Genomic DNA, 72089 nt, shown 5'->3' on the forward strand with positions numbered 1-72089 from the left:
ATAAGTTTAAACTATGATATTCCTCCACGAATGTGATACTAGTTGTAGAGCTCAACTAAATGTGGGTGTTTAGGGTTTAGGGTTTGGGTTTAGGGTAGGACAAAAGGATAAGAGGCAACATACAGCTTTTGAGAGGACATAATTATAAATCGATGTTATTAATCCATTGTATGTCATATGAGTTGTAGAGCTCAACTAAAACTAACTACAATGGAGAATTGTAAGAAATAAGTACAGTAGAACCAAAGGAGAATGAGGCCAACATATAGCTTTTGAGTGGAGAAATTCTCTCTAACGACAAAAGAGTCTTGTTGTACCACAATAAGTTTAAACTCATGATATTCTCCACCGAATGTGATACTAGTTTGTAGAGCTCAACTAAATGTGGTGTTTAGGGTTTAGGGTTTTGGGTTTAGGGTAGGACAAAAGGATGAAGAGGCAAACATACAGCTTTTGAGAGGACATAAATTTTAAATCGATGTTATTAATCCATTGTATGTCATATGAGTTCGTAGAGCTCAACTAAAACTAACTACAATGGAGAATTGTAATGAAATAAGTACAGTAGAACCAAAGGAGAATGAGGCCAACATATAGCTTTTGAGTGGAGAAATTCTCTCTAACGACAAAAGGAGTCTTGTTGTACCACAATAAGTTTAAACTCATGATATTCCTCCACCGAATGTGATACTAGTTTGTAGAGCTCAACTAAATGTGGTGTTTAGGGTTTAGGGTTTTGGGTTTAGGGTAGGACAAAAGGATAAGAGGCAAACATACAGCTTTTGAGAGGACATAAATTTTAAATCGATGTTATTAATCCATTGTATGTCATATGAGTTCGTAGAGCTCAACTAAACTAACTACAAATGGAGAATTGTAACGAAATAAGTACAGTAGAACCAAAGGAGAATGAGGCCAACATATAGCTTTTGAGTGGAGAAATTCTCTCTAACGACAAAAGAGTCTTGTTGTACCACAATAAGTTTAAACTAATGATATTCCTCCACCGAATGTGATACTAGTTCGTAGAGCTCAACTAAATGTGGGTGTTTAGGGTTTAGGGTTTAGGGTTTAGGGTAGGACAAAAGGATAAAGAGGCCAACATACAGCTTTTGAGAGGACATAAATTATAAATCGATGTTATTAATCCATTGTATGTCATATGAGTTCGTAGAGCTCAACTAAAACTAACTACAAATGGAGAATTGTAAGAAATAAGTACAGTAGAACCAAAGGAGAATGAGGCCAACATATAGCTTTTGAGTGGAGAAATTCTCTCTAACGACAAAAGAGTCTTGTTGTACCACAATAAGTTTAAACTCATGATATTCCTCCACCGAATGTGATACTAGTTGTAGAGCTCAACTAAATGTGGGTGTTTAGGGTTTAGGGTTTGGGTTTAGGGTAGGACAAAAGGATAAGAGGCAACATACAGCTTTTGAGAGGACATAAATTTAAATCGATGTTATTAATCCATTGTATGTCATATGAGTTCGTAGAGCTCAACTAAAACTAACTACAATGGAGAATTGTAAGAAATAAGTACAGTAGAACCAAAGGAGAATGAGGCCAACATATAGCTTTTGAGTGGAGAAATTCTCTCTAACGACAAAAGAGTCTTGTTGTACCACAATAAGTTTAAACTAATGATATTCCTCCACCGAATGTGATACTAGTTCGTAGAGCTCAACTAAATGTGGGTGTTTAGGGTTTAGGGTTTGGGTTTAGGGTAGGACAAAAGGATAAGAGGCAACATACAGCTTTTGAGAGGACATAAATTTAAATCGATGTTATTAATCCATTGTATGTCATATGAGTTCGTAGAGCTCAACTAAAACTAACTACAAATGGAGAATTGTAACGAAATAAGTACAGTAGAACCAAAGGAGAATGAGGCCAACATATAGCTTTTGAGTGGAGAAATTCTCTCTAACGACAAAAGAGTCTTGTTGTACCACAATAAGTTTAAACTCATGATATTCCTCCACCGAATGTGATACTAGTTCGTAGAGCTCAACTAAATGTGGTGTTTAGGGTTTAGGGTTTGGGTTTAGGGTAGGACAAAAGGATAAGAGGCAACATACAGCTTTTGAGAGGACATAAATTTAAATCGATGTTATTAATCCATTGTATGTCATATGAGTTCGTAGAGCTCAACTAAAACTAACTACAAATGGAGAATTGTAATGAAATAAGTACAGTAGAACCAAAGGAGAATGAGGCCAACATATAGCTTTTGAGTGGAGAAATTCCTCTCTAACGACAAAAGAGTCTTGTTGTACCACAATAAGTTTAAACTCATGATATTCCTCCACCGAATGTGATACTAGTTTGTAGAGCTCAACTAAATGTGGTGTTTAGGGTTTAGGGTTTTGGGTTTAGGGTAGGACAAAAGGATGAAGAGGCAAACATACAGCTTTTGAGAGGACATAAATTTAAATCGATGTTATTAATCCATTGTATGTCATATGAGTTCGTAGAGCTCAACTAAAACTAACTACAAATGGAGAATTGTAATGAAATAAGTACAGTAGAACCAAAGGAGAATGAGGCCAACATATAGCTTTTGAGTGGAGAAATTCCTCTCTAACGACAAAAGGAGTCTTGTTGTACCACAATAAGTTTAAACTCATGATATTCCTCCACCGAATGTGATACTAGTTTGTAGAGCTCAACTAAATGTGGTGTTTAGGGTTTAGGGTTTTGGGTTTAGGGTAGGACAAAAGGATAAGAGGCAAACATACAGCTTTTGAGAGGACATAAATTTTAAATCGATGTTATTAATCCATTGTATGTCATATGAGTTCGTAGAGCTCAACTAAAACTAACTACAAATGGAGAATTGTAACGAAATAAGTACAGTAGAACCAAAGGAGAATGAGGCCAACATATAGCTTTTGAGTGGAGAAATTACTCTCTAACGACAAAAGAGTCTTGTTGTACCACAATAAGTTTAAACTAATGATATTCCTCCACCGAATGTGATACTAGTTCGTAGAGCTCAACTAAATGTGGGTGTTTAGGGTTTAGGGTTTAGGGTTTAGGGTAGGACAAAAGGATAAAGAGGCAACATACAGCTTTTGAGAGGACATAAATTATAAATCGATGTTATTAATCCATTGTATGTCATATGAGTTCGTAGAGCTCAACTAAAACTAACTACAAATGGAGAATTGTAAGAAATAAGTACAGTAGAACCAAAGGAGAATGAGGCCAACATATAGCTTTTGAGTGGAGAAATTCCTCTCTAACGACAAAAGGAGTCTTGTTGTACCACAATAAGTTTAAACTCATGATATTCCTCCACCGAATGTGATACTAGTTTGTAGAGCTCAACTAAATGTGCGTGTTTAGGGTTTAGGGTTTTGGGTTTAGGGTAGGACAAAAGGATGAAGAGGCAAACATACAGCTTTTGAGAGGACATAAATTTTAAATCGATGTTATTAATCCATTGTATGTCATATGAGTTCGTAGAGCTCAACTAAAACTAACTACAAATGGAGAATTGTAATGAAATAAGTACAGTAGAACCAAAGGAGAATGAGGCCAACATATAGCTTTTGAGTGGAGAAATTCCTCTCTAACGACAAAAGAGTCTTGTTGTACCACAATAAGTTTAAACTCATGATATTCCTCCACCGAATGTGATACTAGTTTGTAGAGCTCAACTAAATGTGGTGTTTAGGGTTTAGGGTTTGGGTTTAGGGTAGGACAAAAGGATGAAGAGGCAAACATACAGCTTTTGAGAGGACATAAATTTTAAATCGATGTTATTAATCCATTGTATGTCATATGAGTTCGTAGAGCTCAACTAAAACTAACTACAAATGGAGAATTGTAATGAAATAAGTACAGTAGAACCAAAGGAGAATGAGGCCAACATATAGCTTTTGAGTGGAGAAATTCTCTCTAACGACAAAAGAGTCTTGTTGTACCACAATAAGTTTAAACTAATGATATTCCTCCACCGAATGTGATACAGTTCGTAGAGCTCAACTAAATGTGGGTGTTTAGGGTTTAGGGTTTGGGTTTAGGGTAGGACAAAAGGATAAGAGGCAACATACAGCTTTTGAGAGGACATAAATTATAAATCGATGTTATTAATCCATTGTATGTCATATGAGTTCGTAGAGCTCAACTAAAACTAACTACAAATGGAGAATTGTAACGAAATAAGTACAGTAGAACCAAAGGAGAATGAGGCCAACATATAGCTTTTGAGTGGAGAAATTCTCTCTAACGACAAAAGAGTCTTGTTGTACCACAATAAGTTTAAACTCATGATATTCCTCCACCGAATGTGATACTAGTTGTAGAGCTCAACTAAATGTGGGTGTTTAGGGTTTAGGGTTTTGGGTTTAGGGTAGGACAAAAGGATGAAGAGGCAAACATACAGCTTTTGAGAGGACATAAATTTTAAATCGATGTTATTAATCCATTGTATGTCATATGAGTTCGTAGAGCTCAACTAAAACTAACTACAAATGGAGAATTGTAATGAAAATAAGTACAGTAGAACCAAAGGAGAATGAGGCCAACATATAGCTTTTGAGTGGAGAAATTCCTCTCTAACGACAAAAGGAGTCTTGTTGTACCACAATAAGTTTAAACTCATGATATTCCTCCACCGAATGTGATACTAGTTTGTAGAGCTCAACTAAATGTGCGTGTTTAGGGTTTAGGGTTTTGGGTTTAGGGTAGGACAAAAGGATAAGAGGCAAACATACAGCTTTTGAGAGGACATAAATTTTAAATCGATGTTATTAATCCATTGTATGTCATATGAGTTCGTAGAGCTCAACTAAAACTAACTACAAATGGAGAATTGTAATGAAATAAGTACAGTAGAACCAAAGGAGAATGAGGCCAACATATAGCTTTTGAGTGGAGAAATTCTCTCTAACGACAAAAGGAGTCTTGTTGTACCACAATAAGTTTAAACTCATGATATTCCTCCACCGAATGTGATACTAGTTTGTAGAGCTCAACTAAATGTGGTGTTTAGGGTTTAGGGTTTTGGGTTTAGGGTAGGACAAAAGGATGAAGAGGCAAACATACAGCTTTTGAGAGGACATAAATTTTAAATCGATGTTATTAATCCATTGTATGTCATATGAGTTCGTAGAGCTCAACTAAAACTAACTACAAATGGAGAATTGTAATGAAAATAAGTACAGTAGAACCAAAGGAGAATGAGGCCAACATATAGCTTTTGAGTGGAGAAATTCCTCTCTAACGACAAAAGAGTCTTGTTGTACCACAATAAGTTTAAACTCATGATATTCCTCCACCGAATGTGATACTAGTTTGTAGAGCTCAACTAAATGTGGTGTTTAGGGTTTAGGGTTTTGGGTTTAGGGTAGGACAAAAGGATGAAGAGGCAAACATACAGCTTTTGAGAGGACATAAATTTTAAATCGATGTTATTAATCCATTGTAGTCATATGAGTTCGTAGAGCTCAACTAAAACTAACTACAAATGGAGAATTGTAATGAAAATAAGTACAGTAGAACCAAAGGAGAATGAGGCCAACATATAGCTTTTGAGTGGAGAAATTCCTCTCTAACGACAAAAGGAGTCTTGTTGTACCACAATAAGTTTAAACTCATGATATTCCTCCACCGAATGTGATACTAGTTTGTAGAGCTCAACTAAATGTGGTGTTTAGGGTTTAGGGTTTTGGGTTTAGGGTAGGACAAAAGGATGAAGAGGCAAACATACAGCTTTTGAGAGGACATAAATTTTAAATCGATGTTATTAATCCATTGTATGTCATATGAGTTCGTAGAGCTCAACTAAAACTAACTACAATGGAGAATTGTAATGAAATAAGTACAGTAGAACCAAAGGAGAATGAGGCCAACATATAGCTTTTGAGTGGAGAAATTCCTCTCTAACGACAAAAGGAGTCTTGTTGTACCACAATAAGTTTAAACTCATGATATTCCTCCACCGAATGTGATACTAGTTTGTAGAGCTCAACTAAATGTGGTGTTTAGGGTTTAGGGTTTTGGGTTTAGGGTAGGACAAAAGGATGAAGAGCAACATACAGCTTTTGAGAGGACATAAATTTTAAATCGATGTTATTAATCCATGTATGTCATATGAGTTCGTAGAGCTCAACTAAAACTAACTACAAATGGAGAATTGTAATGAAAATAAGTACAGTAGAACCAAAGGAGAATGAGGCCAACATATAGCTTTTGAGTGGAGAAATTCCTCTCTAACGACAAAAGGAGTCTTGTTGTACCACAATAAGTTTAAACTCATGATATTCCTCCACCGAATGTGATACTAGTTTGTAGAGCTCAACTAAATGTGCGTGTTTAGGGTTTAGGGTTTTGGGTTTAGGGTAGGACAAAAGGATGAAGAGGCAAACATACAGCTTTTGAGAGGACATAAATTTTAAATCGATGTTATTAATCCATTGTATGTCATATGAGTTCGTAGAGCTCAACTAAAACTAACTACAAATGGAGAATTGTAATGAAAATAAGTACAGTAGAACCAAAGGAGAATGAGGCCAACATATAGCTTTTGAGTGGAGAAATTCCTCTCTAACGACAAAAAGAGTCTTGTTGTACCACAATAAGTTTAAACTCATGATATTCCTCCACCGAATGTGATACTAGTTTGTAGAGCTCAACTAAATGTGGTGTTTAGGGTTTAGGGTTTTGGGTTTAGGGTAGGACAAAAGGATGAAGAGGCAAACATACAGCTTTTGAGAGGACATAAATTTTAAATCGATGTTATTAATCCATTGTATGTCATATGAGTTCGTAGAGCTCAACTAAAACTAACTACAAATGGAGAATTGTAATGAAAATAAGTACAGTAGAACCAAAGGAGAATGAGGCCAACATATAGCTTTTGAGTGGAGAAATTCCTCTCTAACGACAAAAGGAGTCTTGTTGTACCACAATAAGTTTAAACTCATGATATTCCTCCACCGAATGTGATACTAGTTTGTAGAGCTCAACTAAATGTGCGTGTTTAGGGTTTAGGGTTTTGGTTTAGGGTAGGACAAAAGGATAAGAGGCAAACATACAGCTTTTGAGAGGACATAAATTTTAAATCGATGTTATTAATCCATTGTATGTCATATGAGTTCGTAGAGCTCAACTAAAACTAACTACAAATGGAGAATTGTAACGAAATAAGTACAGTAGAACCAAAGGAGAATGAGGCCAACATATAGCTTTTGAGTGGAGAAATTACTCTCTAACGACAAAAAGAGTCTTGTTGTACCACAATAAGTTTAAACTAATGATATTCCTCCACCGAATGTGATACTAGTTCGTAGAGCTCAACTAAATGTGGGTGTTTAGGGTTTAGGGTTTAGGGTTTAGGGTAGGACAAAAGGATAAAGAGGCCAACATACAGCTTTTGAGAGGACATAAATTATAAATCGATGTTATTAATCCATTGTATGTCATATGAGTTCGTAGAGCTCAACTAAAACTAACTACAAATGGCGAATTGTAACGAAATAAGTACAGTAGAACCAAAGGAGAATGAGGCCAACATATAGCTTTTGAGTGAGAAATTCCTCTCTAACGACAAAAGGAGTCTTGTTGTACCACAATAAGTTTAAACTCATGATATTCCTCCACCGAATGTGATACTAGTTTGTAGAGCTCAACTAAATGTGCGTGTTTAGGGTTTAGGGTTTTGGGTTTAGGGTAGGACAAAAGGATGAAGAGGCAAACATACAGCTTTTGAGAGGACATAAATTTTAAATCGATGTTATTAATCCATTGTATGTCATATGAGTTCGTAGAGCTCAACTAAAACTAACTACCAATGGAGAATTGTAATGAAAATAATACAGTAGAACCAAAGGAGAATGAGGCCAACATATAGCTTTTGAGTGGAGAAATTCCTCTCTAACGACAAAAAGAGTCTTGTTTTACCACAATAAGTTTAAACTCATGATATTCCTCCACCGAATGTGATACCAGTTTGTAGAGCTCAACTAAATGTGCGTGTTTAGGGTTTAGGGTTTAGGGTAGGACAAAAGGATGAAGAGGCAAACATACAGCTTTTGAGAGGACATAAATTTTAAATCGATGTTATTAATCCATTGTATGTCATATGAGTTCGTAGAGCTCAATAAAACTAACTACAAATGGAGAATTGTAATGAAATAAGCACAGTAGAACCAAAGGAGAATGAGGCCAACATATAGCTTTTGAGTGGAGAAATTACTCTCTAACGAAAAAAGAGTCTTGTTGTACCACAATAAGTTTAAACTAATGATATTCCTCCACCGAATGTGATACAAGTTCGTAGAGCTCAACTAAATGTGGGTGTTTAGGGTTTAGGGTTTAGGGTTTAGGGTAGGACAAAAGGATAAAGAGGCAAACATACAGCTTTTGAGAGGACATAAATTATAAATCGATGTTATTAATCCATTGTATGTCATATGAGTTCGTTGAGCTCAACTAAAACTAACTACAAATGGAGAATTGTAACGAAATAAGTACAGTAGATTCAAAGGAGAATGAGGCCAACATATAGCTTTTGAGTGGAGAAATTACTCTCTAACGACAAAAAGAGTCTTGTTGTACCACAATAAGTTTAAACTCATGATATTCCTCCACCGAATGTGATACTAGTTCGTAGAGCTCAACTAAATGTGGGTGTTTAGGGTTTAGGGTTTTGGGTTTAGGGTAGGACAAAAGGATGAAGAGGCAAACATACAGCTTTTGAGAGGACATAAATTTTAAATCGATGTTATTAATCCATGTCATATGAGTTCGTAGAGCTCAACTAAAACTAACTACAAATGGAGAATTGTCATGAAAATAAGTACAGTAGAACCAAAGGAGAATGAGGCCAACATATAGCTTTTGAGTGGAGAAATTCCTCTCTAACGACAAAAGGAGTCTTGTTGTACCACAATAAGTTTAAACTCATGATATTCATCCACCGAATGTGATACTAGTTTGTAGAGCTCAACTAAATGTGCGTGTTTAGGGTTTAGGGTTTTGGGTTTAGGGTAGGACAAAAGGATTAAGAGGCAAACATACAGTTTTGAGAGGACATAAATTTTAAATCGATGTTATTAATCCATTGTATGTCATATGAGTTCGTAGAGCTCAACTAAAACTAACTACAAATGGAGAATTGTAATGAAAATAAGCACAGTAGAACCAAAGGAGAATGAGGCCAACATATAGCTTTTGAGTGGAGAAATTACTCTCTAACGACAAAAAGAGTCTTGTTGTACCACAATAAGTTTAAACTCATGATATTCCTCCACCGAATGTGATACTAGTTTGTAGAGCTCAACTAAATGTGAGTGTTTAGGTTTAGGGTTTTGGGTTTAGGGTAGGACAAAAGGATGAAGAGGCAAACATACAGCTTTTGAGAGGACATAAATTTTAAATCGATGATATTAATCCATTGTATGTCATATGAGTTCGTAGAGCTCAACTAAAACTAACTACAAATGGAGAATTGTAATGAAAATAAGTACAGTAGAACCAAAGGAGAATGAGGCCAACATATAGCTTTTGAGTGGAGAAATTCCTCTCTAACGACAAAAGGAGTCTTGTTGTACCACAATAAGTTTAAACTCATGATATTCATCCACCGAATGTGATACTAGTTTGTAGAGCTCAACTAAATGTGCGTGTTTAGGGTTTAGGGTTTTGGGTTTAGGGTAGGACAAAAGGATAAGAGGCAAACATACAGCTTTTGAGAGGACATAAATTTTAAATCGATGTTATTAATCCATTGTATGTCATATGAGTTCGTAGAGCTCAACTAAAACTAACTACCAATGGAGAATTGTAATGAAAATAAATACAGTAGAACCAAAGGAGAATGAGGCCAACATATAGCTTTTGAGTGGAGAAATTCCTCTCTAACGACAAAAAGAGTCTTGTTTTACCACAATAAGTTTAAACTCATGATATTCCTCCACCGAATGTGATACTAGTTTGTAGAGCTCAACTAAATGTGAGTGTTTAGGGTTTAGGGTTTTGGGTTTAGGGTAGGACAAAAGGATGAAGAGGCAAACATACAGCTTTTGAGAGGACATAAATTTTAAATCGATGTTAGTAATCCATTGTATCATATGAGTTCGTAGAGCTCAACTAAAACTAACTACAAATGGAGAATTGTAATGAAAATAAGTACAGTAGAACCAAAGGAGAATGAGGCCAACATATAGCTTTTGAGTGGAGAAATTCCTCTCTAACGACAAAAGGAGTCTTGTTGTACCACAATAAGTTTAAACTCATGATATTCATCCACGGAATGTGATACTAGTTTGTAGAGCTCAACTAAATGTGAGTGTTTAGGGTTTAGGGTTTTGGGTTTAGGGTAGGACAAAAGGATGAAGAGGCAAACATACAGCTTTTGAGTGGACATAAATTTTAAATCGATGTTATTAATCCATTGTATGTCATATGAGTTCGTAGAGCTCAACTAAAACTAACTACCAATGGAGAATTGTAATGAAAATAAGTACAGTATAACCTAAGGAGAATGAGGCCAACATATAGCTTTTGAGTGGAGAAATTCCTCTCTAACGACAAAAGGAGTCTTGTTGTACCACAATAAGTTTAAACTCATGATATTCATCCACGGAGTGTGATACTAGTTTGTAGAGCTCAACTAAATGTGAGTGTTTAGGGTTTAGGGTTTTGGGTTTAGGGTAGGACAAAAGGATGAAGAGACATACAGCTTTTGAGAGGACATAAATTTTAAATCGATGTTATTAATCCATGTCATATGAGTTCGTAGAGCTCAACTAAAACTAACTACAAATGGAGAATTGTAATGAAAATAAGTACAGTAGAACCAAAGGAGAATGAGGCCAACATATAGCTTTTGAGTGGAGAAATTCCTCTCTAACGACAAAAGGAGTCTTGTTGTACCACAATAAGTTTAAACTCATGATATTCATCCACCGAATGTGATACTAGTTTGTAGAGCTCAACTAAATGTGCGTGTTTAGGGTTTAGGGTTTTGGGTTTAGGGTAGGACAAAAGGATTAAGAGGCAAACATACAGCTTTTGAGAGGACATAAATTTTAAATCGATGTTATTAATCCATTGTATGTCATATGAGTTCGTAGAGCTCAACTAAAACTAACTACAAATGGAGAATTGTAATGAAAATAAGTACAGTAGAACCAAAGGAGAATGAGGCCAACATATAGCTTTTGAGTGGAGAAATTCCTCTCTAACGACAAAAGGAGTCTTGTTGTACCACAATAAGTTTAAACTCATGATATTCATCCACCGAATGTGATACTAGTTTGTAGAGCTCAACTAAATGTGCGTGTTTAGGGTTTAGGGTTTTGGGTTTAGGGTAGGACAAAAGGATTAAGAGGCAAACATACAGCTTTTGAGAGGACATAAATTTTAAATCGATGTTATTAATCCATTGTATGTCATATGAGTTCGTAGAGCTCAACTAAAACTAACTACAAATGGAGAATTGTAATGAAAATAAGCACAGTAGAACCAAAGGAGAATGAGGCCAACATATAGCTTTTGAGTGGAGAAATTACTGTCTAACGACAAAAAGAGTCTTGTTGTACCACAATAAGTTTAAACTCATGATATTCCTCCACCGAATGTGATACTAGTTTGTAGAGCTCAACTAAATGTGAGTGTTTAGGTTTTAGGGTTTTGGGTTTAGGGTAGGACAAAAGGATGAAGAGGCAAACATACAGCTTTTGAGAGGACATAAATTTTAAATCGATGATATTAATCCATTGTATGGCATATGAGTTCGTAGAGCTCAACTAAAACTAACTACAAATGGCGAATTGTAATGAAAATAAGTACAGTAGAACCAAAGGAGAATGAGGCCAACATATAGCTTTTGAGCTGAGAAATTCCTCTCTAACGACAAAAGGAGTCTTGTTGTACCACAATAAGTTTAAACTCATGATATTCCTCCACCGAATGTGATACTAGTTCGTAGAGCTCAACTAAATGTGGGTGTTTAGGGTTTAGGGTTTAGGGTTTAGGGTAGGACAAAAGGATAAAGAGGCCAACATACAGCTTTTGAGAGGACATAAATTATAAATCGATGTTATTAATCCATTGTATGTCATATGAGTTCGTAGAGCTCAACTAAAACTAACTACAAATGGAGAATTGTAATGAAAATAAGCACAGTAGAACCAAAGGAGAATGAGGCCAACATATAGCTTTTGAGTGGAGAAATTACTCTCTATCGACAAAAAGAGTCTTGTTGTACCACAATAAGTTTAAACTAATGATTTCCTCCACCGAATGTGATACAAGTTCGTAGAGCTCACCTAAATGTGGGTGTTTAGGGTTTAGGGTTTAGGGTTTAGGGTAGGACAAAAGGATAAAGAGGCCAACATACAGCTTTTGAGAGGACATAAATTATAAATCGATGTTATTAATCCATTGTATGTCATATGAGTTCGTTGAGCTCAACTAAAACTAACTACAAATGGAGAATTGTAACGAAATAAGTACAGTAGAACCAAAGGAGAATGAGGCCAACATATAGCTTTTGAGTGGAGAAATTACTCTCTAACGATAAAAAGAGTCTTGTTGTACCACAATAAGTTTAAACTAATGATATTCCTCCACCGAATGTGATACAAGTTCGTAGAGCTCAACTAAATGTGGGTGTTTAGGGTTTAGGGTTTTGGGTAGGACAAAAGGATAAAGAGGCCAACATACAGCTTTTGAGAGGACATAAATTATAAATCGATGTTATTAATCCATTGTATGTCATATGAGTTCGTTGAGCTCAACTAAAACTAACTACAAATGGAGAATTGTAACGAAATAAGTACAGTAGAACCAAAGGAGAATGAGGCCAACATATAGCTTTTGAGTGGAGAAATTACTCTCTAACGACAAAAAGAGTCTTGTTGTACCACAATAAGTTTAAACTAATGATATTCCTCCACCGAATGTGATACAAGTTCGTAGAGCTCAACTAAATGTGGGTGTTTAGGATTTAGGGTTTAGGGTAGGACAAAAGGATAAAGAGGCCAACATACAGCTTTTGAGAGGACATAAATTATAAATCGATGTTATTAATCCATTGTATGTCATACGAGTTCGTTGAGCTCAACTAAAACTAACTACAAATGGAGAATTGTAACGAAATAAGTACAGTAGAACCAAAGGAGAATGAGGCCAACATATAGCTTTTGAGTGGAGAAATTACTCTCTAACGACAAAAAGAGTCTTGTTGTACCACAATAAGTTTAAACTAATGATATTCCTCCACCGAATGTGATACTAGTTCGTAGAGCTCAACTAAATGTGGGTGTTTAGGGTTTAGGGTTTAGGGTTTAGGGTAGGACAAAAGGATAAAGAGGCAAACAAACAGCTTTTGAGAGGACATAAATTATAAATCGATGTTATTAATCCATTGTATGTCATATGAGTTCGTAGAGCTCAACTAAAACTAACTACAAATGGCGAATTGTAATGAAAATAAGTACAGTAGAACCAAAGGAGAATGAGGCCAACATATAGCTTTTGAGCTGAGAAATTCCTCTCTAACGACAAAAGGAGTCTTGTTGTACCTCAATAAGTTTAAACTCATGATATTCCTCCACCGAATGTGATACTAGTTCGTAGAGCTCAACTAAATGTGGGTGTTTAGGGTTTAGGGTTTAGGGTAGGACAAAAGGATAAAGAGGCAAACATACAGCTTTTGAGAGGACATAAATTTTAAATCGATGTTATTAATCCATTGTATGTCATATGAGTTCGTAGAGCTCAACTAAAACTAACTACAAATGGCGAATTGTAATGAAAATAAGTACAGTAGAACCAAAGGAGAATGAGGCCAACATATAGCTTTTGAGCTGAGAAATTCCTCTCTAACGACAAAAGGAGTCATGTTGTACCACAATAAGTTTAAACTCATGATATTCCTCCACCGAATGTGATACTAGTTTGTAGAGCTCAACTAAATGTGCGTGTTTAGGGTTTAGGGTTTTGGGTTTAGGGTAGGACAAAAGGATGAAGAGGCAAACATACAGCTTTTGAGAGGACATAAATTTTAAATCGATGTTATTAATCCATTGTATGTCATATGAGTTCGTTGAGCTCAACTAAAACTAAATACAAATGGCGAATTGTAATGAAAATAAGTACAGTAGAACCAAAGGAGAATGAGGCCAACATATAGCTTTTGAGTGGAGAAATTACTCTCTAACGACAAAAAGAGTCTTGTTGTACCACAATAAGTTTAAACTAATGATATTCCTCCACCGAATGTGATACTAGTTCGTAGAGCTCAACTAAATGTGGGTGTTTAGGGTTTAGGGTTTAGGGTTTAGGGTAGGACAAAAGGATAAAGAGGCCAACATACAGCTTTTGAGAGGACATAAATTATAAATCGTTGTTATTAATCCATTGTATGTCATATGAGTTCGTAGAGCTCAACTAAAACTAACTACAAATGGAGAATTGTAACGAAATAAGTACAGTAGAACCAAAGGAGAATGAGGCCAACATATAGCTTTTGAGTGGAGAAATTACTCTCTAACGACAAAAAGAGTCTTGTTGTACCACAATAAGTTTAAACTAATGATATTCCTCCACCGAATGTGATACAAGTTCGTAGAGCTCAACTAAATGTGGGTGTTTAGGGTTTAGGGTTTAGGGTAGGACAAAAGGATAAAGAGGCCAACATACAGCTTTTGAGAGGACATAAATTATAAATCGATGTTATTAATCCATTGTATGTCCTATGAGTTCGTTGAGCTCAACTAAAACTAACTACAAATGGATAATTGTAACGAAATAAGTACAGTAGAACCAAAGGAGAATGAGGCCAACATATAGCTTTTGAGTGGAGAAATTACTCTCTAACGACAAAAAGAGTCTTGTTGTACCACAATAAGTTTAAACTAATGATATTCCTCCACCGAATGTGATACTAGTTCGTAGAGCTCAACTAAATGTGACTGTTTAGGGTCTAGGGTTTAGGGTAGGACAAAAGGATAAAGAGGCCAACATACAGCTTTTGAGAGGACATAAATTATAAATCGATGTTATTAATCCATTGTATGTCATATGAGTTCGTAGAGCTCAACTAAAACTAACTACAAATGGAGAATTGTAATGAAAATAAGAACAGTAGAACCAAAGGAGAATGAGGCCAACATATAGCTTTTGAGTGGAGAAATTCCTCTCTAACGACAAAAGGAGTCTTGTTGTACCACAATAAGTTTAAACTAATGATATTCCTCCACCGAATGTGATACTAGTTCGTAGAGCTCAACTAAATGTGGGTGTTTAGGGTTTAGGGTTTAGGGTTTAGGGTAGGACAAAAGGATAAAGAGGCCAACATACAGCTTTTGAGAGGACATAAATTATAAATCGTTGTTATTAATCCATTGTATGTCATATGAGTTCGTAGAGCTCAACTAAAACTAACTACAAATGGAGAATTGTAACGAAATAAGTACAGTAGAACCAAAGGAGAATGAGGCCAACATATAGCTTTTGAGTGGAGAAATTACTCTCTAACGACAAAAAGAGTCTTGTTGTACCACAATAAGTTTAAACTAATGATATTCCTCCACCGAATGTGATACTAGTTCGTAGAGCTCAACTAAATGTGGGTGTTTAGGGTTTAGGGTTTAGGGTTTAGGGTAGGACAAAAGGATAAAGAGGCCAACATACAGCTTTTGAGAGGACATAAATTATAAATCGTTGTTATTAATCCATTGTATGTCATATGAGTTCGTAGAGCTCAACTAAAACTAACTACAAATGGAGAATTGTAACGAAATAAGTACAGTAGAACCAAAGGAGAATGAGGCCAACATATAGCTTTTGAGTGGAGAAATTACTCTCTAACGACAAAAAGAGTCTTGTTGTACCACAATAAGTTTAAACTAATGATATTCCTCCACCGAATGTGATACAAGTTCGTAGAGCTCAACTAAATGTGGGTGTTTAGGGTTTAGGGTTTAGGGTAGGACAAAAGGATAAAGAGGCCAACATACAGCTTTTGAGAGGACATAAATTATAAATCGATGTTATTAATCCATTGTATGTCCTATGAGTTCGTTGAGCTCAACTAAAACTAACTACAAATGGATAATTGTAACGAAATAAGTACAGTAGAACCAAAGGAGAATGAGGCCAACATATAGCTTTTGAGTGGAGAAATTACTCTCTAACGACAAAAAGAGTCTTGTTGTACCACAATAAGTTTAAACTAATGATATTCCTCCACCGAATGTGATACTAGTTCGTAGAGCTCAACTAAATGTGACTGTTTAGGGTCTAGGGTTTAGGGTAGGACAAAAGGATAAAGAGGCCAACATACAGCTTTTGAGAGGACATAAATTATAAATCGATGTTATTAATCCATTGTATGTCATATGAGTTCGTAGAGCTCAACTAAAACTAACTACAAATGGAGAATTGTAATGAAAATAAGAACAGTAGAACCAAAGGAGAATGAGGCCAACATATAGCTTTTGAGTGGAGAAATTCCTCTCTAACGACAAAAGGAGTCTTGTTGTACCACAATAAGTTTAAACTAATGATATTCCTCCACCGAATGTGATACTAGTTCGTAGAGCTCAACTAAATGTGGGTGTTTAGGGTTTAGGGTTTAGGGTTTAGGGTAGGACAAAAGGATAAAGAGGCCAACATACAGCTTTTGAGAGGACATAAATTATAAATCGATGTTATTAATCCATTGTATGTCATATGAGTTCGTAGAGCTCAACTAAAACTAACTACAAATGGAGAATTGTAATGAAAATAAGCACAGTAGAACCAAAGGTAGAATGAGGCCAACATATAGCTTTTGAGTGGAGAAATTACTCTCTAACGACAAAAAGAGTCTTGTTGTACCACAATAAGTTTAAACTAATGATATTCCTCCACCGAATGTGATACAAGTTCGTAGAGCTCAACTAAATGTGGGTGTTTAGGGTTTAGGGTTTAGGGTTTAGGGTAGGACAAAAGGATAAAGAGGCCAACATACAGCTTTTGAGAGGACATAAATTATAAATCGATGTTATTAATCCATTGTATGTCATATGAGTTCGTTGAGCTCAACTAAAACTAACTACAAATGGAGAATTGTAACGAAATAAGTACAGTAGAACCAAAGGAGAATGAGGCCAACATATAGCTTTTGAGTGGAGAAATTACTCTCTAACGACAAAAAGAGTCTTGTTGTACCACAATAAGTTTAAACTAATGATATTCCTCCACCGAATGTGATACAAGTTCGTAGAGCTCAACTAAATGTGGGTGTTTAGGGTTTAGGGTTTAGAGTAGGACAAAAGGATAAAGAGGCCAACATACAGCTTTTGAGAGGACATAAATTATAAATCGATGTTATTAAACCATTGTATGTCCTATGAGTTCGTTGAGCTCAACTAAAACTAACTACAAATGGAGAATTGTAACGAAATAAGTACAGTAGAACCAAAGGAGAATGAGGCCAACATATAGCTTTTGAGTGGAGAAATTACTCTCAAACGACAAAAAGAGTCTTGTTGTACCACAATAAGTTTAAACTAATGATATTCCTCCACCGAATGTGATACTAGTTCGTAGAGCTCAACTAAATGTGACTGTTTAGGGTCTAGGGTTTAGGGTAGGACAAAAGGATAAAGAGGCCAACATACAGCTTTTGAGAGGACATAAATTATAAATCGATGTTATTAATCCATTGTATGTCATATGAGTTCGTAGAGCTCAACTAAAACTAACTACAAATGGAGAATTGTAATGAAAATAAGAACAGTAGAACCAAAGGAGAATGAGGCCAACATATAGCTTTTGAGTGGAGAAATTACAAATGGAGAATTGTAACGAAATAAGTACAGTAGAACCGAAGGAGAATGAGGCCAACATATAGCTTTTGAGTGGAGAAATTCCTCTCTAACGACAAAAAGAGTCTTGTTGTACCACAATAAGTTTAAACTCATGATATTCCTCCACCGAATGTGATACTAGTTCGTAGAGCTCAACTAAATGTGGGTGTTTAGGGTTTAGGGTTTTGGGTTTAGGGTAGGACAAAAGGATGAAGAGGCAAACATACAGCTTTTGAGAGGACATAAATTTTTAATCGATGTTATTAATCCATTGTATGTCATATGAGTTCGTAGAGCTCAACTAAAACTAACTACTAATGGAGAATTGTATTGAAATATATACAGTAGAACCAAAGGAGATTGAGGCCAACATATAGCTTTTGAGTGGAGAAATTCCTCTCTAACGACAAAAAGAGTCTTGTTTTACCACAATAAGTTTAAACTCATGATATTCCTCCACCGAATGTGATACTAGTTTGTAGAGCTCAACTAAATGTGTGTGTTAAGGGTTTAGGGTTTAGGGTTTAGGGTAGGACAAAAGGATTAAGAGGCAAACATACAGCTTTTGAGAGGACATAAATTTTAAATCGATGTTATTAATCCATTGTATGTCATATGAGTTCGTAGAGCTCAACTAATACTAACTAGAAATGGAGAATTGTAATGAAAATAAGTACAGTAGAACCAAAGGAGAATGAGGCCAACATATAGCTTTTGAGTGGAGAAATTCCTCTCTAACGACAAAAGGAGTCTTGTTGTACCACAATAAGTTTAAACTCATGATATTCCTCCACCGAATGTGATACTAGTTTGTAGAGCTCAACCAAATGTGTGTGTTTAGGGTTTAGGGTTTTGCGTTTACAGTAGGACAAAAGGATGAAGACGCAAACATACAGCTTTTTAGAGGACATAAATTTTAAATCGATGTTATTAATCCATTGTATGTCATATGAGTTCGTAGAGCTCAACTAAAACTAACTACAAATGGAGAATTGTAACGAAATAAGTATAGTAGAACCAAAGGAGAATGAGGCCAACATATAGCTTGTGAGTTGAGAAATTACTCTCTAGCGACAAATAGAGTCTTTTGTACCACAATAAGTTTAAACTAATGATATTCCTCCACCGAATGTGATACAAGTTCGTAGAGCTCAACTAAATGTGGGTGTTTAAGGTTTAGGGTTTAGGGTAGGACAAAAGGATAAAGAGGCCAACATACAGCTTTTGAGAGGACATAAATTATAAATCGATGTTATTAATCCATTGTATGTCATATGAGTTCGTAGAGCTCAACTAAAACTAACTACAAATGGAGAATTGTAACGAAATAAGTACAGTAGAACCGAAGGAGAATGAGGCCAACATATAGCTTTTGAGTGGAGAAATTCCTCTCTAACGACAAAAAGAGTCTTGTTGTACCACAATAAGTTTAAACTCATGATATTCCTCCACCGAATGTGATACTAGTTCGTAGAGCTCAACTAAATGTGGGTGTTTAGGGTTTAGGGTTTTGGGTTTAGGGTAGGACAAAAGGATGAAGAGGCAAACATACAGCTTTTGAGAGGACATAAATTTTAAATCGATGTTATTAATCCATTGTATGTCATATGAGTTCGTAGAGCTCAACTAAAACTAACTACAAATGGAGAATTGTAATGAAAATAAGTACAGTAGAACCAAAGGAGAATGAGGCCAACATATAGCTTTTGAGTGGAGAAATTCCTCTCTAACGACAAAAGGAGTCTTGTTGTACCACAATAAGTTTAAACTCATGGTATTCCTCCACCGAATGTGATACTAGTTTGTAGAGCTCAACTAAATGTGCGTGTTTAGGGTTTAGGGTTTTGGGTTTAGGGTAGGACAAAAGGATGAAGAGGCAAACATACAGCTTTTGAGAGGACATAAATTTTAAATCGATGTTATTAATCCATTGTATGTCATATGAGTTCGTAGAGCTCTACTAAAACTAACTACAAATGGAGAATTGTAACGAAATAAGTATAGTAGAACCAAAGGAGAATGAGGCTGTAACACCCCGATTTCGGTGGCGTCACTTTAGTAACTCAAAAATAAAATAAAGCGGAAAAGCAGGTTTTTTTTTTTTTTGTTTTGTTTAAATAAAAAGACTTGTCGAAATAAGGTCTCAACCCAATCGCAATTAACAGCGATTAATATACAAAATAAGCACAACCCTTGCTGCAACTAAAAACATCGTCACGAGTGTCCTCAAGTGACGGAAAGTAATATTAAGTAATTGAAAGTAGCGCCCGCGGGCAAATAAGTGCGGCTCATAGTCAGAGTCACAAGCTTTATAACTACAGTCCTCCAAGAAAATAAATTAGCCCCAAACGGTCTCCAAAAGACTTCCTACGCCCGACAAACTCCCTGTGATCCTCATGGAAGAGAATCACACAAAAAGCTAATAGTCGGGAACCTACCCTGCCCCAAAATACAACTGATGAATCAGAGCTATGACCATGACAACCAAAATCAGTAACTCTAACCACCCATATCCTACACCACTATCTTCGACCCTCATCTGATCTTCCATGAAGTCCGGGTCCACGTCGAAGGCTCAGTAGTAGTCATTTCGCTCCGGGTCCTCCCCGAACGACGAACCTTCTTGAATCATCTGTTGAACGTCTGGCAGCAGGTCGACCGCCCAAACACAAACATACAAACAAAGCCACGGCGCTAGGGTCAACTCACGGAATATAGTAGATAATACAAGCAGCATGTGAAGAATAAGGGGGTATGTATATATATATGTTGTATATATATATTTATATGTTCTGTATTGCCTACCCTAAGGTATATACTTAGCATGTTATCAAGGCTCTAATAACAATTCAATGAATAATATCTCAACAATACAATAAGCATTATCTCAACAATTCCATATTGGGCGCATGTATGCATGCAATGTCAATTCAAACGTTGATCCCAAAAATAGGCATGTCAAGTCGATCCAACCCATTGGGTCGAACACAAGGACTCGCACACGCAGTAAATGACAACGCCAAGTCGGTTCTCTCATTAGAGTCGAACATACGGACGTTGCGCGCGTCTAATGACTATCGCCGAATCGATCCAATCCCTCGGATTGAATATAAGGATCCGCGCGTGTCGAAATATTATCGCTGAATCGGTCCAATCCCTCGGATTGAACTCACGGACTCACGCGAGTTTATATGGCGATGGCTGAATCGATCCAATCCATCGGATTGAATATAAGGATTCACGCGTGCCCGAGTGACTACCGCCGAATCGATCCAATCCCTCGGATTGAATATAAGGATTCACGCGTGTCAAACGATTATTGCCGAATCGGTCCAACCCATCGGGTTGAACATAAGGATTCGCGCCCGTTAAGCCGAAGATAATGTCGATTATGCGACAAAATGAATTAATCAAAAGAAGAAAGAATGAACTTGGAACTCATAGTTCCCGGCTAAACTTTAGATAGCCAAACAATAAACTGCTCATCGAGCGAAGAGTACCGAAGTACTTGGAAACTTATAATTTCCGGCTAAACTTTAGATAGCCAAACAATAGACTGCTCATCGAGCGAAAGAGTATCAACATACTCGGAAACTTGTAAGTTTCTTCTAAACTTGGACTCGGCGACCCTTCTCATCTTTCAAACTAATATTCAAGCTCCAAGCTCTTATCTAAGGTTGTTACCATTATTCAATGGTTTTAGAGATTGATTAATGTCTTATGAGTTTTCCTTGAGAAAATAGGTTTCTTTTAATCTTATAATACTTCCTGATGAGGACAAGGACAAGGACAAGGGTCATGGAGCACTAAAAGGACTTGGAGGACCAATGACAAGGGCTAGAGCTAAAAAGGCCAAAGAGACTCTTCAGCAAGTAGTGGCAACCATTCTTGAAGACAAAGTGGTAGAAGAGATGGAACCAAAAATCATGATGATCATTCAGGCCCAAGAAGAAGAGCCAGCCCACGCATAGGGGCTGCCATGTGATGTTCTGTTTTATTTTATTTCAATAAAAATGCAAAGGACCAATTGAATAAGTTGGATCCAAATGCATTATGTTGCTGAATTTTATTTTAGTGTGTTTAATCCACTTCAAGTGGTGTGTGTTTGCATGTGGCGCATGAAGGGCTTAAAGGGAGGGATCCATTCCTTTCTTAAAACTCTTTGAATGTGTTTGAATTTCAATAAGTTCTGAATGGAGGAGTTACATCAGCAAAGTCAAAGGATTGAAGAGCTTTCAAAGCCAAGAATGGAGTTACAAAGAAAGGGAAATTAAGTTCATAAAGAGCATTGAATGCTATATTCCCTGGTCAGAATAACAATCAAGAAAGGGAGTTACATGAAGCAATCAGCCACTAAAAACACGTTCAGGGCTGAAGCATATCACTATCTTCCCCTTTTAATTTGTAACTCCTAGCCTAGGATTCTTCTAGAGAAATTACACCTCATCATTTTTTTGTAACTAGGCTGAATTTCCTTCTTCCTTATAAGGACCACTCCTTCAATGTAATAGACAGATTATGAATGAATTAGTATTTTCTTTTCTGAGTGATTCAGATTTGTGAGAGTGATTCTCATAGTTCTTGAGTGATTCAAGAATTAGGCTTATCAAGGGTTTGTCACCACCTTTGTGTGAAGTCTTCATCTTCCATTTCACTAAAACTTCCCCTCTTTTCTGTCCATTTCCCTTCCATCACGAAATTCTTCTTCTTCTTTCTCACATTTCAGAGTTCTCATCATCCAAGATCAATCCTAGACGATCCATTGCAGCCCTTGCATCAACTAGGGGCGTATCACTTGCTGAAGAGTCTCTTTGGCCTTTTTAGCTCTAGCCCTTGTCATTGGTCCTCCAAGTCCTTTTAGTGCTCCATGACCCTTGTCCTTGTCCTTGTCCTCATCATTCCCTCCCTCTTGAAAAGGATTTGACCTCAAATCAAAGTCTCCTCCATCTGTATCGAAGAGAGATAAATCAGAGACATTAAAGGTTGAGCTGATGTTATACTCACCTGGAAGCTCTATTTTGTAGGCATTGTTATTGACTCTCTCAAGAACTTGAAAAGGTCCATCCCCTCTAGGTTGGAGTTTGGATTTCCTTTGTTCTGGAAACCTTTCCTTCCTCATGTGCACCCAAACCCAATCTCCGGGTTGGAACACCACCTCCTTTCTTCCCTTGTTAGCTTGCCTAGCATAACTCTCATTCTTTCTCTCAATTTGAGCCTTCACACGCTCGTGCATCTTCTTGACATATTCAGCTTTGCCCTGTCCTTCCTTGTGCTTGAAAACAGAAATGTTAGGCATAGGCAACAAATCAAGAGGAGTCAAAGGGTTAAATCCATACACTACTTCAAATGGAGAGCAATTGGTAGTGCTATGGACAGCCCTATTGTAAGCAAATTCAACATGAGGCAAACACGCCTCCCAAGCCTTTAAATTGGCCTTAAGGACAGTCCTAAGCAAGGTGCCTAGGGTCCTATTAACCACCTCAGTTTGCCCATCAGTTTGTGGGTGGCAAGTGGTAGAGAACAAAAGTTTGGTGCCTAACTTCCCCCATAAAGTCCTCCAGAAGTGACTTAGGAACTTGGTGTCCCTATCACTAACTATGCTTCTAGGCATCCCATGAAGTCTTACAACTTCTTTAAAGAACAAATCAGCAACGTGACAAGCATCATCAGCTTTCCTGCAAGGAATAAAGTGAGCCATTTTTGAAAACCTATCAACAACCACAAAAATGGAATCCTTACCATTCTTTGTTCTAGGGAGGCCTAAAACAAAGTCCATAGACAAGTCAACCCAAGGGTATTCAGGGATTGGCAAAGAAGTATACAAACCATGTGGCATCACCTTAGACTTAGCCTTCTTGCAAACAATGCAATGTTCACAAAACTTGATCACATCATGTTTCATTTTGGGCCAATAGAAATGTTCCTGTAAAGTTTCTAGAGTCTTTTGGACTCCAAAATGACCCATTAATCCCCCAGCATGGGATTCTTTAACAAGCAGTTCTCTAATGGAACTTTTAGGCACACACAACCTGTTTTCCTTAAATAAAAATCCATTGTGCCTATAAAATCCATTTTGAGAAACTTTCTCACAAGCCACAAAAATTTCAGCAAAGTTATCATCTTTTTCATACATTTCTTTCACATGTTCAAGTCCTAGCAATTTAGTCTCTAACATGGAAAGCAACACGTGTCTCCTGGATAAAGCATCAGCCACAATGTTACTTTTCCCTTTTTTGTGTTTTATGACATAGGGAAATTGTTCCAAAAATCCAACCCATTTGGCATGCCTTTTGTTCAACTTACCTTGCCCCTTCAAGTATTTCAGCGACTCATGATCACTATGAATCACGAATTCCTTGGGCAAAAGATAATGCTGCCAAGTCTTCAAAGCTCTCACCAAAGCATACAATTCCTTATCATAAGTAGAATAGTTAAGGGCAGCTCCGCTTAACTTTTCACTAAAATAAGCAATTGGGTGGCCTTCTTGAAGCAACACAGCACCAATACCTACATTTGAAGCATCACATTCAAGTTCAAAAGATTTAGCAAAGTTAGGTAAAGCAAGTATAGGTGCATGGGTAAGCTTATGCTTTAGGGCAGCAAAGGCCTCTTCTTGATTCTTTCCCCAATGAAAACCCACATTCTTTTTCACCACTTCATTTAGGGGTGCTGCCAAGGTACTAAAGTCCTTTACAAACCTCCTGTAGAAACTGGCCAAGCCATGAAAACTTCTTACATCACCCACGGATTTAGGAGTGGGCCACTCTTGAATGGCTTTGATCTTTTCCTCATCAACCTGCACTCCTTTCGAACTCACAACAAAACCAAGAAACACAACATGGTCAGTGCAAAAAGTGCATTTCTCAAGATTGGCAAACAATTGTTCCTTTCTAAGCATACTCAAGACGGATCTTAAGTGCTCAACATGCAGCTCAAGAGTAGTGCTATAGACCAAAATATCATCAAAGTACACAACCACAAATTTCCCAATGAATTCCCTCAAAACATGGTTCATTAGTCTCATAAAAGTACTGGGTGCATTAGTTAAACCAAAAGGCATAACCAACCATTCATACAAACCATATTTAGTTTTGAAAGCAGTTTTCCATTCATGGCTGCCTCCTCTTCTTCTTCACTTTGTTCTCCTTCGGACTCACTGGTGTAGTCTCCATCATCCTTAATAATCATGGTCTTTTTGGAGGCACATTCATAAGCATAATGTCCCATACCTTGGCATTTGAAGCACTTGACCTCTTTGCTCTTTTTGGATGGTTGTTCAAGAGGTTTTGAAGAAGCTGAAGCTTGTGGTTTGGTGGCTGGTTTGCTAAGGGTGCTCGGCCCTTCATTCTTCATTCTGTCTCTCCAAGATGAATTGGAATTGGTAGAACTCTTCCTTGCAAGCCCTTTCCTTTTGAGTTGTTGCTCAACTTTAGTGGCCTTGTGCAGCAATTCTTCCATGTCTACATATTCCTGAAGTTCTACAATATCTCTAACATCATTAGATAAACCATTAATAAATCGAATCATGGTTACCTCTTCATCCTCCTCAAGATTGGCTTGCAACATAAGCACCTCAAGTTCTTTGTAATACTCCTCAACACTCTTGCTGCCTTGGGTAAGTTTTTGAAGTTTAAATTTTACATCCCTAGCATGGCTTGAAGGGACATATCTTTTCCTCATGATTCGTTTCATTTCAGCCCATGTTTCCACCGCTGGCTCCTCATTTCTCAATCTCTCTTTTGCAAACTTATTCCACCAAACAAGAGCATAGTCTGAAAAGTGAGCAGCTGCAAGTTTCACCTTTTGGTCCTCCTCATAGTTGTTGCAAGCAAAGACATGCTCTATTTTGAGTTCCCACTCCAAGTGTATGCCTCTGGATCACTCTTTCCCTTAAAAGGAGGAATTTGGAATTTGACTCCTTCAATCCGAGCAGGTCTAGGATTTTCATGAATTCGTCGTGGCCTCCCGCCTTCACTGTCACTATTGTTCCGGTTCTCCATTTGATCCAGCCTTTCGTGGATCTCTTCAGTTTGCCTCCTCATTAAGTTTTCCAGATGTTGTGTAAGAGCCCGCATTTCGATGGTCGAGAGTCGCACTGCTGGTTGCTCCTCCTCTTCTCCTGACATCTTTGACAAATGAAAAGATTCAAGTAGAACAAACAAATGTTAGTGTTTACCTCACTTCTCTCGTGTTTCCCTCAAATTGGCTTTTCTATGATGTGCACTCTTGCCTTTTTCCACTCAAAAATTCTCACAATCTCTTGAGTAAATCAAAGTTAAGACACAAAGAATTATGCCACCAAATTTGTGTAGAGTCACACAGATTAGAATAGACTTTAGAATATGAAACAAAAGAAGACAAGACAAATCACCACAGAAATGGAAAAGGACTCCAAATATTTAGAGACTAAAGAAGAATTCAAGAACAAACAGAAAGAAGAAAATAAATTGGAATGCTAGCAACAAAATTACCTTGAACAATTGAATTTGGCTAATTAAACAAGAACCATTCAGCCATTTTTTTTTTTTGAATTTTCGTTTTTTTTTTTTTTGAATTTTCGTTTTGTAGTTTGTTTTTGATTCTGAACAATTAACAAGGCTTAACTTTTGCAATGGTTCAGCCAAAAGAAACAAAAACTAAAATCAAGGTAACAAGAAATGACAAAGAGTCGCTAACCAGAATTCCAGATAAGAAAAGAAACCAAAATCCTAGAACCGGAGCTCTGATTACCAAATGATACGCCCCAAGTTGATGCAAGGGCTGCAATGGATCGTCTAGGATTGATCTTGGATGATGAGAACTCTGAAATGTGAGAAAGAAGAAGAAGAATTTCGTGATGGAAGGGAAATGGACAGAAAAGAGGGGAAGTTTTAGTGAAATGGAAGATGAAGACTTCACACAAAGGTGGTGGCAAACCCTTGATAAGCCTAATTCTTGAATCACTCAAGAACTATGAGAATCACTCTCACAAATCTGAATCACTCAGAAAAGAAAATACTAATTCATTCATATTCTGTCTATTACATTGAAGGAGTGGTCCTTATAAAGAAGAAGAAAATTCAGCCTAGTTACAAAAAAAAAAAATGACGAGGTGTAATTTCTCTAGAAGAATCCTAGGCTAGGAGTTACAAATTAAAAGAGGAAGATAGTGATTTGCTTCAGCCCTGAACGTGTATTTGGTGGCTGATTGCTTCATGTAACTCCCTTTCTTGATTGTTATTCTGACCAGGGAACATAGCATTCAATGCTCTTTATGAACTTAATTTCCCTTTCTTTGTAACTCCATTCTTGGCTTTGAAAGCTCTTCAATCCTTTGACTTTGCTGATGTAACTCCTCCATTCAGAACTTATTGAAATTCAAACACATTCAAAGAGTTTTAAGAAAGGAATGGATCCCTCCCTTTAAGCCCTTCATGCGCCACATGCAAACACACACCACTTGAAGTGGATTAAACACACTAAAATAAAATTCAGCAACATAATGCATTTGGATCCAACTTATTCAATTGGTCCTTTGCATTTTTATTGAAATAAAATAAAACAAAACATCACATGGCAGCCCCTATGCGTGGGCTGGCTCTTCTTCTTGGGCCTGAATGATCATCATGATTTTTGGTTCCATCTCTTCTACCACTTTGTCTTCAAGAATGGTTGCCACTACTTGCTGAAGAGTCTCTTTGGCCTTTTTAGCTCTAGCCCTTGTCATTGGTCCTCCAAGTCCTTTTAGTGCTCCATGACCCTTGTCCTTGTCCTTGTCCTCATCACCTTGGCATGCAACTCCCTGACAAAATCTGCCTTTTTGTTTCCATCAAAATTAGCAAATTCATTAGTGGTAAGATATCCAATGGAGTCAAAGGGTTAATGCCATACACAACTTCAAACGGAGAGTAAGAAGTAGTAGAATGCACAGCTCTATTTTATGCAAACTCAACATGTGGCAAACATTTTTCCCACTGTTTTAAATTCTTTTGAATGATTGCACGCAGCAAGGTAGTAAGTGTTCTATTCACAACCTCAGTTTGCCCATCCGTTTGTGGATGTGCAGTTGTAGAAAACAGAAGCTTAGTTCCTAACTTACTCCATAAAGTTCTCCAAAAATGACTTAAGAATTTCACATCTCTGTCACTTACTATTGTTCTTGGTAATCTATGCAAACGCACAACCTCTTTAAAGAACAAATCAGCAATATGTGTGGCATCATTTGTTTTGGAGCATGCAATGAAATGTGCCATTTTGCTAAACCTATCAACAACCACAAATATGCTGTCCTTCCCACCCTGTGATTTAGGAAAACCTAAGACAAAATCCATTGAGATATCAGTCCAAGGTTGATTAGGAACAGGCAAAGGTGTATAGAAACCATGGGGCATCACTTTAGATTTGGCTTGCTTACATGTTATTCATTTTTCACAAACAGACTGCACATCATGTTTCATTTTAGGCCAATAAAAATGCTCTTTCAAAATTTCTAAAGTCTTTTGAACCCCAAAATGTCCCATTAATCCACCACCATGAGTTTCCCAAACAAGCATTTCACGCAAAGAACAAACAGGAACACACAATTTATCTTTCCTAAACAAGAAACCTTCATGTTTATAATAGTCCCCAAATGCATGCTTAGAACAAGAATCCCATACCTGTCCAAAATCAAAGTCATTGGCATACAAGTCCTTGATATGCTCAAACCCAAGTAGTTTTGCTTGCAATGAAGTAAGCAATGCATACCTTCTAGACAAAGCAATAGCCACAATGTTTTCCTTACCATTCTTGTACTTGATCACGTAAGGAAACATCTCAATGAACTCCAACCACTTGGCATGTCTTTTTTGAAGCTTTCCTTGAGAACTTAGAAACAATGCATAAAGCTCCTTGTCATATGTGGGATAATTCAACGCTGCTCCACTAAGCTTCTCGCTAAAATATGCAATCGGTTTGGAATCCTGCATCAACACAGCACCTATTCCAACACCAGAAGCATCACATTCAATTTCAAAAGCTTTATCAAAATTAGGCAAACAAAGCAAAGGTGCATTGGTCAGCTTATCTTTCAAAGAATTAAAAGCATATTCATGCACATCATCCCACTTGAAAGTCACATTCTTTTTAACAAGTTCATTCAAAGGTGCAGCAATGGAACTAAAGTTCCTCACAAACCTTCGATAAAAACTTGCTAAACCATGAAAACTTCTTACCTCATTAGCATTCTTAGGTGTAGGCCATTCTCTAATTGCCTTGACCTTCTCTTCATCAACAGAAACTCCTTTAGAACTTACAACAAAACCCAAAAATACAACAGATTCCATGCCAAAAGAACACTTTTGAAGGTTGGCATACAACTTGTTCTCTTTTTAAACACCAAACACAGCATGTAAATGTTCAACATGTTCATCTAGGGATTTGCTGTAAATTAAAATGTCATCAAAGTAGACTACAACAAATTTCCCAATGAAAGAACGCAAAACATGGTTCATTAATCTCATGAATGTGCTGGGTGCATTAGTTAAGCCAAATGGCATCACTAACCACTCATATAAACCATATTTGGTTTTAAAAGCAGTTTTCCATTCATCACCTTCCTTCATGCGAATTTGATGGTATCCACTTTTCAAATCAATTTTAGAAAACACACAAGAACCATGCAATTCATCAAGCATATCATCTAATCTAGGGATAGGATATCTATACTTTACAGTGATTTTGTTTATGGCTCGGCAATCAACACACATGCGCCATGTTCCATCTTTCTTCGGAACTAAGATCACGGGAACAGAACAAGGACTGAGGCTCTCCCTCACAAATCCCTTTTGCAACAACTCATCCACTTGCTTTTGAATTTCCTTTGCTTCCTCGGGACTCGTCCTATAAGCTGGCCTGTTTGGAAGTGAGCAACTAGGAATGAAGTCAATTTGATGCTCAATACCTCTTAAAGGAGGCAATCCTTGTGGTACTTCTTCTGGAAAAATTTCAGCAAACTCCTGCAACAATGAATTAATAGCACTAGGCAAAGAAGAGTTGAGATTGTTAGTGAAATAAACATCTTTGTACATGAGTACAAGCAATTTCTCCCTTGCTAACAATGCACTCTCAACATCTCTTTTCTTGGCAAATGCACTTACTCTCTTATTTTTCTCTTCACTGCACTCATTTTTTTCTTTTTCTTTCTTTTTCTCATTTTCATTTTTCTTACTTTTTCTCTCTTTTTCTTGAATGCTCACTTTTTCTTCTCTCAACTTACACTCTTTTGCGATTCTAATTTGATCAGCATATGCTTCAGCAGGTTTGAGAGGTGTCAACACAATGGTGCGATTGTTCATGGTAAAGGTATAGGTATTTTTGTACCCATTATGATCAACATTTCTATCAGATTGCCATGGCCGCCCAAGAAGCAAGTGGCCCACATGCATAGGCACAACATCATAAAGAACCTCATCTTTGTATTTTCCAATGGAAAATGATACCAAAACCTGCTTAGTCACCCTTATGTCTCCACAATCATTGAGCCACTGAAGTCTATATGGATTAGGATGCTTTTTGGTTGGCAAGTTCAGTTTCTCGACCATCAAGGTGCTAGCAACATTAGTACAACTTCCACTATCAATAACCATGCTACATACCTTTTCATTAATGAGGCACCTAGTATGGAAAATTTTATCACGTTGCTCCGCATCTTCATGTTCCTTAGGCTGTATGCTAAGAGCACGCCTAGCAACAAGCAAATTTCCATGCACGGGTTCAGCCACTTCAACATCACTACAATCTTCTAACAGAGGCATTTCATCATCACTTGAGCTCACACTCTCTATGTCTCCATTATCCAGCAAAATCATTGCTCTTTTGTTTGGACACTCAGAAGCAATATGCCCAATTCCTTGGCATCTGAAACATTTTATATCACGTGATCGTGAAGAAGAATTAGTTTCAGATTTACCTTTAGAGGATGCCATAGTAGACTTGGCCTTCACATTTTCTTTAGGATGGGAAATGGCTTTATTATTCTTCCAATTTGACTTCCAAGAAGTGCTTGAGGATGATGAGAATTTGGAGGAGGTTTTGGACTTCAATTGCTTTTCCACCTGAACTGCTTTGTGCAACAAATCCTCCATCTCCACATAATATTGTAATTCCACCACATCAGCAATCTCCTTCTTTAAACCTCCAATAAACCTTGCCATAGTGGCTTCACGGTCTTCTTCTATATTGGCTCTCATCATAACTATCTCTATCTCCTTGTAATAATCCTCCACACTCATAGAACCTTGGGTCAGACTTTGCAATTTTCGGTGCAAGTCTCTATGGTAATGGCTGGGGACAAATCTTCTTCTCATGACAGCCTTCATTTCTTCCCATGAGCGAATGGGTCTCTCTCCATTTCTGCGCCTGTTTATCACAAATTGATCCCACCAAATACTAGCAAAATCAGAAAATTCAACAACTGCCAATTTTACCTTTTTCTCCACTGAATAATGATGGCAATCAAACACATGAAAATGTGCGTGTTTAGGGTTTAGGGTTTTGGGTTTAGGGTAGGACAAAAGGATTAAGAGGCAAACATACAGCTTTTGAGAGGACATAAATTTTAAATCGATGTTATTAATCCATTGTATGTCATATGAGTTCGTAGAGCTCAACTAAAACTAACTACAAATGGAGAATTGTAATGAAAATAAGTACAGTAGAGCCAAAGGAGAATGAGGCCAACATATAGCTTTTGAGTGGAGAAATTCCTCTCTAACGACAAAAGGAGTCTTGTTGTACCACAATAAGTTTAAACTCATGATATTCCTCCACCGAATGTGATACTAGTTTGTAGAGCTCAACTAAATGTGCGTGTTTATGGTTTAGGGTTTTGGGTTTAGGGTAGGACAAAAGGATGAAGAGGCAAACATACAGCTTTTGAGAGGACATAAATTTTAAATCGATGTTATTAATCCATTGCATGTCATATGAGTAAGTAGAGCTCAACTAAAACTAACTACAAATGGAGAATTGTAATGAAAATAAGTACAGTAGAGCCAAAGGAGAATGAGGCCAACATATAGCTTTTGAGTGGAGAAATTCCTCTCTAACGACAAAAGGAGACTTGTTGTACCACAATAACTTTAAACTCATGATATTCCTCCACCGAATGTGATACTAGTTTGTAGAGCTCAACTAAATGTGCGTGTTTAGGGTTTAGGGTTTTGGGTTTAGGGTAGGACAAAAGGATGAAGAGGCAAACATACAGCTTTTGAGAGGACATAAATTTTAAATCGATGTTATTAATCAATTGCATGTCATATGAGTAAGTAGAGCTCAACTAAAACTAACTACAAATGGAGAATTGTAATGAAAATAAGTACAGTAGAACCAAAGGAGAATGAGGCCAACATATAGCTTTTGAGTGGAGAAATTCCTCTCTAACGACAAAAGGAGTCTTGTTGTACCACAATAAGTTTAAACTCATGATATTCCTCCACCGAATGTGATACTAGTTTGTAGAGCTCATCTAAATGTGCGTGTTTAGGGTTTAGGGTTTTGGGTTTAGGGTAGGATAAAAGGATGAAGAGGCAAACATACTGCTTTTGAGAGGACATAAATTTTAAATCGATGTTATTAATCCGTTGTATGTCATATGAGTTCGTAGAGCTCAACTAAAACTAACTACAAATGGAGAATTGTAATGAAAATAAGTACAGTAGAACCAAAGGAGAATGAGGCCAACATATAGCTTTTGAGTGGAGAAATTCCTCTCTAACGACAAAAGGAGACTTGTTGTACCAGAATAACTTTAAACTCATGATATTCCTCCACCGAATGTGATACTAGTTTGTAGAGCTCAACTAAATGTGCGGGTTTAGGGTTTAGGGTTTTGTGTTTAGGGTAGGACAAAAGGATTAAGAGGCAAACATACAGCTTTTAAGAGGACATAAATTTTAAATCGATGTTATTAATCCATTGTATGTCATATGAGTTCGTAGAGCTCAACTAAAACTAACTACAAATGGAGAATTGTAATGAAAATAAGTACAGTAGAACCAAAGGAGAATGAGGCCAACATATAGCTTTTGAGTGGAGAAATACCTCTCTAACGACAAAAGGAGTCTTGTTGTACCACAATAAGTTTAAACTCATGATATTCCTCCACCGAATGTGATACTAGTTTGTTGAGCTCATCTAAATGTGCGTGTTTAGGGTTTAGGGTTTTGGGTTTGAGGTAGGACAAAAGGATGAAGAGGCAAACATACTGCTTTTGAGAGGACATAAATTTTAAATCGATGTTATTAATCCGTTGTATGCCATATGAGTTCGTAGAGCTCAACTAAAACTAACTACAAATGGAGAATTGTAATGATAATAAGTACAGTAGAACCATAGGAGAATGAGGCCAACATATAGCTTTTGAGTGGAGAAATTCCTCTCTAACGACAAAAGGAGACTTGTTGTACCAGAATAACTTTAAACTCATGATATTCCTCCACCGAATGTGATACTAGTTTGTAGAGCTCAACTAAATGTGCGTGTTTAGGGTTTAGGGTTTTGTGTTTAGGGTAGGACAAAAGGATTAAGAGGCAAACATACAGCTTTTGAGAGGACATAAATTTTTAATCGATGTCATTGTATGTCATATGAGTTCGTAGAACTCAACTAAAACTAACTACAAATGGAGAATTGTAATGAAAATAAGTACAGTAGAACCAAAGGAGAATGAGGCCAACATATAGCTTTTGAGTGGAGAAATTCCTCTCTAACGACAAAAGGAGTCTTGTTGTACCACAATAAGTTTAAACTCATGATATTCCTCCACCGAATGTGATACTAGTTTGTAGAGCTCAACTAAATGTGCGTGTTTATGGTTTAGGGTTTTGGGTTTAGGGTAGGACAAAAGGATGAAGAGGCAAACATACAGCTTTTGAGAGGACATAAATTTTAAATCGATGTTATTAATCCATTGCATGTCATATGAGTAAGTAGAGCTCAACTAAAACTAACTACAAATGGAGAATTGTAATGAAAATAAGTACAGTAGAGCCAAAGGAGAATGAGGCCAACATATAGCTTTTGAGTGGAGAAATTCCTCTCTAACGACAAAAGGAGACTTGTTGTACCACAATAACTTTAAACTCATGATATTCCTCCACCGAATGTGATACTAGTTTGTAGAGCTCAACTAAATGTGCGTGTTTAGGGTTTAGGGTTTTGTGTTTAGGGTAGGACAAAAGGATTAAGAGGCAAACATACAGCTTTTGAGAGGACATAAATTTTTAATCGATGTCATTGTATGTCATATGAGTTCGTAGAACTCAACTAAAACTAACTACAAATGGAGAATTGTAATGAAAATAAGTACAGTAGAACCAAAGGAGAATGAGGCCAACATATAGCTTTTGAGTGGAGAAATTCCTCTCTAACGACAAAAGGAGTCTTGTTGTACCACAATAAGTTTAAACTCATGATATTCCTCCACCGAATGTGATACTAGTTAGTAGAGCTCAACTAAAGGTGTGTGTTAAGGGTTTAGGGTTTTGGGTTAAGGGTAGGACAAAAGGATGAAGAGGCAAACATACAGCTTTTGAGAGGACATAAATTTTAAATCGATGTAATTAATCCATTGTATGTCATATGAGTTCGTAGAGCTCAACTAAAACTAACTAGAAATGGAGAATTGTAATGAAAATAAGTGCAGTAGAACCAAAGGAGAATGAGGCCAACAATAAGTTTTGTTGTACCTCCACCGAATGTGATACTAGTTTGTAGAGCTCAATCAAATGTGTGTGTTTAGGGTTCAGGGTTTAGGGTTTTGGGTTTAGGGTAGGACAAAAGGATGAAGACGCAAACATACAGCTTTGAGAGGACATAAATTTTAAATCGATGTTATTAATCCATTGTATGTCATATGAGTTCGTAGAGCTCAACTAAAACTAACTACAAATGGAGAATTGTAACGAAATAAGTACAGTAGAACCAAAGGAGAATGAGGCCAACATATAGCTTTTGAGTGGAGAAATTACTCTCTAACGACAAAAAGAGTCTTGTTGTACCACAATAAGTTTAAACTAATGATATTCCTCCACCAAATGTGATACAAGTTCGTAGAGCTCAACTAAATGTGGGTGTTTAGATTTTAGGGTTTAGGGTTTAGGGTAGGACAAAAGGATAAAGAGGCCAACATACAGCTTTTGAGATGACATAAATTATAAATCGATGTTATTAATCCATTGTATGTCATATGAGTTCGTAGAGCTCAACTAAAACTAACTACAAATGGAGAATTGTAACGAAATAAGTACAGTAGAACCGAAGGAGAATGAGGCAAACATATAGCTTTTGAGTGGAGAAATTCCTCTCTAACGACAAAAGGAGTCTTGTTGTACCACAATAAGTTTAAACTCATGATATTCATCCACCGAATGTGATACTAGTTTGTAGAGCTCCACTAAATGTGCGTGTTTAGGGTTTAGGGTTTTGTGTTTAGGGTAGGACAAAAGGATTAAGAGGCAAACATACAGCTTTTAAGAGGACATAAATTTTAAATCGATGTTATTAATCCATTGTATGTCATATGAGTTCGTAGAGCTCAACTAAAACTAACTACAAATGGAGAATTGTAATGAAAGTAAGTACAGTAGAACCAAAGGAGAATGAGGCCAACTGATGAGGATCGGTCCAGCCCAGACAAAGACCCTTTGCAGGAAATAGGAGGTCCAATGACAAGGTCCAAGACCAAAAGAATGAAGCAAGCTTTGCAAGGACTGATTTTGGAGCTCAAGGGAAAAGAAGATCAGAATAAATTAGAAGCAACTCCAAAGTGGGTCAATTTCCTTGAACACAAGAATGATGATGACTTGGACCCAACTTGAAGGCATAATTTCCAAGAACCCAATCTGCATGTTCAAGATGCACTCATGGACATTAATATTTAGTAAATAAGTCCATTTTAGTTATTTTCTTGAATTTTCGTATTTAATATAGGGGTGAATTTTCTGATGACATTTTGTATTCCCCCCTAGTTGGTTTTTAATGTCTTTTATGAGCCTTTGACTCATCTTTAGGAACAGTGGGTTTTTACTCAAGTTTCCAATGCTAGTGGAGCTATAAATCTCTAGTGGAGTCTATTAAATGTTAGTGGGAGCATTATTACTTATTGGAAAGAGTAGCATCCCACTTAGCCTATAAATAGGGACTCAATGTATGGAACAAAGCAGTTTTTGAATCTGAATGATATTGAGTTTTCTCATATTGTGAGAGCTTCCCATTTGTTCTTGGGTTAAGAACTAAACTTGATAACTTTGGTTCTACCGGCAGGTCGCGGTTAGGGTCAAGTTCCCCTTTTCTCTTTGATAACTTTGGTTCTACCGGCAGGTCGCGGTTAGGGTCAAGTTCCTATCTTTTGTCCCCGGTTTTCAAGACGATCCTTTGTGTTCCCAAATCATATCATTTGGTATCAGAGCTTAGGCTCTTGAAAACCAGGTTTCTTTTCTCCATTTTGTTTTTATTTTTTCGTGTTTTTTTTGTTGTTCTCATTCTATATAAAAAAAAAACAGCCTACTCATATTATCCTTTCCCTTGTCTTCTCATCATCTTTTTTTGAAGTTTTCGTGTGTTCCTTCATTCTTTTTGTCTTTTGTGATTTGCATTCTGCTGGAAAAAAAAAAGTGCAAAAAAAAAAAGAAAAGAAAAGAAGTGCTCAGGTCCAAAAGCACAAAAAAAAGGAAAAAAAAAAGAAGTATTACAAAAAAAAGAAAAAAAAAAGAGTTGTGACCTGAAGAATTTAAGTGTGTTTCTTTCCAGCAATCAAAAAAAAAAAAAAAAAAAAACCTCAGCCATTGTTCTCGTTTTCTATTTATCTTAAAAAAAAAAAAATTAGTGTGTCCTTCCTAATCTCTCATTTCCTTAAATCGCTGAAGTTATCATCTTCATACTCTAGCTGTTCCTTGTTGTGTAGAACCATCCTAAAGTTCTTAATTTAAGAGCTCATAAGGTGAAGCTGAGTGGTAAAAGGCAAGAGTTGTGAGATCATTAGAGGAAAAATAAAAAGCGAAAGATTGAGAGAAACACGAGTGATTGAAATATTTTGAGTGTAAACACGTGAGATTGTGTGAGTGAGAATTTTATTACTAACTGTGTTTTTGGCAGCACATAATCATGAGTGGAGACGAAGAAGGAGCATTTGATCTCAAGCTGTTTGTGAAAGCTGTTACAGAACAATTCACAGCCTTAAATAGAAGGTTTGATGATTTAGCATCAAGGTCTAGGTCCCCTCCTAGGCGAAACAATGAAGAGGAAGAAGAGGAGGAGTATTCAGATGGAAGATCTCATGAAAGAAGAAGAAGTGACAATAACTTGAATAGTATCAAAATGACCATCCCTACATTTCAAGGAAAGAATGATCCTGAACTGTACTTGGAGTGGGAGAGAAAGGTGGAGCATGTGTTTGATTGCCATCACTATTCAGAGGAGAAAAAGGTAAAATTGGCAGTTGTTGAATTTTCTGATTATGCTAGTATTTGGTGGGATCAATTTGTGATAAACAGGCGCAGAAATGGAGAGAGACCCATTCGCTCATGGGAAGAAATGAAGGCTGTCATGAGAAGAAGATTTGTCCCCAGCCATTACCATAGAGACTTGCACCGAAAATTGCAAAGTCTATGAGTGTGGAGGATTATTACAAGGAGATGGAGATAGCTATGATGAGAGCCAATATAGAAGAAGACCGTGAAGCCACTATGGCAAGGTTTATTGGAGGTTTAAAGAAGGAGATTGCTGATGTGGTGGAATTACAATATTATGTGGAGATGGAGGATTTGTTGCACAAAGCAGTTCAGGTGGAAAAGCAATTGAAGTCCAAAACCTCCTCCAAATTCTCATCATCCTCAAGCACTTCTTGGAAGTCAAATTGGAAGAATAATAAAGCCATTTCCCATCCTAAAGAAAATGTGAAGGCCAAGTCTACTTTGGCATCCTCTAAAGGTAAATCTGAAACTAATTCTTCTTCACGATCACGTGATATAAAATGTTTCAGATGCCAAGGAATTGGGCATATTGCTTCTGAGTGTCCAAACAAAAGAGCAATGATTTTGCTGGATAATGGAGACATAGAGAGTGTGAGCTCAAGTGATGATGAAATGCCTCTGTTAGAAGATTGTAGTGATGTTGAAGTGGCTGAACCCGTGCATGGAAATTTGCTTGTTACTAGGCGTGCTCTTAGCATACAGCCTAAGGAACATGAAGATGCGGAGCAACGTGATAAAATTTTCCATACTAGGTGCCTCATTAATGAAAAGGTATGTAGCATGGTTATTGACAGTGGAAGTTGTACTAATGTTGCTAGCACCTTGATGGTCGAGAAACTGAACTTGCCAACCAAAAAGCATCCTAATCCATATAGACTTCAGTGGCTCAATGATTGTGGAGACATAAGGGTGACTAAGCAGGTTTTGGTATCATTTTCCATTGGAAAATACAAAGATGAGGTTCTTTGTGATGTTGTGCCTATGCATGTGGGCCACTTGCTTCTTGGGCGGCCATGGCAATCTGATAGAAATGTTGATCATAATGGGTACAAAAATACCTATACCTTTACCATGAACAATCGCACCATTGTGTTGACACCTCTCAAACCTGCTGAAGCATATGCTGATCAAATTAGAATCGCAAAAGAGTGTAAGTTGAGAGAAGAAAAAGTGAGCATTCAAGAAAAAGAGAGAAAAAGTAAGAAAAATGAAAATGAGAAAAAGAAAGAAAAAGAAAAAAATGAGTGCAGTGAAGAGAAAAATAAGAGAGTAAGTGCATTTGCCAAGAAAAGAGATGTTGAGAGTGCATTGTTAGCAAGGGAGAACTTGCTTGTACTCATGTACAAAGATGTTTATTTCACTAACAATCTCAACTCTTCTTTGCCTAGTGCTGTTAATTCATTGTTGCAGGAGTTTGCTGAAATTTTTCCAGAAGATGTACCACAAGGATTGCCTCCTTTAAGAGGTATTGAGCATCAAATTGACTTTATTCCTGGTTCCTCACTTCCAAACAGGCCAGCTTATAGGACGAGTCCCGAGGAAGCAAAGGAAATTCAAAAGCAAGTGGATGAGTTGTTGCAAAAGGGATTTGTGAGGGAGAGCCTCAGTCCTTGTTCTGTTCCCGTGATCTTAGTTCCGAAGAAAGATGGAACATGGCGCATGTGTGTTGATTGCCGAGCCATAAACAAAATCACTGTAAAGTATAGATATCCTATCCCTAGATTAGATGATATGCTTGATGAATTGCATGGTTCTTGTGTGTTTTCTAAAATTGATTTGAAAAGTGGATACCATCAAATTCGCATGAAGGAAGGTGATGAATGGAAAACTGCTTTTAAAACCAAATATGGTTTATATGAGTGGTTAGTGATGCCATTTGGCTTAACTAATGCACCCAGCACATTCATGAGATAAATGAACCATGTTTTGCGTTCTTTCATTGGGAAATTTGTTGTAGTCTACTTTGATGACATTTTAATTTACAGCAAATCCCTAGATGAACATGTTGAACATTTACATGCTGTGTTTGGTGTTTTAAAAGAGAACAAGTTGTATGCCAACCTTCAAAAGTGTTCTTTTGGCATGGAATCTGTTGTATTTTTGGGTTTTGTTGTAAGTTCTAAAGGAGTTTCTGTTGATGAAGAGAAGGTCAAGGCAATTAGAGAATGGCCTACACCTAAGAATGCTAATGAGGTAAGAAGTTTTCATGGTTTAGCAAGTTTTTATCGAAGGTTTGTGAGGAACTTTAGTTCCATTGCTGCACCTTTGAATGAACTTGTTAAAAAGAATGTGACTTTCAAGTGGGATGATGTGCATGAATATGCTTTTAATTCTTTGAAAGATAAGCTGACCAATGCACCTTTGCTTTGTTTGCCTAATTTTGATAAAGCTTTTGAAATTGAATGTGATGCTTCTGGTGTTGGAATAGGTGCTGTTTTGATGCAGGATTCCAAACCGATTGCATATTTTAGTGAGAAGCTTAGTGGAGCAGCGTTGAATTATCCCACATATGACAAGGAGCTTTATGCATTGGTAAGAACTTTGCAAAATTGGCAGCATTATTTGTGGCCAAGAGAGTTTGTCATCCATTCTGACCATCAAAGCTTGAAGTTCCTAAGTTCTCAAGGAAAGCTTCAAAAAAGACATGCCAAGTGGTTGGAGTTCATTGAGATGTTTCCTTACGTGATCAAGTACAAGAATGGTAAGGAAAACATTGTGGCTGATGCCTTGTCTAGAAGGTATGCATTGCTTACTTCATTGCAAACAAAACTACTTGGGTTTGAGCATATCAAGGACTTGTATGCCAATGACTTTGATTTTGGACAGGTATGGGATTCTTGTTCTAAGCATGCTTTTGGGGACTATTATAAACATGAAGGTTTCTTGTTTAGGAAAGATAAATTGTGTGTTCCTGTTTGTTCTTTGCGTGAAATGCTTGTTAGGGAAACTCATGGTGGTGGATTAATGGGACATTTTGGGGTTCAAAAGACTTTAGAAATTTTGAAAGAGCATTTTTTTTGGCCTAAAATGAAACATGATGTGCAATCTGTTTGTGAAAAATGCATAACATGTAAGCAAGCCAAATCTAAAGTGATGCCCCATGGTTTCTATACACCTTTGCCTGTTCCTAATCAACCTTGGACTGATATCTCAATGGATTTTGTCTTAGGTTTTCCTAAATCACAGGGTGGGAAGGACAGCATATTTGTGGTTGTTGATAGGTTTAGCAAAATGGCACATTTCATTGCATGCTCCAAAACAAATGATGCCACACATATTGCTGATTTGTTCTTTAAAGAGGTTGTGCGTTTGCATGGATTACCAAGAACAATAGTAAGTGACAGAGATGTGAAATTCTTAAGTCACTTTTGGAGAACTTTATGGAGTAAGTTAGGAACTAAGCTTCTGTTTTCTACAACTGCACATCCACAAACGGATGGGCAAACTGAGGTTGTGAATAGAACACTTACTACCTTGCTGCGTGCAATCATTCAAAAGAATTTAAAACAGTGGGAAAAATGTTTGCCACATGTTGAGTTTGCATATAATAGAGCTGTGCATTCTACTACTTCTTACTCTCCGTTTGAAGTTGTGTATGGCTTTAACCCTTTGACTCCATTGGATATCTTACCTTTACCTACTAATGAATTTGCTAATTTTGATGGAAACAAAAAGGCAGATTTTGTTAGGGAGTTGCATGCCAAGGTTAGAGCAAACATTGAGAAAAGGAATGAGCAGTATGCAAAGCAAGCTAATAAGGGGCGTATTCGCATTACTTTTGAACCCGGAGATTGGGTTTGGGTTCATATGCGGAAAGAAAGATTTCCAACTCAAAGAAAATCCAAATTGCACCCAAGGGGAGATGGACCTTTCCAAGTATTAGAAAAGATCAATGACAACGCCTACAAGCTGGATTTGCCAAATGAATATGGAACTATAAGTTCTACTTTTAATGTGGCTGATCTATCTTTGTTTGATGTAGGTGACGGGTTTGATTTGAGGACGAATCCTTTCGAAGAGGGAGGGAATGATGAGGATCGGTCCAGCCCAGACAAAGACCCTTTGCAGGAAATAGGAGGTCCAATGACAAGGTCCAAGACCAAAAGAATGAAGCAAGTTTTGCAAGCACTGATTTTGGAGCTCAAGGGAAAAGAAGATCAGAATAAATTAGAAGCAACTCCAAAGTGGGTCAATTTCCTTGAACACAAGAATGATGATGACTTGGACCCAACTTGAAGGCATAATTTCCAAGAACCCAATCTGCATGTTCAAGATGCACTCATGGACATTAATATTTAGTAAATAAGTCCATTTTAGTTATTTTCTTGAATTTTCGTATTTAATATAGGGGTGAATTTTCTGATGACATTTTGTATTCCCCCCTAGTTGGTTTATAATGTCTTTTATGAGCCTTTGACTCATCTTTAGGAACAGTGGGTTTTTACTCAAGTTTCCAATGCTAGTGGAGCTATAAATCTCTAGTGGAGTCTATTAAATGTTAGTGGGAGAATTATTACTTATTGGAAAGAGTAGCATCCCACTTAGCCTATAAATAGGGACTCAATGTATGGAACAAAGCAGTTTTTGAATCTGAATGATATTGAGTTTTCTCATATTGTGAGAGCTTCCCATTTGTTCTTGGGTTAAGAACTAAACTTGATAACTTTGGTTCTACCGGCAGGTCGCGGTTAGGGTCAAGTTCCCCTTTTCTCTTTGATAACTTTGGTTCTACCGGCAGGTCGCGGTTAGGGTCAAGTTCCTATCTTTTGTCCCCGGTTTTCAAGACGATCCTTTGTGTTCCCAAATCATATCACCAACATATAGCTTTTGAGTGGAGAAATTCCTCTCTAACGACAAAAGGAGTCTTGTTGTACCACAATAAGTTTAAACTCATGATATTCCTCCACCGAATGTGATACTAGTTTGTAGAGCTCATCTAAATGTGCGTGTTTAGGGTTTAGGGTTTTGGGTTTAGGGTAGGACAAAAGGATGAAGAGGCAAACATACTGCTTTTGAGAGGACATAAATTTTAAATCGATGTTATTAATCCGTTGTATGTCATATGAGTTCGTAGAGCTCAACTAAAACTAACTACAAATGGAGAATTGTAATGAAAATAAGCACAGTAGAACCAAAGGAGAATGAGGCCAACATATAGCTTTTGAGTGGAGAAATTCCTCTCTAACGACAAAAGGAGACTTGTTGTACCAGAATAACTTTAAACTCATGATATTCCTCCACCGAATGTGATACTAGTTTGTAGAACTCAACTAAATGTGCGTGTTTAGGGTTTAGGGTTTTGTGTTTAGGGTAGGACAAAAGGATTAAGAGGCAAACATACAGCTTTTGAGAGGACATAAATTTTTAATCGATGTCATTGTATGTCATATGAGTTCGTAGAGCTCAACTAAAACTAACTACAAATGGAGAATTGTAATGAAAATAAGTACAGTAGAACCAAAGGAGAATGAGGCCAACATATAGCTTTTGAGTGGAGAAATTCCTCTCTAACGACAAAAGGAGTCTTGTTGTACCACAATAAGTTTAAACTCATGATATTCCTCCACCGAATGTGATACTAGTTAGTAGAGCTCAACTAAATGTGTGTGTTAAGGGTAGGACAAAAGGATGTGTGTGTTTAGGGTTTAGGGTTTTGGGTTTAGGGTAGGACAAAAGGATGAAGAGGCAAACATACAGCTTTTGAGAGGACATAAATTTTAAATCGATGTAATTAATCCATTGTATGTCATATGAGTTCGTAGAGCTCAACTAAAACTAACTAGAAATGGAGAATTGTAATGAAAATAAGTGCAGTAGAACAAAGGAGAATGAGGCCAACATATAGCTTTTGAGTGGAGAAATTCCTCTCTAACGACAAAAGGAGTCTTGTTGTACCACAATAAGTTTAAACTCATGATATAAATCCACCGAATGTGATACTAATTTGTAGAGCTCAACTAAATGTGCGTGTTTAGGGTTTAGGGTTTTGTGTTTAGGGTAGGACAAAAGGATTAAGAGGCAAACATACAGCTTTTGAGAGGACATAAATTTTTAATCGATGTCATTGTATGTCATATGAGTTCGTAGAGCTCAACTAAAACTAACTACAAATGGAGAATTGTAATGAAAATAAGTACAGTAGAACCAAAGGAGAATGAGGCCAACATATAGCTTTTGAGTGGAGAAATTCCTCTCTAACGACAAAAGGAGTCTTGTTGTACCACAATAAGTTTAAACTCATGATATTCCTCCGCCGAATGTGATACTAGTTTGTAGAGCTCATCGAAATGTGCGTGTTTAGGGTTTAGGGTTTTGGGTTTAGGGTAGGACAAAAGGATTAAGAGGCAAACATACAGCTTTTGAGAGGACATAAATTTTAAATCGATGTTATTAATCCATTGTATGTAATATGAGTTCGTAGAGCTCAACTAAAACTAACTAGAAATGGAGAATTGTAATGAAAATAAGTGCAGTAGAACCAAAGGAGAATGAGGCCAACATATAGCTTTTGAGTGGAGAAATACCTCTCTAACGACAAAAGGAGTCTTGTTGTACCACAATAAGTTTAAACTCATGATATTCCTCCACCGAATGTGATACTAGTTTGTAGAGCTCAACCAAATGTGTGTGTTTAGGGTTTAGGGTTTAGGGTTTTGTGTTTAGGGTAGGACAAAAGGATGAAGACCTAAACATACAGCTTTTGAGAGGACATAAATTTTTAATCGATGTCATTGTATGTCATATGAGTTCGTAGAGCTCAACTAAAACTAACTACAAATGGAGAAATGTAATGAAAATAAGTACAGTAGAACCAAAGGAGAATGAGGCCAACATATAGCTTTTGAGTGGAGAAATTCCTCTCTAACGACAAAAGGAGTCTTGTTGTACCACAATAAGTTTAAACTCATGATATTCCTCCACCGAATGTGATACTAGTTTGTAGAGCTCATCTAAATGTGCGTGTTTAGGGTTTAGGGTTTTGTGTTTTGTGTTTAGGGTAGGACAAAAGGATAAAGAGGCAAACATACAGCTTTTGAGAGGACATAAATTTTAAATCGATGTTATTAATGCATTGTATGTCATATGAGTTCGTAGAGCTCAACTAAGACTAACTACAAATGGAGAATTGTAATGAAAATAAGTACAGCAGAACCAAAGGAGAATGAGGCCAACATATAGCTTTTGAGTGGAGAAATTCCTCTCTAACGACAAAAGGAGTCTTGTTGTACCACAATAAGTTTAAACTCATGATATTCCTCCACCGAATGTGATACTAGTTTGTAGAGCTCATCGAAATGTGCGTGTTTAGGGTTTAGGGTTTTGGGTTTAGGGTAGGACAAAAGGATTAAGAGGCAAACATACAGCTTTTGAGAGGACATAAATTTTAAATCGATGTTATTAATCCATTGTATGTCATATGAGTTCGTAGAGCTCAACTAAAACTAACTAGAAATGGAGAATTGTAATGAAAATAAGTACAGTAGAACCAAAGGAGAATGAGGCCAACATATAGCTTTTGAGTGGAGAAATTCCTCTCTAACGACAAAAGGAGTCTTGTTGTACCACAATAAGTTTAAACTCATTATATTCCTCCACCGAATGTGATACTAGTTTGTAGAGCTCAACCAAATGTGTGTGTTTAGGGTTTAGGGTTTAGGGTTTTGTGTTTCGGGTAGGACAAAAGGATGAAGACGCAAACATACAGCTTTTGAGAGGACAAAAATTTTTAATCGATGTCATTGTATGTCATATGAGTTCGTAGAGCTCAACTAAAACTAACTACAAATGGAGAATTGTAATGAAAATAAGTACAGTAGAACCAAAGGAGAATGATGCCAACATATAGCTTTTGAGTGGAGAAATTCCTCTCTAACGACAAAAGGAGTCTTGTTGTACCACAATAAGTTTAAACTCATGATATTCCTCCACCGAATGTGATACTAGCTTGTAGAGCTCATCTAAATGTGCGTGTTTAGGGTTTAGGGTTTTGTGTTTTGTGTTTAGGGTAGGACAAAAGGATAAAGAGGCAAACATACAGCTTTTGAGAGGACATAAATTTTAAATCGATGTTATTAATGCATTGTATGTCATATGAGTTCGTAGAGCTCAACTAAAACTAACTAGAAATGGAGAATTGTAATGAAAATAAGTACAGTAGAACCAAAGGAGAATGAGGCCAACATTTAGCTTTTGAGTGGAGAAATTCCTCTCTAACGACAAAAGGAGTCTTGTTGTACCACAATAAGTTTAAACTCATGATATTCTTCCACCGAATGTGATACTAGTTTGTAGAGCTCAACCAAATGTGTGTGTTTAGGGTTTAGGGTTTAGGGTTTTGGGTTTAGGGTAGGACAAAAGGATGAAGACGTAAACATACAGCTTTTGAGAGGACATAAATTTTAAATCGATGTTATTAATCCATTGTATGTCATATGAGTTCGTAGAGCTCAACTAAAACTAACTACAAATGGAGAATTGTAACGAAATAAGTACAGTAGAACCGAAGGAGAATGAGGCCAACATATAGCTTTTGAGTGGAGTAATTCCTCTCTAACGACAAAAGGAGTCTTGTTGTACCACAATAAGTTTAAACTCATGATATTCATCCACCGAATGTGATACTAGTTTGTAGAGCTCAACTAAATGTGCGTGTTTAGGGTTTAGGGTTTTGATTTTAGGGTAGGACAAAAGGATTAAGAGGCAAACATACAGCTTTTGAGAGGACATAAATTTTAAATCGATGTTATTAATCCATTGTATGTCATATGAGTTCGTAGAGCTCAACTAAAACTAACTACAAATGGAGAATTGTAACGAAATAAGTACAGTAGAACCGAAGGAGAATGAGGCCAACATATAGCTTTTGAGTGGAGAAATTCCTCTCTAACGACAAAAGGAGTCTTGTTGTACCACAATAAGTTTAAACTCATGATATTCATCCACCGAATGTGATACTAGTTTGTAGAGCTCAACTAAATGTGCGTGTTTAGGGTTTCGGGTTTTGTGTTTAGGGTAGGACAAAAGGATTAAGAGGCAAACATACAGCTTTTAAGAGGACATAAATTTTAAATCGATGTTATTAATCCATTGTATGTCATATGAGTTCGTAGAGCTCAACTAAGACTAACTACAAATGGAGAATTGTAATGAAAATAAGTACAGCATAACCAAAGGAGAATGAGGCCAACATATAGCTTTTGAGTGGAGAAGTTCCTCTCTAACGACAAAAGGAGTCTTGTTGTACCACAATAAGTTTAAACTCATGATATTCCTCCACCGAATGTGATACTAGTTTGTAGAGCTCATCGAAATGTGCGTGTTTAGGGTTTAGGGTTTTGGGTTTAGGGTAGGACAAAAGGATTAAGAGGCAAACATACAGCTTTTGAGAGGACATAAATTTTAAATCGATGTTATTAATCCATTGTATGTCATATGAGTTCGTAGAGCTCAACTAAAACTAACTAGAAATGGAGAATTGTAATGAAAATAAGTACAGTAGAACCAAAGGAGAATGAGGCCAACATATAGCTTTTGAGTGGAGAAATTCCTCTCTAACGACAAAAGGAGTCTTGTTGTACCACAATAAGTTTAAACTCATGATATTCCTCCACCGAATGTGATACTAGTTTGTAGAGCTCAACCAAATGTGTGTGTTTAGGGTTTAGGGTTTAGGGTTTTGTGTTTAGGGTAGGACAAAAGGATGAAGACGCAAACATACAGCTTTTGAGAGGACATAAATTTTTAATCGATGTCATTGTATGTCATATGAGTTCGTAGAGCTCAACTAAAACTAACTACAAATGGAGAATTGTAACGAAATAAGTACAGTAGAACCGAAGGAGAATGAGGCCAACATATAGCTTTTGAGTGGAGAAATTCCTCTCTAACGACAAAAGGAGTCTTGTTGTACCACAATAAGTTTAAACTCATGATATTCATCCACCGAATGTGATACTAGTTTGTAGAGCTCAACTAAATGTGCGTGTTTAGGGTTTAGGGTTTTGATTTTAGGGTAGGACAAAAGGATTAAGAGGCAAACATACAGCTTTTGAGAGGACATAAATTTTAAATCGATGTTATTAATCCATTGTATGTCATATGAGTTCGTAGAGCTCAACTAAAACTAACTACAAATGGAGAATTGTAACGAAATAAGTACAGTAGAACCGAAGGAGAATGAGGCCAACATATAGCTTTTGAGTGGAGAAATTCCTCTCTAACGACAAAAGGAGTCTTGTTGTACCACAATAAGTTTAAACTCATGATATTCATCCACCGAATGTGATACTAGTTTGTAGAGCTCAACTAAATGTGCGTGTTTAGGGTTTAGGGTTTTGTGTTTAGGGTAGGACAAAAGGATTAAGAGGCAAACATACAGCTTTTAAGAGGACATAAATTTTAAATCGATGTTATTAATCCATTGTATGTCATATGAGTTCGTAGAGCTCAACTAAGACTAACTACAAATGGAGAATTGTAATGAAAATAAGTACAGCAGAACCAAAGGAGAATGAGGCCAACATATAGCTTTTGAGTGGAGAAGTTCCTCTCTAACGACAAAAGGAGTCTTGTTGTACCACAATAAGTTTAAACTCATGATATTCCTCCACCGAATGTGATACTAGTTTGTAGAGCTCAACCAAATGTGTGTGTTTAGGGTTTAGGGTTTAGGGTTTTTTGTTTAGGGTAGGACAAAAGGATGAAGACGCAAACATACAGCTTTTGAGAGGACATAAATTTTTAATCGATGTCATTGTATGTCATATGAGTTCGTAGAGCTCAACTAAAACTAACTACAAATGGAGAATTGTAATGAAAATAAGTACAGTAGAACCAAAGGAGAATGAGGCCAACATATAGCTTTTGAGTGGAGAAATTCCTCTCTAACGACAAAAGGAGTCTTGTTGTACCACAATAAGTTTAAACTCATGATACTAGTTTGTAGAGCTCATCTAAATGTGCGTGTTTAGGGTTTAGGGTTTTGTGTTTTGTGTTTAGGGTAGGACAAAAGGATAAAGTGATACGCCCCAAGTTGATGCAAGGGCTGAAATGGATCGTCTAGGATTGATCTTGGATGATGAGAACTCTGAAATGTGAGAAAGAAGAAGAAGAATTTCGTGATAGAAGGGAAATGGACAGAAAAGAGGGGAAGTTTTAGTGAAATGGAAGATGAAGACTTCACACAAAGGTGGTGGCAAACCCTTGATAAGCCTAATTCTTGAATCACTCAAGAACTATGAGAATCACTCTCACAAATCTGAATCACTCAGAAAAAAAAATACTAATTCATTCATAATCTCTCTATTACATTGAAGGAGTGGTCCTCATAAAGAAGAAGGAAATTCAGCCTAGTTACAAAAAAATGATGAGGTGTAATTTCTCTAGAAGAATCCTAGGCTAGGAGTTACAAATTAAAAGAGGAAGATAGTGATATGCTTCAGCCCTGAACGTGTTTTTAGTGGCTGATTGCTTCATGTAACTCCCTTTCTTGATTGTTATTCTGACCAGGGAACATAGCATTCAATGCTCTTTATGCACTTAATTTCCTTGTCTTTGTAACTCCATTCTTGCCTTTGAAAGCTCTTCAATCCTTTTACTTTGCTGATGTAACTCCTCCATTCAGAACTTATTGAAATTCAAACACATTCAAAGAGTTTTAAGAAAGGAATGGATCCCTCCCTTTAAGCCCTTCATGCGCCACATGCAAACACACACCACTTGAAGTGGATTAAACACACTAAAATAAAATTCAGCAACATAATGCATTTGGATCCAACTTATTCAATTGGTCCTTTGCATTTTTATTGAAATAAAATAAAACAAAACATCACATGGCAGCCCCTATGCGTGGGCTGGCTCTTCTTCTTGGGCCTGAATGATCATCATGATTTTTGGTTCCATCTCTTCTACCACTTTGTCTTCAAGATTGGTTGCCACTACTTGCTGAAGAGTCTCTTTGGCCTTTTTAGCTCTAGCCCTTGTCATTGGTCCTCCAAGTCCTTTTAGTGCTCCATGACCCTTGTCCTTGTCCTTGTCCTCATCATTCCCTCCCTCTTGAAAAGGATTTGACCTCAAATCAAATTCTCCGCCATCTGCATCAAAGAGAGATAAATCAGAGACATTAAAGGTTGAGCTGATGTTATACTCACCTGGAAGCTCTATTTTGTAGGCATTGTTATTGATTCTCTCAAGCACTTGAAAGGTCCATCCCCTCTAGGTTGGAGTTTGGATTTCCTTTGTTCTGGAAACCTTTCCTTCCTCATGTGCACCCAAACCCAATCTCCGGGTTGGAACACCACCTCCTTTCTTCCCTTGTTAGCTTGCCTAGCATAACTCTCATTCTTTCTCTCAATTTGAGCCTTCACACGCTCATGCATCTTCTTGACATATTCAGCTTTGCCCTGTCCTTCCTTGTGCTTGAAAACAGAAATGTTAGGCATAGGCAACAAATCAAGAGGAGTCAAAGGGTTAAATCCATACACTACTTCAAATGGAGAGCAATTGGTAGTGCTATGGACAGCCCTATTGTAAGCAAATTCAACATGAGGCAAACACGCCTCCCAAGCCTTTAAATTGGCCTTAAGGACAGTCCTAAGCAAGGTGCCTAGTGTCCTATTAACCACCTCAGTTTGCCCATCAGTTTGTGGGTGGCAAGTGGTAGAGAACAAAAGTTTGGTGCCTAACTTCCCCCATAAAGTCCTCCAGAAGTGACTTAGGAACTTGGTGTCCCTATCACTAACTATGCTTCTAGGCATCCCATGAAGTCTTACAACTTCTTTAAAGAACAAATCAGCAACGTGACAAGCATCATCAGCTTTCCTGCAAGGAATAAAGTGAGCCATTTTTGAAAACCTATCAACAACCACAAAAATGGAATCCTTACCATTCTTTGTTCTAGGGAGGCCTAAAACAAAGTCCATAGACAAGTCAACCCAAGGGTATTCAGGGATTGGCAAAGAAGTATACAAACCATGTGGCATCACCTTAGACTTAGCCTTCTTGCAAACAATGCAATGTTCACAAAACTTGATCACATCATGTTTCATTTTGGGCCAATAGAAATGTTCCTGTAAAGTTTCTAGAGTCTTTTGGACTCCAAAATGACCCATTAATCCCCCAGCATGGGATTCTTTAACAAGAAGTTCTCTAATGGAACTTTTAGGCACACACAACCTGTTTTCCTTAAATAAAAATCCATTGTGCCTATAAAATCCATTTTGAGAAACTTTCTCACAAGCCACAAAAATTTCAGCAAAGTTATCATCTTTTTCATACATTTCTTTCACATGTTCAAGTCCTAGCAATTTAGTCTCTAACATGGAAAGCAACACGTGTCTCCTGGATAAAGCATCAGCCACAATGTTACTTTTCCCTTTTTTGTGTTTTATGACATAGGGAAATTGTTCCAAAAATTCAACCCATTTGGCATGCCTTTTGTTCAACTTACCTTGCCCCTTCAAGTATTTCAGCGACTCATGATCACTATGAATCACGAATTCCTTGGGCAAAAGATAATGCTGCCAAGTCTTCAAAGCTCTCACCAAAGCATACAATTCCTTATCATAAGTAGAATAGTTAAGGGCAGCTCCGCTTAACTTTTCACTAAAATAAGCAATTGGGTGGCCTTCTTGAAGCAACACAGCACCAATACCTACATTTGAAGCATCACATTCAAGTTCAAAAGATTTAGCAAAGTTAGGTAAAGCAAGTATAGGTGCATGGGTAAGCTTATGCTTTAGGGCAGCAAAGGCCTCTTCTTGATTCTTTCCCCAATGAAAACCCACATTCTTTTTCACCACTTCATTTAGGGGTGCTGCCAAGGTACTAAAGTCCTTTACAAACCTCCTGTAGAAACTGGCCAAGCCATGAAAACTTCTTACATCACCCACGGATTTAGGAGTGGGCCACTCTTGAATGGCTTTGATCTTTTCCTCATCAACCTGCACTCCTTTCGAACTCACAACAAAACCAAGAAACACAACATGGTCAGTGAAAAAAGTGCATTTCTCAAGATTGGCAAACAATTGTTCCTTTCTAAGCATACTCAAGACGGATCTTAAGTGCTCAACATGCAGCTCAAGAGTAGTGCTATAGACCAAAATATCATCAAAGTACACAACCACAAATTTCCCAATGAATTCCCTCAAAACATGGTTCATTAGTCTCATAAAAGTACTAGGTGCATTAGTTAAACCAAAAGGCATAACCAACCATTCATACAAACCATATTTAGTTTTGAAAGCAGTTTTCCATTCATCCCCTTCTTTAATCCTTATCTGATTGTAACCACTTTTCAAATCAATTTTAGAAAAATAACATGCTCCATGCAATTCATCAAGCAAATCATCAAGTCTAGGAATAGGGTGCCTATACTTAATGGTGATGTTATTCAAGGCTCTACAATCAGAGCACATTCTCCAAGTCCCATCTTTCTTTGGTACCAAAATCACCGGTACAGCACAAGGACTCATGCTATTTCTTACCCACCCTTTGTTCAAGAGTTCTTCCACTTGTCTTTGAATTTCTGTGGTTTCTTGTGGGTTGCTTCTATATGCTGGCCTATTAGGCAAAGAAGCTCCCGGAATGAGATCAATTTGATGCTCAATTCCTCTCAGTGGTGGTAGACCACTTGGAACACTTGTTGGAAACACATCCTCATAATCCTGCAAAAGAGATTTAACACTAGAAGGCAGCTCAAAATTTTCAAAAGTGTTAGTGTTCAAAATCTGATTTTTGCAAAACATCAAGTATAGGATCTGTTTTGAAGCTATCATCCTTTTCACCTCTCTCTTTTTGATCAAACAAATTTCTTTTCTCTCAAGTATTTCACTCTTTTCTTTTTGCTCTCTCTCAAGTGTTTCACTCTTTTCTTTTTGCTTTCTCTCAAGTGTCTCACTCTTTTCTTTTCTCTCTTGTTCAATCTTTTCTCTCATTTTCTTTTGATCCTCACGCACCTCCCTAGGGCTCAAAGGTTTGAGCGTAATTTTCTGGCCATGATGTTGGAATGAGATCTTGTTGGTGCTGCCATTATGATCAGAGTTGGTGTCATATTGCCATGGTCTTCCCAGCAGTATGTGACTAGCCTCCATGGGAACAACATCACAAAGAACCTTATCCCTGTATTTGCCAATGGAAAAGTCAACTTCAACTTGCTTACTTACTTGTATTTCTCCATAGTGGCTGAGCCATTGAAGTTTGTATGGCCAAGGATGTGGTTTTGTGACCAGGTTCAGCTTCTCCACCATTCTTTCACTAGCCACATTAGTACAGCTCCCGCCATCAACAATCATCAAGCAAATCTGCCCATTGACAGAACATCTTGTGTGGAAGATATTCTCTCTTTGGCTTTCTTTCTTTGGCTTTTGTTGGCTACCAAGCATTCTTCGGATCATCAACAGTTCACCATTCATGGCTGCCTCCTCTTCTTCTTCACTTTGTTCTCCTTCGGACTCACTGGTGTAGTCTCCATCATCCTTAAGAATCATGGTCTTTTTGGAGGCACATTCATAAGCATAATGTCCCATACCTTGGCATTTGAAGCACTTGACCTCTTTGCTCTTTTTGGATGGTTGTTCAAGAGGTTTTGAAGAAGCTGAAGCTTGTGGTTTGGTGGCTGGTTTGCTAAGGGTGCTCGGCCCTTCATTCTTCATTCTGTCTCTCCAAGATGAATTGGAATTGGTAGAACTCTTCCTTGCAAGCCCTTTCCTTTTGAGTTGTTGCTCAACTTTAGTGGCCTTGTGCAGCAATTCTTCCATGTCTACATATTCCTGAAGTTCTACAATATCTCTAACATCATTAGATAAACCATTAATAAATCGAATCATGGTTACCTCTTCATCCTCCTCAAGATTGGCTTGCAACATAAGCACCTCAAGTTCTTTGTAATACTCCTCAACACTCTTGCTGCCTTGGGTAAGTTTTTGAAGTTTAAATTTTACATCCCTAGCATGGCTTGAAGGGACATATCTTTTCCTCATGATTCGTTTCATTTCAGCCCATGTTTCCACCGCTGGCTCCTCATTTCTCAATCTCTCTTTTGCAAACTTATTCCACCAAACAAGAGCATAGTCTGAAAAGTGAGCAGCTGCAAGTTTCACCTTTTGGTCCTCCTCATAGTTGTTGCAAGCAAAGACATGCTCTATTTTGAGTTCCCACTCCAAGTATGCCTCTGGATCACTCTTTCCCTTAAAAGGAGGAATTTGGAATTTGACTCCTTCAATCCGAGCAGGTCTAGGATTTTCATGAATTCGTCGTGGCCTCCCACCTTCACTGTCACTATTGTTCCGGTTCTCCATTTGATCCAGCCTTTCGTGGATCTCTTCAGTTTGCCTCCTCATTAAGTTTTCCAGATGTTGTGTAAGAGCCCGCATTTCGATGGTCGAGAGTCGCACTGCTGGTTGCTCCTCCTCTTCTCCTGACATCTTTGACAAATGAAAAGATTCAAGTAGAACAAACAAATGTTAGTGTTTACCTCACTTCTCTCGTGTTTCCCTCAAATTGGCTTTTCTATGATGTGCACTCTTGCCTTTTTCCACTCAAAAATTCTCACAATCTCTTGAGTAAATCAAAGTTAAGACACACAAAGAATTATGCCACCAAATTTGTGTAGAGTCACACAGATTAGAATAGACTTTAGAATATGAAACAAAAGAAGACAAGACAAATCACCACAGAAATGGAAAGGACTCAAAATATTTAGAGACTAAAGAAGAATTCAAGAACAAACAGAAAGAAGAAAATAAATTGGAATGCTAGCAACAAAATTACCTTGAACAATTGAATTTGGCTAATTAAACAAGAACCATTCAGCCTTTTTTTTTTTTTTTTTGAATTTTCGTTTTTTTTTTTGAATTTTCGTTTTGTAATTTGTTTTTGATTCTGAACAATTAACAAGGCTTAACTTTTGCAATGGTTCAGCCAAAAGAAACAAAAACTAAAATCAAGGAAACAAGAAATGACAAAGAGTTGCTAACCAAAATTCCAGATAAGAAAAGAAACCAAAATCCTAGAACCGGAGCTCTGATTACCAAATGATACGCCCCAAGTTGATGCAAGGGCTGAAATGGATCGTCTAGGATTGATCTTGGATGATGAGAACTCTGAAATGTGAGAAAGAAGAAGAAGAATTTCGTGATAGAAGGGAAATGGACAGAAAAGAGGGGAAGTTTTAGTGAAATGGAAGATGAAGACTTCACACAAAGGTGGTGGCAAACCCTTGATAAGCCTAATTCTTGAATCACTCAAGAACTATGAGAATCACTCTCACAAATCTGAATCACTCAGAAAAAAAAAATACTAATTCATTCATAATCTCTCTATTACATTGAAGGAGTGGTCCTTATAAAGAAGAAGGAAATTCAGCCTAGTTACAAAAAAATGATGAGGTGTAATTTCTCTAGAAGAATCCTAGGCTAGGAGTTACAAATTAAAAGAGGAAGATAGTGATATGCTTCAGCCCTGAACGTGTTTTTAGTGGCTGATTGCTTCATGTAACTCCCTTTCTTGATTGTTATTCTGACCAGGGAACATAGCATTCAATGCTCTTTATGCACTTAATTTCCTTGTCTTTGTAACTCCATTCTTGCCTTTGAAAGCTCTTCAATCCTTTTACTTTGCTGATGTAACTCCTCCATTCAGAAATTCAAACACATTCAAAGAGTTTTAAGAAAGGAATGGATCCCTCCCTTTAAGCCCTTCATGCGCCACATGCAAACACACACCACTTGAAGTGGATTAAACACACTAAAATAAAATTCAGCAACATAATGCATTTGGATCCAACTTATTCAATTGGTCCTTTGCATTTTTATTGAAATAAAATAAAACAAAACATCACATGGCAGCCCCTATGCGTGGGCTGGCTCTTCTTCTTGGGCCTGAATGATCATCATGATTTTTGGTTCCATCTCTTCTACCACTTTGTCTTCAAGAATGGTTGCCACTACTTGCTGAAGAGTCTCTTTGGCCTTTTTAGCTCTAGCCCTTGTCATTGGTCCTCCAAGTCCTTTTAGTGCTCCATGACCCTTGTCCTTGTCCTTGTCCTCATCATAAAGAGGCAAACATACAGCTTTTGAGAGGACATAAATTTTAAATCGATGTTATTAATGCATTGTATGTCATATGAGTTCGTAGAGCTCAACTAAAACTAACTAGAAATGGAGAATTGTAATGAAAATAAGTACAGTAGAACCAAAGGAGAATGAGGCCAACATTTAGCTTTTGAGTGGAGAAATTCCTCTCTAACGACAAAAGGAGTCTTGTTGTACCACAATAAGTTTAAACTCATGATATTCCTCCACCGAATGTGATACTAGTTTGTAGAGCTCAACCAAATGTGTGTGTTTAGGGTTTAGGGTTTAGGGTTTTGGGTTTAGGGTAGGACAAAAGGATGAAGACGTAAACATACAGCTTTTGAGAGGACATAAATTTTAAATGGATGTTATTAATCCATTGTATGTCATATGAGTTCGTAGAGCTCAACTAAAACTAACTACAAATGGAGAATTGTAACGAAATAAGTACAGTAGAACCAAAGGAGAATGAGGCCAACATATAGCTTTTGAGTGGAGAAATTACTCTCTAACGACAAAAATAGTCTTGTTGTACCACAATAGGTTTAAACTAATGATATTCCTCCACCAAATGTGATACAAGTTCGTAGAGCTCAACTAAATGTGGGTGTTTAGGGTTTAGGGTTTAGGGTTTAGGGTAGGAAAAGGATAAAGAGGCCAACATACAGCTTTTGAGATGACATAAATTATAAATCGATGTTATTAATCCATTGTATGTCATATGAGTTCGTAGAGCTCAACTAAAACTAACTAAAAATGGAGAATTGTAACGAAATAAGTACAGTAGAACCGAAGGAGAATGAGGCCAACATATAGCTTTTGAGTGGAGTAATCTCTCTAACGACAAAAGGAGTCTTGTTGTACCACAATAAGTTTAAACTCATGATATTCATCCACCGAATGTGATACTAGTTTGTAGAGCTCAACTAAATGTGCGTGTTTAGGGTTTAGGGTTTTGGTTTTAGGGTAGGACAAAAGGATTAAGAGGCAAACATACAGCTTTTGAGAGGACATAAATTTTAAATCGATGTTATTAATCCATTGTATGTCATATGAGTTCGTAGAGCTCAACTAAAACTAACTACAAATGGAGAATTGTAACGAAATAAGTACAGTAGAACCGAAGGAGAATGAGGCCAACATATAGCTTTTGAGTGGAGAAATTCCTCTCTAACGACAAAAGGTGTCTTGTTGTACCACAATAAGTTTAAACTCATGATATTCATCCACCGAATATGATACTAGTTTGTAGAGCTCAACTAAATGTGCGTGTTTAGGGTTTAGGGTTTTGTGTTTAGGGTAGGACAAAAGGATTAAGAGGCAAACATGCAGCTTTTAAGAGGACATAAATTTTAAATCGATGTTAATAATCCATTGTATGTCATATGAGTTCGTAGAGCTCAACTAAAACTAACTACAAATGGAGAATTGTAATGAAAATAAGTACAGCAGAACCAAAGGAGAATGAGGCCAACATATAGCTTTTGAGTGGAGAAATTCCTCTCTAACGACAAAAGGAGTCTTGTTGTACCACAATAAGTTTAAACTCATGATATTCCTCCACCGAATGTGATACTAGTTTGTAGAGCTCATCAAATGTGCGTGTTTAGGGTTTAGGGTTTTGGGTTTAGGGTAGGACAAAAGGATTAAGAGGCAAACATACAGCTTTTGAGAGGACATAAATTTTAAATCGATGTTATTAATCCATTGTATGTCATATGAGTTCGTAGAGCTCAACTAAAACTAACTAGAAATGGAGAATTGTAATGAAAATAAGTACAGTAGAACCAAAGGAGAATGAGGCCAACATATAGCTTTTGAGTGGAGAAATTCCTCTCTAACGACAAAAGGAGTCTTGTTGTACCACAATAAGTTTAAACTCATGATATTCCTCCACCGAATGTGATACTAGTTTGTAGAGCTCAACCAAATGTGTGTGTTTAGGTTTAGGGTTTAGGGTTTTGTGTTTAGGGTAGGACAAAAGGATGAAGACGCAAACATACAGCTTTTGAGAGGACATAAATTTTTAATCGATGTCATTGTATGTCATATGAGTTCGTAGAGCTCAACTAAAACTAACTACAAATGGAGAATTGTAATGAAAATAAGTACAGTAGAACCAAAGGAGAATGAGGCCAACATATAGCTTTTGAGTGGAGAAATTCCTCTCTAACGACAAAAGGAGTCTTGTTGTACCACAATAAGTTTAAACTCATGATATTCCTCCACCGAATGTGATACTAGTTTGTAGAGCTCATCTAAATGTGCGTGTTTAGGGTTTAGGGTTTTGGGTGTTTAGGGTAGGACAAAAGGATAAGAGGCAAACATACAGCTTTTGAGAGGACATAAATTTTAAATCGATGTTATTAATGCATTGTATGTCATATGAGTTCGTAGAGCTCAACTAAAACTAACTAGAAATGGAGAATTGTAATGAAAATAAGTACAGTAGAACCAAAGGAGAATGAGGCCAACATATAGCTTTTGAGTGGAGAAATTCCTCTCTAACGACAAAAGGAGTCTTGTTGTACCACAATAAGTTTAAACTCATGATATTCCTCCACCGAATGTGATACTAGTTTGTAGAGCTCAACCAAATGTGTGTGTTTAGGGTTTAGGGTTTGGGTTTTGGGTTTAGGGTAGGACAAAAGGATGAAGACGCAAACATACAGCTTTTGAGAGGACATAAATTTTAAATCGATGTTATTAATCCATTGTATGTCATATGAGTTCGTAGAGCTCAACTAAAACTAACTACAAATGGAGAATTGTAACGAAATAAGTACAGTAGAACCAAAGGAGAATGAGGCCAACATATAGCTTTTGAGTGGAGAAATTACTCTCTAACGACAAAAAGAGTCTTGTTGTACCACAATAAGTTTAAACTAATGATATTCCTCCACCGAATGTGATACAAGTTCGTAGAGCTCAACTAAATGTGGGTGTTTAGGGTTTAGGGTTTGGGTTTAGGGTAGGACAAAAGGATAAAGAGGCCAACATACAGCTTTTGAGAGACATAAATTATAAATCGATGTTATTAATCCATTGTATGTCATATGAGTTCGTAGAGCTCAACTAAAACTAACTAAAATGGAGAATTGTAACGAAATAAGTACAGTAGAACAAAGGAGAATGAGGCCAACATATAGCTTTTGAGTGGAGAAATTCCTCTCTAACGACAAAAGGAGTCTTGTTGTACCACAATAAGTTTAAACTCATGATATTCATCCACCGAATGTGATACTAGTTTGTAGAGCTCAACTAAATGTGCGTGTTTAGGGTTTAGGGTTTTGGGTTTAGGGTAGGACAAAAGGATTAAGAGGCAAACATACAGCTTTTGAGAGGACATAAATTTTAAATCGATGTTATTAATCCATTGTATGTCATATGAGTTCGTAGAGCTCAACTAAAACTAACTACAAATGGAGAATTGTAACGAAATAAGTACAGTAGAACCAAGGAGAATGAGGCCAACATATAGCTTTTGAGTGGAGAAATTCCTCTCTAACGACAAAAGGAGTCTTGTTGTACCACAATAAGTTTAAACTCATGATATTCTCCACCGAATGTGATACTAGTTTGTAGAGCTCAACTAAATGTGCGTGTTTAGGGTTTAGGGTTTTGTGTTTAGGGTAGGACAAAAGGATTAAGAGGCAAACATACAGCTTTTGAGAGGACATAAATTTTAAATCGATGTTATTATCCATTGTATGTCATATGAGTTCGTAGAGCTCAACTAAAACTAACTACAAATGGAGAATTGTAATGAAAATAAGTACAGTAGAACCAAAGGAGAATGAGGCCAACATATAGCTTTTGAGTGGAGAAATTCCTCTCTAACGACAAAAGGAGTCTTGTTGTACCACAATAAGTTTAAACTCATGATATTCCTCCACCGAATGTGATACTAGTTTGTAGAGCTCAACTAAATGTGCGTGTTTAGGGTTTAGGGTTTTGGGTTTAGGGTAGGACAAAAGGATGAAGAGGCAAACATACAGCTTTTGAGAGGACATAAATTTTAAATCGATGTTATTAATCCATTGTATGTCATATGAGTTCGTAGAGCTCAACTAAAACTAACTAGAAATGGAGAATTGTAATGAAAATAAGTACAGTAGAACCAAAGGAGAATGAGGCCAACATATAGCTTTTGAGTGGAGAAATTCCTCTCTAACGACAAAAGGAGTCTTGTTGTACCACAATAAGTTTAAACTCATGATATTCCTCCACCGAATGTGATACTAGTTTGTAGAGCTCAACCAAATGTGTGTGTTTAGGTTAGGGTTTAGGGTTTTGGTTTAGGGTAGGACAAAAGGATGAAGACGCAAACATACAGCTTTTGAGAGGACATAAATTTTAAATCGATGTTATTATCCATTGTATGTCATATGAGTTCGTAGAGCTCAACTAAAACTAACTACAAATGGAGAATTGTAATGAAAATAAGTACAGTAGAACCAAAGGAGAATGAGGCCAACATATAGCTTTTGAGTGGAGAAATTCCTCTCTAACGACAAAAGGAGTCTTGTTGTACCACAATAAGTTTAAACTCATGATATTCCTCCACCGAATGTGATACTAGTTTGTAGAGCTCAACTAAATGTGGTGTTTAGGGTTTAGGGTTTTGGGTTTAGGGTAGGACAAAAGGATGAAGAGGCAAACATACAGCTTTTGAGAGGACATAAATTTTAAATCGATGTTATTAATCCATTGTATGTCATATGAGTTCGTAGAGCTCAACTAAAACTAACTAGAAATGGAGAATTGTAATGAAAATAAGTACAGTAGAACCAAAGGAGAATGAGGCCAACATATAGCTTTTGAGTGGAGAAATTCCTCTCTAACGACAAAAGGAGTCTTGTTGTACCACAATAAGTTTAAACTCATGATATTCCTCCACCGAATGTGATACTAGTTTGTAGAGCTCAACAAATGTGTGTGTTTAGGGTTTAGGGTTTTGGGTTTAGGGTAGGACAAAAGGATGAAGAGGCAAACATACAGCTTTTGAGAGGACATAAATTTTAAATCGATGTTATTAATCCATTGTATGTCATATGAGTTCGTAGAGCTCAACTAAAACTAACTACAAATGGAGAATTGTAATGAAATAAGTACAGTAGAACCAAAGGAGAATGAGGCCAACATATAGCTTTTGAGTGGAGAAATTCCTCTCTAACGACAAAAGGAGTCTTGTTGTACCACAATAAGTTTAAACTCATGATATTCCTCCACCGAATGTGATACTAGTTTGTAGAGCTCAACTAAATGTGGTGTTTAGGGTTTAGGGTTTTGGGTTTAGGGTAGGACAAAAGGATAAGAGGCAAACATACAGCTTTTGAGAGGACATAAATTTTAAATCGATGTTATTAATCCATTGTATGTCATATGAGTTCGTAGAGCTCAACTAAAACTAACTAAAATGGAGAATTGTAATGAAAATAAGTACAGTAGAACCAAAGGAGAATGAGGCCAACATATAGCTTTTGAGTGGAGAAATTCCTCTCTAACGACAAAAGGAGTCTTGTTGTACCACAATAAGTTTAAACTCATGATATTCCTCCACCGAATGTGATACTAGTTTGTAGAGCTCAACAAATGTGGTGTTTAGGGTTTAGGGTTTTGGTTTAGGGTAGGACAAAGGATAAGAGACATACAGCTTTGAGAGACAATTTAATCGATGTTATTATATGATGGTCTAGTTTTGGTTAGGTAGGACAAAAGGATGAAGACAAACATACAGCTTTGAGAGGACATAAATTTTAAATCGATGTTATTAATCCATTGTATGTCATATGAGTTCGTAGAGCTCAACTAAAACTAACTACAAATGGAGAATTGTAAGAAATAAGTACAGTAGAACCAAAGGAGAATGAGGCCAACATATAGCTTTTGAGTGGAGAAATTCTCTCTAACGACAAAAGAGTCTTGTTGTACCACAATAAGTTTAAACTATGATATTCCTCCACCGAATGTGATACAGTTGTAGAGCTCAACTAAATGTGGGTGTTTAGGGTTTAGGGTTTGGGTTTAGGGTAGGACAAAAGGATAAAGAGGCCAACATACAGCTTTTGAGAGGACATAAATTATAAATCGATGTTATTAATCCATTGTATGTCATATGAGTTCGTAGAGCTCAACTAAAACTAACTAAAATGGAGAATTGTAATGAAATAAGTACAGTAGAACCAAAGGAGAATGAGGCCAACATATAGCTTTTGAGTGGAGAAATTCCTCTCTAACGACAAAAGGAGTCTTGTTGTACCACAATAAGTTTAAACTCATGATATTCCTCCACCGAATGTGATACTAGTTTGTAGAGCTCAACTAAATGTGCGTGTTTAGGGTTTAGGGTTTTGGGTTTAGGGTAGGACAAAAGGATTAAGAGGCAAACATACAGCTTTTGAGAGGACATAAATTTTAAATCGATGTTATTAATCCATTGTATGTCATATGAGTTCGTAGAGCTCAACTAAAACTAACTACAAATGGAGAATTGTAATGAAAATAAGTACAGTAGAACCAAAGGAGAATGAGGCCAACATATAGCTTTTGAGTGGAGAAATTCCTCTCTAACGACAAAAGGAGTCTTGTTGTACCACAATAAGTTTAAACTCATGATATTCCTCCACCGAATGTGATACTAGTTTGTAGAGCTCACTAAATGTGCGTGTTTAGGGTTTAGGGTTTTGGGTTTAGGGTAGGACAAAAGGATTAAGAGGCAAACATACAGCTTTTGAGAGGACATAAATTTTAAATCGATGTTATTAATCCATTGTATGTCATATGAGTTCGTAGAGCTCAACTAAAACTAACTAGAAATGGAGAATTGTAATGAAAATAAGTACAGTAGAACCAAAGGAGAATGAGGCCAACATATAGCTTTTGAGTGGAGAAATTCCTCTCTAACGACAAAAGGAGTCTTGTTGTACCACAATAAGTTTAAACTCATGATATTCCTCCACCGAATGTGATACTAGTTTGTAGAGCTCAACAAATGTGTGTGTTTAGGGTTTAGGGTTTTGGGTTTAGGGTAGGACAAAAGGATGAAGAGGCAAACATACAGCTTTTGAGAGGACATAAATTTTAAATCGATGTTATTAATCCATTGTATGTCATATGAGTTCGTAGAGCTCAACTAAAACTAACTACAAATGGAGAATTGTAATGAAATAAGTACAGTAGAACCAAAGGAGAATGAGGCCAACATATAGCTTTTGAGTGGAGAAATTCCTCTCTAACGACAAAAGGAGTCTTGTTGTACCACAATAAGTTTAAACTCATGATATTCCTCCACCGAATGTGATACTAGTTTGTAGAGCTCAACTAAATGTGGTGTTTAGGGTTTAGGGTTTTGGGTTTAGGGTAGGACAAAAGGATGAAGAGGCAAACATACAGCTTTTGAGAGGACATAAATTTTAAATCGATGTTATTAATCCATTGTATGTCATATGAGTTCGTAGAGCTCAACTAAAACTAACTAAAATGGAGAATTGTAATGAAAATAAGTACAGTAGAACCAAAGGAGAATGAGGCCAACATATAGCTTTTGAGTGGAGAAATTCCTCTCTAACGACAAAAGGAGTCTTGTTGTACCACAATAAGTTTAAACTCATGATATTCCTCCACCGAATGTGATACTAGTTTGTAGAGCTCAACTAAATGTGGTGTTTAGGGTTTAGGGTTTTGGGTTTAGGGTAGGACAAAAGGATGAAGAGGCAAACATACAGCTTTTGAGAGGACATAAATTTTAAATCGATGTTATTAATCCATTGTATGTCATATGAGTTCGTAGAGCTCAACTAAAACTAACTACAAATGGAGAATTGTAATGAAATAAGTACAGTAGAACCAAAGGAGAATGAGGCCAACATATAGCTTTTGAGTGGAGAAATTCCTCTCTAACGACAAAAGGAGTCTTGTTGTACCACAATAAGTTTAAACTCATGATATTCCTCCACCGAATGTGATACTAGTTTGTAGAGCTCAACTAAATGTGGTGTTTAGGGTTTAGGGTTTTGGGTTTAGGGTAGGACAAAAGGATGAAGAGGCAAACATACAGCTTTTGAGAGGACATAAATTTTAAATCGATGTTATTAATCCATTGTATGTCATATGAGTTCGTAGAGCTCAACTAAAACTAACTACAAATGGAGAATTGTAATGAAAATAAGTACAGTAGAACCAAAGGAGAATGAGGCCAACATATAGCTTTTGAGTGGAGAAATTCCTCTCTAACGACAAAAGGAGTCTTGTTGTACCACAATAAGTTTAAACTCATGATATTCCTCCACCGAATGTGATACTAGTTTGTAGAGCTCAACTAAATGTGGTGTTTAGGGTTTAGGGTTTTGGGTTTAGGGTAGGACAAAAGGATGAAGAGGCAAACATACAGCTTTTGAGAGGACATAAATTTTAAATCGATGTTATTAATCCATTGTATGTCATATGAGTTCGTAGAGCTCAACTAAAACTAACTACAAATGGAGAATTGTAATGAAAATAAGTACAGTAGAACCAAAGGAGAATGAGGCCAACATATAGCTTTTGAGTGGAGAAATTCCTCTCTAACGACAAAAGGAGTCTTGTTGTACCACAATAAGTTTAAACTCATGATATTCCTCCACCGAATGTGATACTAGTTTGTAGAGCTCAACTAAATGTGGTGTTTAGGGTTTAGGGTTTTGGGTTTAGGGTAGGACAAAAGGATGAAGAGGCAAACATACAGCTTTTGAGAGGACATAAATTTTAAATCGATGTTATTAATCCATTGTATGTCATATGAGTTCGTAGAGCTCAACTAAAACTAACTACAAATGGAGAATTGTAATGAAAATAAGTACAGTAGAACCAAAGGAGAATGAGGCCAACATATAGCTTTTGAGTGGAGAAATTCCTCTCTAACGACAAAAGGAGTCTTGTTGTACCACAATAAGTTTAAACTCATGATATTCCTCCACCGAATGTGATACTAGTTTGTAGAGCTCAACTAAATGTGGTGTTTAGGGTTTAGGGTTTTGGGTTTAGGGTAGGACAAAAGGATGAAGAGGCAAACATACAGCTTTTGAGAGGACATAAATTTTAAATCGATGTTATTAATCCATTGTATGTCATATGAGTTCGTAGAGCTCAACTAAAACTAACTACAAATGGAGAATTGTAATGAAAATAAGTACAGTAGAACCAAAGGAGAATGAGGCCAACATATAGCTTTTGAGTGGAGAAATTCCTCTCTAACGACAAAAGGAGTCTTGTTGTACCACAATAAGTTTAAACTCATGATATTCCTCCACCGAATGTGATACTAGTTTGTAGAGCTCAACTAAATGTGGTGTTTAGGGTTTAGGGTTTTGGGTTTAGGGTAGGACAAAAGGATGAAGAGGCAAACATACAGCTTTTGAGAGGACATAAATTTTAAATCGATGTTATTAATCCATTGTATGTCATATGAGTTCGTAGAGCTCAACTAAAACTAACTACAAATGGAGAATTGTAATGAAAATAAGTACAGTAGAACCAAAGGAGAATGAGGCCAACATATAGCTTTTGAGTGGAGAAATTCCTCTCTAACGACAAAAGGAGTCTTGTTGTACCACAATAAGTTTAAACTCATGATATTCCTCCACCGAATGTGATACTAGTTTGTAGAGCTCAACTAAATGTGGTGTTTAGGGTTTAGGGTTTTGGGTTTAGGGTAGGACAAAAGGATGAAGAGGCAAACATACAGCTTTTGAGAGGACATAAATTTTAAATCGATGTTATTAATCCATTGTATGTCATATGAGTTCGTAGAGCTCAACTAAAACTAACTACAAATGGAGAATTGTAATGAAAATAAGTACAGTAGAACCAAAGGAGAATGAGGCCAACATATAGCTTTTGAGTGGAGAAATTCCTCTCTAACGACAAAAGGAGTCTTGTTGTACCACAATAAGTTTAAACTCATGATATTCCTCCACCGAATGTGATACTAGTTTGTAGAGCTCAACTAAATGTGGTGTTTAGGGTTTAGGGTTTTGGGTTTAGGGTAGGACAAAAGGATGAAGAGGCAAACATACAGCTTTTGAGAGGACATAAATTTTAAATCGATGTTATTAATCCATTGTATGTCATATGAGTTCGTAGAGCTCAACTAAAACTAACTACAAATGGAGAATTGTAATGAAAATAAGTACAGTAGAACCAAAGGAGAATGAGGCCAACATATAGCTTTTGAGTGGAGAAATTCCTCTCTAACGACAAAAGGAGTCTTGTTGTACCACAATAAGTTTAAACTCATGATATTCCTCCACCGAATGTGATACTAGTTTGTAGAGCTCAACTAAATGTGGTGTTTAGGGTTTAGGGTTTTGGGTTTAGGGTAGGACAAAAGGATGAAGAGGCAAACATACAGCTTTTGAGAGGACATAAATTTTAAATCGATGTTATTAATCCATTGTATGTCATATGAGTTCGTAGAGCTCAACTAAAACTAACTACAAATGGAGAATTGTAATGAAATAAGTACAGTAGAACCAAAGGAGAATGAGGCCAACATATAGCTTTTGAGTGGAGAAATTCCTCTCTAACGACAAAAGGAGTCTTGTTGTACCACAATAAGTTTAAACTCATGATATTCCTCCACCGAATGTGATACTAGTTTGTAGAGCTCAACTAAATGTGGTGTTTAGGGTTTAGGGTTTTGGGTTTAGGGTAGGACAAAAGGATGAAGAGGCAAACATACAGCTTTTGAGAGGACATAAATTTTAAATCGATGTTATTAATCCATTGTATGTCATATGAGTTCGTAGAGCTCAACTAAAACTAACTACAAATGGAGAATTGTAATGAAAATAAGTACAGTAGAACCAAAGGAGAATGAGGCCAACATATAGCTTTTGAGTGGAGAAATTCCTCTCTAACGACAAAAGGAGTCTTGTTGTACCACAATAAGTTTAAACTCATGATATTCCTCCACCGAATGTGATACTAGTTTGTAGAGCTCAACTAAATGTGGTGTTTAGGGTTTAGGGTTTTGGGTTTAGGGTAGGACAAAAGGATGAAGAGGCAAACATACAGCTTTTGAGAGGACATAAATTTTAAATCGATGTTATTAATCCATTGTATGTCATATGAGTTCGTAGAGCTCAACTAAAACTAACTACAAATGGAGAATTGTAATGAAAATAAGTACAGTAGAACCAAAGGAGAATGAGGCCAACATATAGCTTTTGAGTGGAGAAATTCCTCTCTAACGACAAAAGGAGTCTTGTTGTACCACAATAAGTTTAAACTCATGATATTCCTCCACCGAATGTGATACTAGTTTGTAGAGCTCAACTAAATGTGGTGTTTAGGGTTTAGGGTTTTGGGTTTAGGGTAGGACAAAAGGATGAAGAGGCAAACATACAGCTTTTGAGAGGACATAAATTTTAAATCGATGTTATTAATCCATTGTATGTCATATGAGTTCGTAGAGCTCAACTAAAACTAACTACAAATGGAGAATTGTAATGAAAATAAGTACAGTAGAACCAAAGGAGAATGAGGCCAACATATAGCTTTTGAGTGGAGAAATTCCTCTCTAACGACAAAAGGAGTCTTGTTGTACCACAATAAGTTTAAACTCATGATATTCCTCCACCGAATGTGATACTAGTTTGTAGAGCTCAACTAAATGTGGTGTTTAGGGTTTAGGGTTTTGGGTTTAGGGTAGGACAAAAGGATGAAGAGGCAAACATACAGCTTTTGAGAGGACATAAATTTTAAATCGATGTTATTAATCCATTGTATGTCATATGAGTTCGTAGAGCTCAACTAAAACTAACTACAAATGGAGAATTGTAATGAAAATAAGTACAGTAGAACCAAAGGAGAATGAGGCCAACATATAGCTTTTGAGTGGAGAAATTCCTCTCTAACGACAAAAGGAGTCTTGTTGTACCACAATAAGTTTAAACTCATGATATTCCTCCACCGAATGTGATACTAGTTTGTAGAGCTCAACTAAATGTGGTGTTTAGGGTTTAGGGTTTTGGGTTTAGGGTAGGACAAAAGGATGAAGAGGCAAACATACAGCTTTTGAGAGGACATAAATTTTAAATCGATGTTATTAATCCATTGTATGTCATATGAGTTCGTAGAGCTCAACTAAAACTAACTACAAATGGAGAATTGTAATGAAAATAAGTACAGTAGAACCAAAGGAGAATGAGGCCAACATATAGCTTTTGAGTGGAGAAATTCCTCTCTAACGACAAAAGGAGTCTTGTTGTACCACAATAAGTTTAAACTCATGATATTCCTCCACCGAATGTGATACTAGTTTGTAGAGCTCAACTAAATGTGCGTGTTTAGGGTTTAGGGTTTTGGGTTTAGGGTAGGACAAAAGGATGAAGAGGCAAACATACAGCTTTTGAGAGGACATAAATTTTAAATCGATGTTATTAATCCATTGTATGTCATATGAGTTCGTAGAGCTCAACTAAAACTAACTACAAATGGAGAATTGTAATGAAAATAAGTACAGTAGAACCAAAGGAGAATGAGGCCAACATATAGCTTTTGAGTGGAGAAATTCCTCTCTAACGACAAAAGGAGTCTTGTTGTACCACAATAAGTTTAAACTCATGATATTCCTCCACCGAATGTGATACTAGTTTGTAGAGCTCAACTAAATGTGGTGTTTAGGGTTTAGGGTTTTGGGTTTAGGGTAGGACAAAAGGATGAAGAGGCAAACATACAGCTTTTGAGAGGACATAAATTTTAAATCGATGTTATTAATCCATTGTATGTCATATGAGTTCGTAGAGCTCAACTAAAACTAACTACAAATGGAGAATTGTAATGAAATAAGTACAGTAGAACCAAAGGAGAATGAGGCCAACATATAGCTTTTGAGTGGAGAAATTCCTCTCTAACGACAAAAGGAGTCTTGTTGTACCACAATAAGTTTAAACTCATGATATTCCTCCACCGAATGTGATACTAGTTTGTAGAGCTCAACTAAATGTGGTGTTTAGGGTTTAGGGTTTTGGGTTTAGGGTAGGACAAAAGGATGAAGAGGCAAACATACAGCTTTTGAGAGGACATAAATTTTAAATCGATGTTATTAATCCATTGTATGTCATATGAGTTCGTAGAGCTCAACTAAAACTAACTACAAATGGAGAATTGTAATGAAATAAGTACAGTAGAACCAAAGGAGAATGAGGCCAACATATAGCTTTTGAGTGGAGAAATTCCTCTCTAACGACAAAAGGAGTCTTGTTGTACCACAATAAGTTTAAACTCATGATATTCCTCCACCGAATGTGATACTAGTTTGTAGAGCTCAACTAAATGTGCGTGTTTAGGGTTTAGGGTTTTGGGTTTAGGGTAGGACAAAAGGATGAAGAGGCAAACATACAGCTTTTGAGAGGACATAAATTTTAAATCGATGTTATTAATCCATTGTATGTCATATGAGTTCGTAGAGCTCAACTAAAACTAACTACAAATGGAGAATTGTAATGAAAATAAGTACAGTAGAACCAAAGGAGAATGAGGCCAACATATAGCTTTTGAGTGGAGAAATTCCTCTCTAACGACAAAAGGAGTCTTGTTGTACCACAATAAGTTTAAACTCATGATATTCCTCCACCGAATGTGATACTAGTTTGTAGAGCTCAACTAAATGTGGTGTTTAGGGTTTAGGGTTTTGGGTTTAGGGTAGGACAAAAGGATAAGAGGCAAACATACAGCTTTTGAGAGGACATAAATTTTAAATCGATGTTATTAATCCATTGTATGTCATATGAGTTCGTAGAGCTCAACTAAAACTAACTAAAATGGAGAATTGTAATGAAAATAAGTACAGTAGAACCAAAGGAGAATGAGGCCAACATATAGCTTTTGAGTGGAGAAATTCCTCTCTAACGACAAAAGGAGTCTTGTTGTACCACAATAAGTTTAAACTCATGATATTCCTCCACCGAATGTGATACTAGTTTGTAGAGCTCAACTAAATGTGGTGTTTAGGGTTTAGGGTTTTGGGTTTAGGGTAGGACAAAAGGATGAAGAGGCAAACATACAGCTTTTGAGAGGACATAAATTTTAAATCGATGTTATTAATCCATTGTATGTCATATGAGTTCGTAGAGCTCAACTAAAACTAACTACAAATGGAGAATTGTAATGAAATAAGTACAGTAGAACCAAAGGAGAATGAGGCCAACATATAGCTTTTGAGTGGAGAAATTCCTCTCTAACGACAAAAGGAGTCTTGTTGTACCACAATAAGTTTAAACTCATGATATTCCTCCACCGAATGTGATACTAGTTTGTAGAGCTCAACTAAATGTGGTGTTTAGGGTTTAGGGTTTTGGGTTTAGGGTAGGACAAAAGGATAAGAGGCAAACATACAGCTTTTGAGAGGACATAAATTTTAAATCGATGTTATTAATCCATTGTATGTCATATGAGTTCGTAGAGCTCAACTAAAACTAACTACAAATGGAGAATTGTAATGAAAATAAGTACAGTAGAACCAAAGGAGAATGAGGCCAACATATAGCTTTTGAGTGGAGAAATTCCTCTCTAACGACAAAAGGAGTCTTGTTGTACCACAATAAGTTTAAACTCATGATATTCCTCCACCGAATGTGATACTAGTTTGTAGAGCTCAACTAAATGTGGTGTTTAGGGTTTAGGGTTTTGGGTTTAGGGTAGGACAAAAGGATAAGAGGCAAACATACAGCTTTTGAGAGGACATAAATTTTAAATCGATGTTATTAATCCATTGTATGTCATATGAGTTCGTAGAGCTCAACTAAAACTAACTACAAATGGAGAATTGTAATGAAAATAAGTACAGTAGAACCAAAGGAGAATGAGGCCAACATATAGCTTTTGAGTGGAGAAATTCCTCTCTAACGACAAAAGGAGTCTTGTTGTACCACAATAAGTTTAAACTCATGATATTCCTCCACCGAATGTGATACTAGTTTGTAGAGCTCAACTAAATGTGGTGTTTAGGGTTTAGGGTTTTGGGTTTAGGGTAGGACAAAAGGATGAAGAGGCAAACATACAGCTTTTGAGAGGACATAAATTTAAATCGATGTTATTAATCCATTGTATGTCATATGAGTTCGTAGAGCTCAACTAAAACTAACTACAAATGGAGAATTGTAATGAAAATAAGTACAGTAGAACCAAAGGAGAATGAGGCCAACATATAGCTTTTGAGTGGAGAAATTCCTCTCTAACGACAAAAGGAGTCTTGTTGTACCACAATAAGTTTAAACTCATGATATTCCTCCACCGAATGTGATACTAGTTTGTAGAGCTCAACTAAATGTGCGTGTTTAGGGTTTAGGGTTTTGGGTTTAGGGTAGGACAAAAGGATAAGAGGCAAACATACAGCTTTTGAGAGGACATAAATTTTAAATCGATGTTATTAATCCATTGTATGTCATATGAGTTCGTAGAGCTCAACTAAAACTAACTACAAATGGAGAATTGTAATGAAAATAAGTACAGTAGAACCAAAGGAGAATGAGGCCAACATATAGCTTTTGAGTGGAGAAATTCCTCTCTAACGACAAAAGGAGTCTTGTTGTACCACAATAAGTTTAAACTCATGATATTCCTCCACCGAATGTGATACTAGTTTGTAGAGCTCAACTAAATGTGGTGTTTAGGGTTTAGGGTTTTGGGTTTAGGGTAGGACAAAAGGATAAGAGGCAAACATACAGCTTTTGAGAGGACATAAATTTTAAATCGATGTTATTAATCCATTGTATGTCATATGAGTTCGTAGAGCTCAACTAAAACTAACTACAAATGGAGAATTGTAATGAAATAAGTACAGTAGAACCAAAGGAGAATGAGGCCAACATATAGCTTTTGAGTGGAGAAATTCCTCTCTAACGACAAAAGGAGTCTTGTTGTACCACAATAAGTTTAAACTCATGATATTCCTCCACCGAATGTGATACTAGTTTGTAGAGCTCAACTAAATGTGCGTGTTTAGGGTTTAGGGTTTTGGGTTTAGGGTAGGACAAAAGGATAAGAGGCAAACATACAGCTTTTGAGAGGACATAAATTTTAAATCGATGTTATTAATCCATTGTATGTCATATGAGTTCGTAGAGCTCAACTAAAACTAACTACAAATGGAGAATTGTAATGAAATAAGTACAGTAGAACCAAAGGAGAATGAGGCCAACATATAGCTTTTGAGTGGAGAAATTCCTCTCTAACGACAAAAGGAGTCTTGTTGTACCACAATAAGTTTAAACTCATGATATTCCTCCACCGAATGTGATACTAGTTTGTAGAGCTCAACTAAATGTGGTGTTTAGGGTTTAGGGTTTTGGGTTTAGGGTAGGACAAAAGGATAAGAGGCAAACATACAGCTTTTGAGAGGACATAAATTTTAAATCGATGTTATTAATCCATTGTATGTCATATGAGTTCGTAGAGCTCAACTAAAACTAACTACAAATGGAGAATTGTAATGAAATAAGTACAGTAGAACCAAAGGAGAATGAGGCCAACATATAGCTTTTGAGTGGAGAAATTCCTCTCTAACGACAAAAGGAGTCTTGTTGTACCACAATAAGTTTAAACTCATGATATTCCTCCACCGAATGTGATACTAGTTTGTAGAGCTCAACTAAATGTGCGTGTTTAGGGTTTAGGGTTTTGGGTTTAGGGTAGGACAAAAGGATAAGAGGCAAACATACAGCTTT

General features: G+C 36.8%; 1 protein-coding gene and 1 pseudogene across 1 annotated transcript; both read right to left on the bottom strand.

Annotated features, from left to right (window-relative positions):
* Window positions 1–29167: 29167 nt before the first annotated feature.
* Window positions 29168–31156, bottom strand: LOC130712707 (uncharacterized). Its single transcript, XM_057562527.1, has 2 exons — window positions 30035–31156; window positions 29168–29794 (listed from the first exon to the last, which is right to left on the bottom strand). Exons 1-2 carry the CDS (start codon window positions 31154–31156, stop codon window positions 29168–29170), a joined length of 1749 nt encoding a protein of 582 aa, XP_057418510.1.
* An 11334-nt stretch (window positions 31157–42490) lies between these two features.
* LOC130712708 (uncharacterized) lies at window positions 42491–53652 on the bottom strand (annotated as a pseudogene).
* Window positions 53653–72089: the final 18437 nt, after the last annotated feature.

Source organism: Lotus japonicus, chromosome 4 (genome assembly GCF_012489685.1).
Source record: "Lotus japonicus ecotype B-129 chromosome 4, LjGifu_v1.2".
NCBI classification, from domain to species: domain Eukaryota; kingdom Viridiplantae; phylum Streptophyta; class Magnoliopsida; order Fabales; family Fabaceae; genus Lotus; species Lotus japonicus.

Excerpts from the sequence above, each read along its gene's own strand:
- LOC130712707 (XM_057562527.1), bottom strand. The coding sequence starts at position 31,156 with ATGAAGGCTGTCATGAGAAGAAGATTTGTCCCCAGCCATTACCATAGA. Across the intron at positions 29,795-30,034 it reads GTAAGTTGAGAGAAGAAAAA|GAGTTTGCTGAAATTTTTCC; the intron begins GTGAGCATTCAA and ends TCATTGTTGCAG.